Here is a 70,207-nt window from a genome sequence, read left to right as displayed (position 1 = left end):
ACCCACCTGCCACCTTCCTGCTCCTTAGTCCTGGCCTCTGGGAAATTTCAGGTTGGCCCTTCAGGGACAACCACCAGATGCTGCTGGGGGACCCATCACAGACTCCAGCAATGTCCTCTTCAAGAACAGTGTCTTCTTGGTGCCCAAGAAGGTGAGCCAGGTGTGGGGCAAGATGATCAGCCAGTTTGGGGGTTACTGAACGAAGGATCAGGCAGGAGGCCAGGGCTGGGGGGACATCCACGGTGCCCAGGCAGGTGAGCCAGGTGTGGGGCAAGGGCATCAGCCAGCTTTGGGGGTTACTGAATGATCAGGCAGGAGGCCAGGGCTGGGGGACATCCACAGGAGGTTATGAGGGGTTCCATTATCTAGTGGGTTTGGGAAGCTGGAAACCAAAGCTCCAGCAGATGCGTACCTTATCACCTGGGACACCCAACAAAGAGGTGATGCCATGGGTAGTCTCATCCTGGCCTGAGTTCAGGTCACTCTGTCACCCTGATGAGGCCTAGGAGGTTGGTCCTGCCTCACTCTCCAGGCCTCTGGAGCTTCTGTGCCCCATGCTATAGCCCCACATGCCATCCCCCCACCTGGACCCCTGGGCTCCGCTGGGCTGGAGCTCTGCCAGCAGAATCTGCCTGAGCGTGGAAGAAAGTGAGGCTGACATTGGGCAACTGAAGGAGTAGGTGAGCGTATGGGAGAGGAGGTGGGCTCAACAAACAGGGCCAGCCCCTCTCAGCGTTTACAGTCATGCCCACAGCTATTTTCAGCAGAGGCATCTATGCATCACTTGGCATTTTCACACTTGGGTTTTTGTCCACTTCTTCCATTGTGGCGGGGGGGAGGGTACTATTATCATCCCCATTGTGCAGATGAGCAAACAGAGGCTCAGGGAAGGCAACTGACTTGCCCCAAATCACGCAGCCAGGCCAAGCCTTCTGGCTTTCAACATCCTGCTGCACAGGGAGTGGCCCAGAAAGTATTCTCTTTCTGCACCCCCAGCTGTGGCCTGGCTAGTGCCAGGGTGGACATCGTCCTGGTGCTTTACCACCACCACAATGGCCACATCCATTACTAAGGACCCGCTGCCGAGGAGGCACTGTGCCAAGTGCTCCACATTCATTAACACAGTAAATTCTCCCAGTGACTTCCAAAGGGAGACACTGTTCCCATTTTACAGAAGATGGAAAAGGAGGCACCAGCAGGTTAAGGAACTTGCCCAAGGTCACACAGCTAGAGCCAGCACTGCAACCCAGGTCCTCTTTCTCTTTTTAAAAGTAGAGATATAATTCACATACCGAACACACACCATTTTAAAGTGTAAAATTCAGTGGTTTTCAGTATATTCCCCAAGTTTGGCAACCATCACCCAACTCCAGAATGTACCCCCCCCCCAAAAAAAAGACCCATTCCCACTAGATGTCACTTTCCATTCTCCTGTCGTCCCCAGCCCCTGAGCGACCGCTAATCTCCCTTCTGTCTCTATGGATTTGCCTACTCTGGACATTTCATGTAAGTGGGATAATCCACTATGTGGCCTTTTCTGTCTGGCTTCTTTCACAGAGCATAATGTTTTTAAGGTTCATCCATGTTGTAACATGTGTCAGTGCTTCATTCCTTTGTATAAATACAGACATTCCTCCATTATATAGATAAAGACATTTTGTTTCTCCATTTATAACCTAGGTCCTTTTAAGCAAAAAGCCGTGAGCTTTTCCTGGTGGTCTTGGGTGCCAGCCGCATGAGCTTGAGGTTGTGGGGGCTGTGGCCTCACTGTTGCACCTGGCACATTGCGACAGCGTCCAGGTCGATGAATGTATGGCCAAGTGGCTGAGGTGCTACTGCATCAGCAAAGGTTCAAGAGGAAGGGTGGCCAAATGGTGTGGACACTCAAGGCCCCTGGAACTGCCCAGGGGCTTCCAGGGGCTCCTGTCCTGCCTCAGGGGTTGTGGGCAGACTCAGAGTGTGAGAATATGGAGGTTCCCCAGAGATGGGCTCACTCACCCACTCCTTGCTGTTCTTAGTGATGACAGCACTAAGAGTGACAGGAGTGGTGCGGTCCGTTGTAAAAGCTCAACACAGAGCCAGCCTGGGGGGTGGGGGGTCCACATGGAGCTGGTTGGCTCACTTTCCTGAGCAGCTACTGTGCCCTTGACCTTCATTCGGCTCTCTGTGTCTGGAGGGGGTTGATGGTTGGGAAACGACTCACATAATAAGAATCACCACCTGCTTCATATTCATTGTCTCATAGCGACCTCACAATAGCACCTTCCAGGTCGCTCTCATTTTTACAATTGAGTCAACTGAGGCCCAGATAAGTGAAGTGATTTGCCCAAGGTCACACAGCTACAAATTTAAACCTTGGTCTGTATGATGCTCAAAGCTGGGTCTGTATGCCCTGCTCAGACTTGCCTTCTTCAGGGAGCCCTCTCCAGGCCCTCACCACTGCCCCGTCTCCAGGCTCTCACCCCTGTCTGGTGCTTTGACCTCACAAATGGGAGCTGTCTGTTGAAAGGGCATGGTCCTGTCAACTGGCCAAAATAATTCTCCAGATAATCCACCAAAAGAAAATGGTTTATTCAGGGAAAGAAAAAGAAAAGGAACCACCAAGGAGTACAAACACATTTGCAGCCGGACTGCCCTCTGGCAGCCCACGTGGAAAAAGGAAAAGGAGCCGACCTCAACATGGATCCCCGCTTTATTGGCATCCCTACCCCTGGAGGTTACCACAGAATTCAACAGGAAGTCAAGACTAGAGAGTCAACAAGGGGCCCAGCTCTACCCATAGTCCTCCCAGCTCTATGGTTAAGCATCTTAAGATGTCAGTTCACTTTCAACATTCCCACATCTTGATCAAGATCTTTTCTCTAAAAGCATCACTGATCAACAGTCAGGTCTTCTGGTCTCACATTTTCCAGTGTCCAGCATTTTGTCCCTCGATGTCTGTTCAGCCTCTAGTCCCTCGATGTCAGAAGTGCCTTGTCTGGGTGTCATCTCTAACCATCACGGGGAAGAGTGCATGGATCAGGAAACAACTGCTGTCCAGTGTCGACCGATATCAGAAGCAGAGCTTAAATAGATCAAAGTTAAAGATAGAATTAGAACAGAACAACCTAGCTTATGTGGCGGGCATAGACCAGGAAGTCAAGTTCCTTAGGGGTCACCTGCTTTAAATCTTGACAGTTTTAGTTTCAGGTCACTAGACTGTGTGCTTTTCCAGTCAGGGTTTGGTGCCCTTTTTAGGTGTGACACATGTATCCAAGAGTCTACTCCCTGTAGTTTAGCAGCACAAGGATTAGTCAACAACACTTGGTAAGGGCCCTTCCAGTGTAGCTGGAGGGAATCCTTTTTGAGGTGTCTTTTCCAATAAGCAAAATCTCCAGGTTATGAAGCATGAATTTTTAGTTTTTCACTTCCCTGGAGTATATGATAAAATGATTGCTGGACTAAACCATGATTATTGTCGACAGAATCAATGAAGCCTTTACAATACTCAAGTATGTCTCCTTTCACCAGTAGTGGATCAAGAGAAGCATAGGGCATCCTGTGATTATCTCAAAAGGCAAGAGTTTATGCATCCCAAAAGGAGTAGATCTGAGATTTGAAAGAACTAATGGCAATGCTTTTGGCCAAGGCATTTGAACAGTTTTTGTAAATTTTGCCAATTGCGTCTTAATAATACCATTAGTGCGTTCAACCAATCCTGAAGACTGGGGATGGTGAGCACAGTGAAAATGTAGAACTGGCCAAACAGCACAGACTTGTGTTAGCACCTGACCACTGAAATGGGTCCCTCGATCACTGTGGAGTTCAAGAGGAGTTCCCCATGTAGGAATAATCTTCTCTAACAGTACGTTAGCCACTGCAGATGCATTAGCTTGTCTGCAAGGGAAGGCTTCAGTCCAGTGAGAAAACACATATCATGACTAGAACATGCTTGTATCCATGAGATGGGGGAAGCTGTATGAAGTCTAGTTGCCAAACCTCAAGTGGTCCATTTAGCAATTTAAAATGTCCAGGGGCAGTGTGAGTAGGTTTCCCTGTTATACTTAGGACAGGTGGGACACCTGAGGTAGGCACATTTCACAGCCTTATTAATATTTCCCCACCAATACTGGTGCACGAAAGCTACCATTTTGTCAGTTGACCAATGGTTCAACGCATGTACAGTGGTTAAAAGTAGGTGTTTCAAACTTTCCGGTAGGACTGGGTTGTTATATGGTCTAAACCAGAGTCTCTTTTCCTTATTAAACCAGCAATTGTTGGATTTCCAGTTATGTTTTTCTTCTTCAGAAGCTAATTGTTGGGCTTCTCTGGCCAGTTTTTCTAAGTTATCAGCTGGAGAAGCTTCCCTCTGGACCATGACAGAGACCTATTTCTAATGCCTTTAAGGGCAGTGTTTTTAGCAGAAATGTCAGCCAGGTGATTCCCTTTGGCTTCCAGGGAGTCAAGTTTAGAGTTCCCCGGAATCTTAATAATGGCTAAAGTATCAGGTAAAAGTAGAGCACCCAGTAATTTCTGCACATACAGACCATTCTTCATTTTATCTCCATTGGAGGTAAGGAAACCACGTTGTTTCCACAACATTCCAAAGTCATGCGCCACCCCAAAGGCATATCTGCTGTATATGGGTATAAATGTTGACAGCTTTACCCTTGGCTAAAATGCAAGCTCCAGTAAGGGCATATAATTCAGCCTGCCGTGCCTAAGTGGCCAGGGGCAAAGGTGCTGCCTCAATGACTTCAGAAGGAATTACAACAGCGTAACCAGCACAGTACTTACTATGCTCATTTCTTAAGTAAGAACCATCGGTAAACCATGAGAAATTAGCTTTACCAAGAGGAGTTTTCTGCAAATCATCACTAGGAGTCAGGAGGTGATCTGTTAATGTCAGGAAGCCACTAGGGGCTTCCTCAGTCTCGGAAGGAAGAAAAGTAGCTGGATTAAGATTATTACAATGTAAAAGGGTTATATGGGAAGCAGTTAATAAAAGCATTTCATAGGAAGCAAGACAGCTGACTGAAAGAAGCTGGGTATGACGAGAATTCAGGGGAGTTTTTACTGCATGAGGCACAAGATAGAAGGGATCCTGCAATAATCTTCTCTGTGGCCTTAACAAGGAGGGCAGTGGCAGCAACAGCTCTGAGGCAAGGAGGGTATCCCCGAGCCACAGGCTCCAGTTATTGACTATAGTATCCTATGGGTCTATGTTGATCTCCATGTTTTTGAGTGAGCACCCCAAGGACATTTCCTTCTTTTTCCATGTACAAAAAGGAAGAAGGGAAATCAGATAGTTAGGATACCCAAGAGAAGGTGGGTTTATTACACTCTCCTTCAAGGCTTTGAAATCCATGTCACCCTGTTCTTCCCATGAAATTGGGTCTGGACTGCCACTCCTTAACAGGACATACAGAGGTTTTGCCATCAGAGAAAGATTAGGGATCAAATTTCAGCAATAGCCGACTAGTCCAAGAAAACCTCATAATTGATGCTTCGTCTTGGGCCTCGTAAAAGTTAGGACACCATCGAGCCTGTCTGGATCCAGGCACAGACCCTGTTTCGATACCAGATGTCCCAAGTAGCAAACCTGAGTATGGACAAATTGTAATTTCTCTTTAAGACCTTTGGTCCCTTTAAGGCCAATCGTGTCAACAAATGGATGCTATCATCCTGTGAGAAAACCTGAGAAGAAGAACAAAGAAGTCATCCACATATTGTAACAAAGTAAAACCTTTAGGGGAAATTATATCATGCAAATTGGTCTTCAGAACCTGTGAAAAATAAGAAGAGCTGTCAGTAAATCCCTGAGGCATCACAGTCAGGTAAATTGCTTTCCTTCCCAAGTGAAAGCGAAAAGCTATTGGCTAGCTTCCTCAACCGGGATGCTAAAGAATGCACTACATAAATCAATTACTGGAAAGAATTTACTTCCGGCTGGAATGGATGCCAGCAGCATATGAGGGTCAGGAACAACAGGGTGTCGAGGGATGACAATGTGGTTTATTGCTCGGAGGTCCTAGACAAACCTCCACCCTCGTCCCTTTGGCTTTCTCACAGGTAGAATAGAAGTGTTACAAGGATTTATGCAAGGGATAAGTAAGACCCTGAGTTATGTAATCTACTATGGGCTTTACACCTTGGATGGCCTCTTTACTTATAGAATATTGATTAATTCTAGGCAGAAGCTTTGAAGGATCGATTTGAACCTTGATAGGAAGTGCACTGTAAATCCTGCCAATATCAATTGGAGATTTTGCCTATAAAGATGGTAGTTGGTCCAATAGGGACCATTGATCAGTATTCTCAGATTCAGTCACTGCGCCATCAGAGAGAGCACAAATGAAAGATGCTGAAAGGTCTTGTAATTCACCTGATTGATGATTCTGATGGTTACCGTCAAACTCGAATATTATTTCTCCTTTTCGAGAAAATGGTGTTCCAGCATGATACTTCTCTAAGAAGTCTCTGCCTAATAAATGGGTAGGGGCAGAAGAACTAAGGAGAAAACAATGTTCGTCTCTTAAGGGACCTAGACAAAAGGGAATAGGGTCAGATATGGGAACCTACTGAGGTTTATTTGAAATCCCCTCTATGTGAAATATCTCATTACTCCGAGATATTTGTTTACAACAGTGGGGTTGTGCACTGAGAGTGTAGCTCCGGTGGCAATAAGAAATAGTTTCCTCCCCAATCTGAAGAGAAGTCTCTCCAAGATGATTAAGGGGAAGGATGGGAAAAAACTCCTGTAGTTCCTCGGAGCCCCGTCACTGGGATTTAGGGAGGCCTGCAAGAGGTTGGTCAGAAGACAGAGAGCGTTTTGTACGCTTAAACTTACGGCAATCCCTTTTCCAGTGTCTTTGCTCCTTGCAGAAATGGCAAAAAGATGGAGTTCTCTGGTTTCCCACAGAAGCTCCCATTTGTCTCTGTTCAAAATCAAATGTCTTGGCAATCTGACTTCTAGGCGGTCTGCCTAGGGTATGAAAGAACTCATCTGCCAAATTTACCAAGTCTAGGGTAGGCATTTTCCCATCCCATTCTGGATCTCTTAACCAGGAGGGAAAGGTCTTCATTCAGCCCATTGATAGACAAAGAATTAAAACCTGTCCATGTGTGGCCAGCATCCAAAGGAAGACCTGAATGTTCCTTAAAAACGGCCTGGAATCTCTTATAATAGTCATTAACAGATTCGTCAGGACTTTGTGAGCAATCCTGAATTTTTGCTCCAATCGAGAGCCTTTGGAAAAGCCTCGGGAATTGCTTGATGTAGTTTCCTAGCAAGTTCCCTGGTTTCCTCCCCATAATCGGAGGTTTGTTTTTCCAAATCCCTTTCAGGATGTTCCCATCCAGCAATTTTCATCTAATGTCTGGCTTGGACTTCACCAACCAACATATTAATCAGCTGATATAAATCAGAAAATCCAGGCTGATAAGATTGAATAGTAATATCAAATTCTTTAGCAAACTTCTTAGAATCTTTAGTTACTGTGGGAAATTCCTTCATTGTAGCTTGTAACTCAGCTTTGGTCCAGGAAATGTAGGAGACGGGGTTTACTAGGATCCCCAGAGGGTTTAACCTTGAATGGAAAAGTACTGATAGGTCCGAGGGACAAGAGAGAGAAGATTCAGCAGGCAGCAAGGAGGACAAGATGGTGTCCGAGGTGGAGTTGGAGACAAAGGAGGAGTGGGGGAAGGACAAGGTAATGCAGAGGAGAGAGGACATGAGGTTTTAGGCGCCATTTCCTTTCTTTTTACATTTTTTTTAAAAGATTTTATTGGGGAAGGGGAACAGGACTTTATTGGGGAACAGTGTGTACTTCCAGGACTTTTTTCCAAGTCAAGTTGTTGTCCTTTCAATCCTAGTTGTGGAGGGCACAGCTCAGCTCCAGGTCCAGTTGCCATTGCTAGTTGCAGGGGGCACAGCCCACCATCCCTTGCGGGAGTACCGGCAACCTTGTGGTTGAGAGGATGCACTCCAACCAACTGAGCCATCAGGGAGCTCAGCGGCAGCTCAGCTCAAGGTGCCGTGTTCAATCTTAGTTGCAGGGGGCGCTGCCCACCATCCCTTGTGGGACTCGAGGAATTGAACTGGCGAGTGGTTGTGAGCCCACTGGCCCATGTGGGAATCAAACCAGCAGCCTTCGGAGTTAGGAGCATGGAGCGCTAACCGTTAGCTTTGAAACTTTATTTCGTAAAAAGGTAACTTTAGAGTCACAGTCTCGATCAGACGCCTCATATACCACTCCAAAAAGGCATTCCATTCCTCTTTCTTAGTTTCAGCGCTGTTACTGTACAATCTGGTTTTCAGAAATTCAAATTTGGGAATATTGAAAGTTCCCCCAAGCGGCCACTGATATTTATAACTATCTATAGTCAGATCTGTCCATTTAGTTAAATACCCTCTCAAAAATTCCCCACGGCTTTCAAGCATATACTTGGCCGGTGTCCCAGGAGGAGGGACAATTTTAGAAGGCTTCGGCATCAGAGATCCCATTTTTTAACACTGGGCCCAAAACAACTCACAGTTCAAATAACCTGTAGGGCTTCAGCCCGCCTCACTCTGGAACGTCTGATCACTGAGAATCAGGCCGGAGGCTGGAGCCAGTTCCAGGGAAATAGCCAACCCTCAGGGAGTTAAACTACAGGCTAGGCTGGGTGGTACTTTTCCACTTTTATCCCCAAAGGGGTGTTAGGCAAAGGCCAGTCTTTGTCTCAAAGTATAGCTTGTTTTCAAAGAGATCAAGCCAATGTGCCACGAGTACAAAAACAAAGAAATAAGCCTTACAGCCTTCACACACATGCACAGGTTTTTCTGGGCCTGCCAGGAGGGAGTGGCAGAGGCTGAAGCCACATGAGACAAGAATATTAGCCTGGCTGAGGAGCTGGGTGAGCAGTTTTCTGGTCACCTGGCAGGCCCAATGTGTGGCTGTGGTGACCTGGATCCTCTAGGGGGTGACCTGAGCCCATCAAGAAATCTGTTTTCAACCCAAACAGCATTTCACTTCCTGCTTCAGAGAGCGGAGAGCCAGGGCTATGGAATCAAATGGACTGTGTGATTCAAATTCCAGCCATAGATAATGATGCATTTAGTCTGGAACAAGAATTGATGTCTACGGTGTGTACCCTGCACGCCAGGCATTGGGCGTCCTTTGGTCCTTGTGGCAGCCCTGTGTAGTGGGCATCAGAGGAAACAGAGGCCCAGGAAAGGCAACTGACTTGCTCGGGGTCACACAGCTAGAAATGGCAGAACCTGGGTCCAAGCCCAGATCCATGTGATTCTGGGCTGGGCTCTTCCCAGCTCAGCTCTCTATTCCTGCTGTATCAACCTCTATGACCTCACCTATGAAATGGGGATGGCTACGGAGCCTACCCGGCGCGCATGTGCAGATTAAGGGAGATCGGCCAATTAAATGATTTTTTGTGTGGAGTCTGGGACATGATGAGCTTTTGGCAAATGGCACCACCATCATCACCATTATTACTAGTAGGCTGGAAGCCACCTGAATGATCATCCAATCCAGCCCCCTTATATAGATGGGGAAACTGAGGCCTGAAGAGGCTCACACAGTGGCTCACACAGTTGGCACGCAGCAAAGGAGTAATAGAAATCTTCATAAGGCGAAGGCCTGCCACCTCCAGCCTCCCCACCCCGCATGATGATAGCCTCCGGCCTCCCCATGAGTGTAGCCCCAATGCGAGTCCCAGGGGGCACTAACCCAGCTTTGTACCCCCAGCTGCCCAAGGTGGAGCAGATGGAGCCACAGCACCAATAATTCCTACAAGTACAGCTGGCTGCCTTGCACGTGTGAGTTGTCCTATGCAACCTTGGAGACCTCCACTCCTCTACCCTGAATTCTTCCTACCTCCCAGACGCCCTAGCACTGTAGGGACTGCCTTCCTAGACGTAGCCCCAGAGCCCCCTGGTGGCTGTCCCGGGCCCAGCTGCAGATGCCCGTCTGGGCATCATGGCAGTCCAGCTCAGCCCCACCTGGGAGCCCAGCTCACAGGTTTCTCTTGACCCAGCTGAGTTCTAGAGCAGGATCCCAACCCAGATGTTGAGGCCCAAACCCTGCTCCTGGGAGAACATGATCCCATCTGGTGGTGGTGAGGATTCACACCCACCCACAGATTCCCGTCACCAGTTTTGTCCCCAGGGTGCCCCAGTTCCAGGATACCCCTTGACCAAAGTGCCTCTATGATCCGGACGATTGGGTTTTTATGTAGGATTCTGGGTTTCCTTTTTGTTTTGTTTGGCCCTTGGTTCAGCAGGTCACTACACCTTTTTGTGGTCGGCGCCAGCTTGGGAGAAATCTGTCCTCCTCCAGCCACTGAGACAAGGCAGTTAGGCAAGCTGGACTCTGAGCAGGCCGTCAGGAGGGGCAGAGAGCTGTAATGTGGGGTAGGACAAGAACGTACTGGAATCCACAGGCATAGGCTGGAGCCTATGTGGCCCGTCTGAAACCAGGTGTTCTTGCTGCTGCTAACTTGGTAGTGTGTGCACACAGGCGTCTTGGAGAAGCCGCGGCCCTTCCTCACAGAGCTACACACCTGGCCTAAGAGTGAACGGCTGATCCGGGGAAGGTGGGCCAGTTACAGAGCAGTTGCAGACCTGCCCCTCCCTCATGCCAATCTGCTTCAACGTGTGCAGGTCACAAAAAGGGCTGCTGTTTTGCTTCTGCCCTCCAAACCTTGCACAAGAACCTCTCCTGTGGCCCACCCAGGGAAGAGTATTCTGCGACATGTCTTTTAGCCTCGCCATATTGACACATTACACATCCATCACGGCTCTGAGGCATCCATCGTGATCCTTCCAGCTGCTGATGTGGATTTGTCAGTTTTCTCATGTCCCCCTGCCCTCCCTAACTCCCATTACCCGTCAAGGAAAAGAGTCCAGGCTTTGGAGGCCCACATGTCTGAGCTCAAACTCTCGTTCTACCATGTATGAACTGAGCTTTTAGCCTCAGTTTCTCCATCTGTAAGATAGGGATAATAATGGTACACAGCCTGCAGAGGTAACATGAGGATTAACAATAATTCACATAACGTACCTAGGATGCTGTGTTCAGGTAACCTAATTAATATTAACCTAAAGGAAGGACAATCAATACATTTCATCTGCACTTAATGAAATCATGGTCCAAGGGTAATTTATTTGGAAAAACGGTTGACTGCAGTGCTGGAGCAGAGAAAAGACAAGATGAGCCTGGAAACCTCTTGAAATACCAGAAAGTAAGAAAATCCTGAAAAAACATGATGAGGGCTTGTCAAAAGGAGCCAGGCTAAAAAAATTCCCAAGGGCCAAAGTTGGACAAAAAGATCAACAAAATAAATGATTTAATTGGGTGATAACTCAGAACAAAATGTTCATGAGTTCATATGCATAATAAATCATTGAATTTAAATAACTCATTGACTATGGATAGAAATAAACCATTGAATAAAGCAATGGGGACAAAAGGAGAGCTCTTCCTTACCGTAGAATTCCAATGAATAAATGTAGAATGAGAGAAATAGAAAAGTCATCATTAGATCAGCACAACAGAGATGTCTCACAGTACTTCCCCATAAGATATTCATTAATTACAAAGGAAAAATAGTAACTTTATAGTGGAGAAACATGGCAGACACTCTCTCAACCAGGAGACCACGGTTGACATCACCAGTAATAAGATACAGCAAAATCATGTATCGCGTCTCCCCTGATTATGATGCTCCAAGAAGAGCACATAACTTTTGTGCTATTGCCAAAAGCGCATCATGCTTAAAATTGATAAAACAAAGGAAAAACTGTCACAGACCGGAGAAGACTAAAGAGATATGATGATGAAATGCAATGTGGGATCCTGGATTGGATCCTGAAACAGAAAAAAAAGACTTTAATGGAAAACTGGTGAGATTTGAATAAAGTCTCTGGTTTAGTTAGTTATAGTTTACTATAGTTACAGTGTACTATGGTTAGATAAGATGTTAACATTAGAGGAAGCTGGGTGAAAGGTTAATGAGAACTCTCTACTATTTTTGTAACTTCTCTGTAATTCTAAAAGTATTTCAAGGGCTGGCCCGGTGGCTCAGTCGGTTGGAGCGCGTCCTCTCAACCACAAGGTTGCCGGCTCAACTCCCACAAGGGATGGTGGGCTGCGCCCCCTGCAACTAACAACAGCAACTAGACCTGGAGCTGAGCTGCACCCTCCACAACTAAGACTGAAAGGACAACAACTTGACTTGGAAAAAGTCCTGGAAGTAGACACTATTCCCCAATAAAGTCCTGTTCCCCTTCCCCCAAAAACATAAAAAATAAAATAAATAAAATAAAATAAAACAAAAGTATTTCAAAATGAAAAGTTTAAAATAATTTTACAGGTTCAAAAGGAAGTACAGTGGAAAGTCCCCTATCCTCCCAGGTCCTTCAGCCACCAGGTCCCTTCCCCACAGGGATTAATGTTATCAGTTTCTTATGTTTCTTTCCAAAATAATCTATGAGTATGTGTATGCGGCAACTAATGTAGATTGTATCTACCATGTTGTTTAATCTGTTTGTCGTGCTGGCCTCTGACTTCCACATTCCTCAAATGCCTGGTGATCCTTGGCTGCTTCCTCAGCTTTAAGCAATGCACTGACAGCTAAGTGACAGCTCTGACATGAGTGGGCTTGTCCACTGTGATTCTCACTGCCTCGGAGCCCTGTTTCCTCTCTGTTTTTACTGTATTACACCCCTTACCCCCACTACCTGGTGTTCCGTGGTCCAGGGCCCTCTGTTTTGCTCTTTTCTGAGATCTTCTGCTGGATGAGGGGGTACATAACGATAACGTCTTCTGGTCAGCGTCAGGGAAGGATCTGGCGATGTCTAACTCCTTTTCAGACTTTCAATCAATCCTGCAAATTTTAGTGCATTTTTCACTCCTACTTCCAGACGTTTCTGGTGCCACCAGTTCCTGAATCTTTGGGGGCTCTGTAGTATAAATTGGGTTGCTTTTTGGCTTCCATCTTCGTGGCTTAGGATTCAGCTAAGTTCTTAACCTTTTATCCATTTGCTTTCCCATTTCTAGTGTCTTTATCATTGTTTCCTTTCTTGTTCTCATGGCTTTTGTGGATTTCTACCTTTAAAAATCCCTTTAACCAAGTGAGATACCTGTTCACACCCATTAGGAAGGCTATTATTTAAAAAAAAAAATCTGAGAAACAGAAAAGAAGTGTTGGTGAGGATATGGAGAAATTGGAATTCTTGTACATTGCTGGTGGGAATGTAAAATGATGCTGCTGTTGTGGAAAATAGGATTGCAGTTCCTTCAAAACTTAAACATAGAATAATCACGTGATCCAGCAATTCCACTTCTGGGTATATACCCTAAAGAACTGAAAGCAGGGACTCAAACAGGTATTTATACACCCATGTTTCTAACAGTATTGTTCACAGTAGCCAAAAGGGTGGAAGCAACCCACAAGTGTCAATCAGATAAATGGATAAACAAAACGTGGTATATCCGTATAATGGAGTATTACTGTCATAAAAGAATGGAGTTCTGACATACACTACAATATGGATGAACCTTGAAGACATTGTGCTGAATGAATAAGCCAGACACAAAAGGACAAATGTTGTATGACTCCACTTATATGGGGTACTAAATCCAGAGAGACAGAAAAGAGAATGGTGGTTGCCAGGGGCTGGGATGAAGGGAGAATAGGGAGTTAGTATTTAATGGGTTTAGAGTTTCATTTTGGGAAGATGAAAAGAGTTCTGGGGATGGTTGTTGGTGGTGTTTGCACAACAGTGTGAATGTACTTAATGCCACTGAAGTGTACACCTGAAAATGGTTAAAATGAGGGGCGGCCAGATGGCTCAGTTGGTTAGAGCCCGAGCTCTCAACAACAGGGTTGCTGGTTCAATTCCCAGATAGGATGGTGAGCTGCACCCCCTGCAACTAAAGATTGAAAACAGCGACTGGACTTGGAGCTGAGCTGCGCCCTCCACAACTAGATTGAAGGACAACGACTTGGAGCTGATGGGCCCTGGAGAAACACACTGTCCCCCAGTATTCCCCAATAAAATTTAAAAAAACAAAAGGTTAAAATGGTGGGGCAGCTGGTTGGTTAGAGCGTGGTGCTCTAGCAAGATTGCCAGTTCGATCCCCACATGGGCCACTGTGAGCTGTGCCCTCCACAACTAGACTGAAACAACTGCTTGACTTGGAATTGATGGGTCCTGGAAAAACACTTAAATAAATAAAAGTTTTTTTTTAAAATGGTTACAATGGTAAGTTTTATGTTATATACACTTTATCAAAATTCTAAAATTCCCTTACTATTGTTTTGGTGGGATTTCAGAAGGGAGCATAGTTACATGCATAGAAGTTTCAGGGATTATTTAGAAGAGAGTGTTTTATTTGCCAGGTGTAGTTGGTTTGCTGGTTTTATTATTTTTAGTGTTTTAGAGTGTCATCAAAGAATGATGTATTAATTCCAATTCTTCTATACTGGAGTCTATTGACATTTTCTTTGTGCCCTAATGCATGGCCTTTAATAATCACAGTCACTACTGCTTATTTAGTGCTTGCTGGGCATGGCTCTAAGAACATTACCTACAATATCCACTGTAATTCTCTTGACATCTGTGTAAGGGGACTAGTCCCATTTTCTAGTTGGGGAAGCTGAGGCTCAAAGAAGCTAAGTTATGTGTTCCCAGGTACATAGCCAGGAAGTGGCTGAGTTGAACTAATACTAATACAAATAGAAGCTCCCATTGAGGAAGGGGCTGTTTATAGGTTGCCAGGCACTGTAAGTTCTACAATTTAATCTCTTTAACAACTTTGCATGGACACCCAATCAGCCCCATTTTCCAAATTGGAAAGTGAGGTCCCACGGCTGGGAATTTGAACCCAGGCGGGGTTCAGAGGCTGGGCTTTTTCAATAGCACCAGCAAAGGGTGGTTCAGTCCTCTCAGGGGCAATTGAGAGGGGACAGCAGACCCTTTGAGAAATGGCCTATGGTGGCAATGGAGCCAGGAGAGGGTGAGCAGAATTTTGCTCCTGGGAAGAACAGGGATGGGGGAATGCGAGCGTTTGCAGCAGGGAGAAATGGGGGCAGAGGAGAGGTCCCGGGCAGCCTCTAGACCCCTCTGCCATGGGGGCTGTGCCAGGCCTGCCCTGGTTGGGAAGGATTTGGAGCTGTCCACCCTCAGCAGGTGGGGGGCTGGCCCTGTTAGTGAGGCTGTGGACAAAGTCACCTCCTGCCTCCTTCCAGAAAGGATCTGAGGCAACTTTTAGAAATTTGTAGGATAAAAACAGCAAGCAAGCAGAAAATGAAGGAGAGGAATAGAAATCACATAAGAAGAAGAATCTAGAAAGCAGGTCAGTACATAGAAAGTCATTCTGTGAGCTGCCTGTGGGAAAATTTCACCGGAAGGGAAGGGTGGCAATTAATGTCACCTGTGGGCCCTCTAGTGGGCAAAGATGGAAAGAATACTTAATTCAACATACAGTACTTAGTATTATGCATCAGTGTGGCGATAGAGTTAGAAGGATGGGCTCTGAGATTCTGTGTGTCAGAAAGAGAAAGGGACTTGCTGAAGCTCGCAGTAGCTGAAGCCCAGCAGCAGGTCCTGCGTCATTTCATGACATCACAAGTACTTCCAACCTTCCCCTGATTGGATGAAACGTCATGAAGCAGGTAAGCATGGGGCAAGGGGGAAAGCATGGACCCACTGTTCCCTCGTGAAGTTGGGAGAGTTCCTCAGCTTCTCAGGGCCTCAATGTAAAGTGGGGGTTATCATAGTGCCCACCACTTGAGAATGGTGATAGATGTCAAGAACATACAGTGGTACTTGTCCCAGGAGGGGTTCAGAGTTCTCCGAAAGGAGAAACTAAGGTCCAAAGAGGTTGACAAACCTGTCCAACGTCAGCCAACTCAATAGGGAAGGGAAGAAATGAATAGGGTTTGGAGAAAAGTTTTAAAACTTCCTCCTCCAGATAGGAGGGGATGTTATTGTTAGTAATGGTGTATTTGTCGGGAGAGGTTGTTTCTCTCTCCAAGTGGGCTTGACCGTCACTGGCTCTGCTCCACCCATCCTGGAGCAAGGGGCTCCTCCTGGGCCCGGGGTCTCAGAGGGCCTGTGTGGACTACACGTGCCCTAGATGTGACTGTTCTAGTTCTAGACACAGCTCTGAGTGTTTGATAGTGAGTGTGATTCGAGTAGGTGGCCAGCTGGATTCAGTGGTGGAGATGAAGAGGGAAGCCCCCGAGAAGCCTCTCTTCCCCACTTCTGTCTTCCACCTCTGCAGGCTGTAATTATCTAGCCTTTGGCATTGAGCTGTGTCTCTTATTAGTATTATATTTTTAGCTCTCCTGACAAACTGAGCTATGGGAGAGGAGGCCCAGGCCCACAGGGAAGTGGCGGAGAAATTGGCTTTGCCCACTGTCCTAAGTTTTCTCATCTTTACTTGGGGACAGTTGTGGAATCAAATTGTTAGGAGAGTTCAATGAGTTAATATGTAGAAGAGCCTAGTACAGTGCCTGGTTCATGGCAATTATTAGTAGTAGTAATATCATCCTTCACAGTTCAGGCTGGATGTCACCTCCTCCAGGAAGCCATCCCTGAGTTTCCCAGATTGAGTTTGGTGCCCAAGTCTCCTATACGTCCCTGGTCCTTCTGAGCTGTGTTATAATTGTCCTTTTATTTGCCTCTCTCCCACACTTAACAGTAGTCCCAAGGAGAGGTTGTACCACTTCGTGTTCACTGTTGTATCCCCAAAATGGCTGGCTCAGATAAGAGTGACAAATATATTTTAGGCGAGTGAGTAGGACTTATGAAGCACGTATTCTGGGGCTCTGGGACCAGTCCCTCAGCTCTGCCACTCAAACACTGACTTAAGCTTTTGGAGTTGCAGTTTGTCCCTACCCAGATAAAATGGGGCTGATGTGAGGAGCAAATGAGACCCTCTGCCTACCGACTACGGGCACATAAACATTCATTGTTGTTTTGCAAATTCAGATTAAATGCCCTCCAATTGTCCAGACCTCCCCTGGTCCTTTCAACCCTGGGGGAACTTTAGTTCCTGCTCTGGATTCCCATAGCCCCAGTGTATCCCCTATCACATTTGTGTCTGCAGCTCTGTTACTCTCCCTGGACAAACTGTAGGTTTAGCAAGGGTAGGGCCAATAATACCAGCACGGGCCAGGGAGCTGTGTCCTACACAATTAGACTGAGAAACAACGGCTTGAACCTGAGTGGGGCATTACAATATAGTCACAGGGATGTTAAGTACAGTGGAGGGAATATAGTGAATAATATCGCAATAACTATGTAATAGTGCTAGATGGGTACTAGACCAATTGCGGGGATCACTTTGTAAATTATATAAATGTCTTACCACTATGCTGTACACCTGAAACTAATACAAAATAATATTGAATGTCAACGCTAATTGAAAAATAAAAGTAAAAAGTATGTAAGAAAAAATAAAAATAATAAAATATTTTAGAAGACAAAGTTAGAGATGTGTACTTGTGTTTAATAAGGCCTTTTTGCTAATTAAAGTCTTTTATGCCCATAATGGTGTAATTAAAATGTTAAAATGTGATGCTCTCATTCTATTAATAGCAGTTTATCTTCCTGGAATTAAGATGTAAATAACAAACCCAAAAAACATTTACTTAAAATATTTTCTGGGTTAATTGCTTTAGCCCTGACTACTAAATTCTTTGTTCCTAAAACGAAAGAAAGAAAAAGGAAAGAGAAAGAAAGGGAAAAAAAAGAAAAAAACTATAAGGAGGAGAAAGTTAATAGAACAAGTGGGTAGTGAAGTGGCTATGGGAATCAAAGTCCTGGCAGAGCCAGCAAAAGGGAAATGGGGGGGCCGGCCCGGTGGCTCAGGCGGTTAGAGCTCCATGCTCCTAACTCCTAAGGCTGCCAGTTCGGTTCCCACATGGGCCAGTGGGCTCTCAACCACAAGGTTGCCAGTTCAATTCCTCAAGTCCCGCAAGTCCCTGCAACTAAGATTGAACACGGCACCTTGAGCTGAGCTGCCGCTGAGCTCCCGGATGGCTCAGTTGGTTGGAGTGCATCCTCTCAACCACAAGGTTGCCAGTTCAATTCCTCGAGTCGAGATGGTGGGCTGTGCCCCCTGCAACTAGCAATGGCAACTGGACCTGGAGCGGAGCTGTGCCCGACACAACTAAGACTGAAGGGGAACAGGACTTTATTGGGGAACAGTGTGTACTTCCAGGCCTGTTTTCCAAGTAAAGTTGTTGTCCTTTCAGTCCTAATGAAATCTTAAAAAAAAAAAAAAAAAAGGGGAAATGGGACATTATGAAGTTCTCTTTGGATAAAAGTTCCTTGGAGGGTCTAGTATTTTCCCCCTACAATGCAGAATTTCCAAAGGGCTGCACTGAAGGGGAACAAGCGCTAGACTAGACTTGTAGCTCTAGTTTTGACTCGTCCATTCATGAGGTGAGTGATCTTGAGCAAAACCCTGCCCCTCTCAGAGCCTCAGTTTTCCCCTCTGCAACACAGAAGGAAGAGATGGACCTCAAAGTCTCTACCCTTTTTTCCATCCACGTTAAATTACTGAGCGGTTAGGGGGCTAATTTTTCTCAGCGCTCTACAGGAGACATTGGCGAAGCCCTGCCGCGGCTAAGAAGGGGTTAATTCCGAACGGTTCCGCCCCCTTCTGGCCCCGCCCCGCGGACACCACCTCCCGCTAGGGTGACACCTTTGACCCCGCCCCCAGGCTGTGCGTCCACCGGAAGTGCCCGCGCGCGAGCAGCTCACTTCCGCTGGGCAGGTGACAGCCGCGGGGCTCGGAGCAGCTGGCGGCAGGGACGCACCGGGAGAGCGGGAGGACGAGGCCGCGGACATTTTGCTGCCCAGCCGAGCCGCGCTGTTTTGCCAAGAGCCGTTCGCACCTGCGGGTGAGGAAGCGGGGAGTCCGGCGAGGTTGGAGAAGAAGTGGGCGGGGAGTCGGGGGTCTGAGGTGAGGGGTGTACGGGGTCATAGGTCACGGAGGTGACGGGGCGCGCGCGAGGGGCGTAGAGTGGCTTCCCAGGCTCGGACGAGCCTGAAGGACTGCGGGTTCATTCATTCGCGCCTCCCTGGCCGCGGGCCTGCACTCCAGCCTCCTCAGGTCCGCAGCCCCTCCTGAGGTGTCCTCCCAGAGAGACTTCTAGACTTAGGCCCCGAGGAGCCTGCGCCGGGCCAGAAGGGAAACTCCCCTTCGGGTCCTCGTATCCTCCTTTGTACTCACCCCTCTGGCCATCCTGAGGCCTCCTCGTCGTTCAGGTCCTTATCTCTTTGCCAAGGTTCGAAAAGGGGGAAAAAAAAAAGAAATCAAGAAACAGCCGCCTGCTCCGTGGTGGCCTTGGGTTTGGTCTGTGTGTCGGTGTCTCATGGACAGGTTAACTGAGGGCATCTGTAATAAGACTAAGAATACGGAGGCAAAAGCTCGCTACTGGTTATTGAGCCCCTGCTGTGCGTCAGGCGCTGTGCTAAGTCCTCTACTTGCAAGGCAGCACATAAACTTCACAACGACTTGTGCGGTAGCAAGTGTTGTTATCCCCATTTTATCAGTGAGTAAACTGAGACCCAGAGAGGTTAAATCACACGTGGTAAGGTCAATCGGGTAGTACAGGCAGAGCCAGGGTTCCTACTCAGGTTTTCAGGGCCCCACAAAGTGCAGAGCAAAAAGACGCTGCATCAAGGTCGGGGTATAGGGGTTATTTAATATCTTTAATTATCATTATATTTCTTGGCACCTACGTAAAGATGTCGCCTTATTGCTTCTCATCTAACATTCTTAAGGGGCCTTTGATTCACCTTCTTGAGGACGAAACAGCCCTTCAGACTATTGCTGTGATAACCTTTCAGGGCCAGTGGAAGTTTTTCCTGACTCTTGGGAACCATGAGACACAAAACAAAAAATCCATGACTCTAATTTAAGACGATTCAGAAACTCTCCTTGAGAGGGGTTGAGCTGCACTCCTTTTGGAATAAAGAGACGAGCTACATGACCCCGAGGGGATCTTTTGGCCCTAGTTCTTGAACAACATTCTCAAAAGAAGGGTCTGTGTCCCTCAGAAAAGTGCCGGCCCCATAACTTTTTGGCTGGGGAAAGCACGTGTGGCCTGGGATACCGGGAGGTGGTTTGGTGGGCTGAGAACTGGGCTCTGTGAGGCTGCGCCTTCGTCCTGTACAGACACTTACTTGCTCCGCTTCTGTCTCACTTTCCCTGACGGTAGCATGAGAAAAACCTGCTGCCTTCCTACCCACTCCTGCGAGTTCCAAGACTTAATGAACCCGTGAAGGTTTCCACATGCCGCTGAAGAAAGCTGGGCTGTAAATACTACTGTAATACCTTTTTTTTTTAACTTTATGATCCGTTCTCCTAGTTGCACAGAATTCACAGAAACTTAATATTGTCACCTTATCCCTCTCCTTCCAAGAGAGGATTTGAGATGAAGGGACTTGTCACAGATGTAGGAACATGAGCAGAGCTCAGAGCATCTGACTCCCTGTCCCGAGTTGAGCCCACCAGGCTCCCCTGATCTCTTAGAAACTCGTGAAGAGCAGCTTCACTGGTTCTCAAAGACTCGGACCCCTCCGAGGTTATGTAGGGACGCTCTGCTGAGTGTGGGTTGAGCAGAGGGCTCGTGTATAATGGAAAACGCACTCCCATGTCCCCATCAGGGAACCCTGGGTCCCATCCCCAGCTCAGCAGATTCCTGGTAGTTTGCCCTGGGCAATTGATTGAGGCTGGGCCTCCCTTACCTCAGCTCTAAAATAATCCTGGCCGCCACTTTCCTTCCCCTGCCCCCAGCACTGGTGGGTATTGGGGTGAGATGAGGAAACTTGTACAGAGCCTGTTATTGTAGTGGGTGCCTTAACCCGAGGCAGTTGATGCCTGCTGGGGGCCTGTGCCTGGGGAAGGCTGTCACTCTGGTTTGTGGGGTGTTACTTACTTCTGCAAACAGAGATCTTTATATACACAGGACTTCTATCCTTCTGGTTTCACTTCCTAAAAGTTTTCAGAACAAGTGCAGTCTGTTAGTCCTGCTGGCTTTGGGCTTGGACTTACATCTTTTTCTAGTCATCCTCTGAAACTGTTGCAAGTCTTAATTGCTCACTTCCCAGAAAACCCCACCGCCCAGCCCCAAAGCCAGAGGTGCTGACAGTGTGCAAACATGGCTTGGGTATGGGTTTTGCTCTTTGGTGTGATTCTGTAAGCCGAGGGGGCCTCTGTTATTTGAAGATGTTTCTTTTTCTCAACAGGTCTTTTTAGCTAAGATAGGTCACGGATAAATTATCACAACCCAGAAATGGTTTTTGTATTCGTTTTCTCTTCACGCACAGAGGAACAAATAGCTCCAGAGAGAAAATGTCACTCGAGCACTTGGGGGATCCTTTTTAAAAAATCCTGCTTGCATATCCACGAGTGGTTCCTCTTTTCCCTCAGGCTAAACTCACATTCCTTAGCATTGCATCCAAGGCCTTTTGGGCCATGACCCCTGCCTGGCTCCTACTCCACGCTTCCACCTCCTCCCAGGCTCCAATCAAATTCAGCTGCTTTTCTGCAAAGCTCCAACTCTTTATACCTCTGTGGCTTTGCTTTCTGCTGTTCCCACTGCCTGAACACCATTTCCTGTGACCATCCTCCTTTGCTGGACCACTTGTTGGTGCCTCCCATCTGATCAATACCCCCTACCCTGCAGGCCTGAACTAGATGCTCTTCTTTGATGTGGCACTGTTCACAGTGGGTTGTTATTGCTTGCTTGGCTCTCTTCTATGTAAAAGGCTCTTAACTCTTGGAGAGGACTTGTCCTGTCTGTGTCTCCAGCACCTAGTAAAATGTCTGGCACGTGGTAGGTGCTCAGTCATTGTTCAGTGAATGAACAAATGAATGAATTGTCAGGATTCCTCAACTCCTAAGAAATTCAAAGAAATTCCAGATGGTCTCCGTCTATCCTCATGTCATCCCAGGGGACAGGGAGAAATCTGAGCAGTGGTGGTATTCACTATTATCAAACTACTGTTGCTACCACCCAGTGAGCCACCAACATGCTTCAGGGCCTCCAGAAACCTGGGGGTTGGGGGGGTGCTGGTGGTAACGTCTCTCCCTGTATAGTAGTAATAGTGAGTAACATTTATCAAGTACTACGTGGCTGGCCACTGTTGAGAGCTTTGTATGTATGGACATGTTTTAGGTCACAAACCCCTCAAGTATGTGACATTCTCATTTACAGTTCTGGCATGTTGTATCTGTTATGTTGTGCAGACCCCTGGAGAGCCCCTGTCCTACGTGCTGTGGCCACCTTTCCTTTCCCAACCCCTTGTTCTTGGATTGTCTCCTGTTATTTAATGGAGCTGAGGGGGAGCTTGGCTGTTCTAGACTTCCAAGCCTCATGCTTTTTGGGTTTTTAGCCTTGGGTTTGACCTTGGGCTTGCCCTTCATTAAAAGGGTCTCCCTGAAATCGGTAGACCTCTTCTATTAAGATAAGAGTATGGCTGGTCGACTCCAGAATGCTCAGAGTTTATCATCAGCTAGGATGCCTTAGTCTGATCCCCCAGGTTACCATCTCCTCTGTGGACTTGAGCTGGAAGGTGGCAGATTTGGAAGTCAGGTCTCAAAAGCTTTAAAACCAACCCTTCAGTGTCCATTTGCAAGGCTGAAAACGTTAGTTACAGCTGAGCTCTGTAGAGGCATAGACTTGGGTAGCACATACTTTTTACCACACCCTAATTGCTTTTGGGGTCTTAAGCATATTGAGAGTGGAATGACAAAATTGCATTATAGCCAGCTGTTGAGTCTGCTTCTTTGGTCTTTATTCTCTGATCGCTAAGCCCTGGGTGGCTGGATGGTGAGACACTGAGCACAGAACCTTCATACATCCAACATTCATTCATTCAGTGTTAATTTCAGACCCTGCTGTGTGCCTGGCACTGGGCTAAGTGTGAGGATAGGTAAACAAGCCAGACAGTTTCTGGCTTGGGTTGCTTACTACATTCTAATGGGGGAGAAAGACAAAGAAGAAATAGAAAACAAACATTAAAAATTAGAAAACCTGATAAGCTATGAGGGAAACAGAAGCATAGCAGCCAGCACCTGTTAAAATGTAAGTCAGATTTCGGGACTCCTGCTCAGAAGCCTCAGTGGCTCCCAGCTCACGCAGCGTAAAAAGCCAGAGTCCTTACCTGGATCTGGAAGGCCCCCTCCATTCTCGTCTGACCTCATACCCCCCTACACCCCTCCTTGCTCACTCAGCTCCAGCCATGTCACCTTCCTCGTATTCCTCAAGCAGGCCAGGCACACTCCAACCTTTGCCCTGACTATTTCTTATGCCTGGACAGTGTCACCTGCCACTTCAAGGAGGCCTTCTGTGGCCTCCCTAGTTAAATTTCAACCTCCCCTCCCCCACACTCCCTATCCTCCTTCTCTGCTCTCCTTTTCTCTGTAGCAGTGAATCACTATCCGAGATGCTGTGCATTTCACAGTTTTTCTTGCTGAGGGTCCCGTCTGCCATTAGGATGTGTGCTCTATGAAGGGAAGGCTTTTTGTCTGTTTCATTCACGGCTGCATCCCCAGCATGTAGACCTGTTTATGAACTGCGGGAGGTGGTCAGTAAACGTCTGAATAGGGCTACTGGGGGTGAGGACAGAAAAATTGCTACTTCGTGCGTGCAGGAATGGTATCTTTGAAATGATGTCAGCTAAGCTGAGATTTGAAGGGTAAGTTGGAGCAGCCACTCTAGAAGCTGGACGGGATAATCCAGGCAGAGGATCAGCATGTGCAAAGGCAGTGAGAGGTACACAGACGTTCCCATGGGCCTAAAGGCTTGTCGGCAGAGGGAAGGGCCCAGCTGTGCTCACTTCATAGCCTGTGTCAGAGCCCCCGTTAAGCCTCTCCCCCAGCATTTGTCCCCCACGTCCCACAGTTCTGGTTACTCTGTGAGCTGATGCCTGTGGAGCAGGGGACGATGGTCTGGCCTCCCTGAGGGAAGTGGCCTGGACATGTCTCCCAATAGAGACATTGCCACCTGATCTTCTACCCTCTGCCCTTTCTTTTCCCTCTTATAATTTATTTACTTACATTTATTGGCTGTAATACGGGTGATGGGGTTTGGCATTTTCAATTTCGATTTTGTCAAAATAGCTTGACAACCACATTAGATGTACAGTCTGATCCTGGCAAATGGAACCCTGGGAAGTGGCTGTCTAGCTCAGGATGGTTTTACAAAATGTGAAAGTTCCTCAAGAGGAGAGTTTAGCACTAGTCATTCTAATATTTATTGAGTCCCTACTATTTGCCAGGTACCAGTCTAGGAGCTGGGACTACAGTAGGGAATAAAAGGGACAAAATCCTTCTCCTCATGGAATTTATAGTATGGAGGGAGAAAACAATAGACAATACAAATACATCTTATAGAATGTTGGTATTACATACTTTGAAGAAAAAACTAGATGAGAAAGAAGACTAGAAAGTGAGGTGGATGTGTACAATTTTAAATAAAGTGGTCAGAGAAGGCCTCAGTCAGAAGGTGACATTTGAGCCAAGATTTAAATGAGGTGAGAGACTAAGTCATGAGGCTATTTGGAGAAAGAGCCTCCCTGGAAAAGTAAACCATGTGTGCAAAGGTCCTGAAGTAGAAACATGCCTATTTTGTTCAAGGGTCAGCAAAGAGGCCCATATGGCTGGAACTGAGGGAGTGATGGAGAGAACAGTGCGAGAAGAATTCGAAGAGGTAGTGGCAGGGAAGGTGTGTGTGAGAGACAGGAGGGGGTGTACATCTCATACAGGGCCTCAGAGGCCATGAGGCCATGATGGGGACTTTGGCTTTTACTCTGAGAGAGACGGGGAACCGTTGTGGGATTTTAAGCAAAGGTGTGCCGCTGGCTTAGACTGTAATACGATCGTTCTGCCTGTTGCTGAGGTGGGTTGTGGGGGGCAGTGTGGACACAGCGTTGGTAGCATCCCAGTGGGAGGCGATAGTGGCCTGTGGCCTGCTGGTCGTGATGGAGCTGATGAAACGCTGCTTCATGGATTCTGGATTCATTTCGAGGTAGACCCAGTAGGGTTTGCCGATAGATTAGATGTGGGATATGAGCGAGAGAGTGTGTGTTGTCAAGGGTAACCAAGGCTTCTGGCCTGAGAACCTGTTCAAGATGATATTGGCAGTAACTAGATGATGAAGACTGCAGGCTGAGCCCGTTGGGGGAAACCTGAGGTCAGTTTTTATCATGTTAAGTTTGAGCCTCCTGTTAGCCATATAGACAGTCAAGTTTAGATGTCAGTTAGGCAGGTTGGATATATGGGGAGAGGTTGGGCCTGGGGCTGTAAAGTTGTCAGCATGTAGATGATACTTACAGCCTTGACACTGGATGATGTCATGGGCGCTCCAGTGTTGAAGGAGACGGAAAGGAGGAAGAATTAACAAAGGACACGGAGGAGCAGCAGACAGTGGGGTAGGAGGGAAAGCAGAGAACATGGCATCCTGGAATGCAAGGGAAGAACGGGTTTCCAAGAGGAGGGCGCGATGTGCAGTGTCCACGCTAGTCTGCGTGAGACTTCTCGTTGGCCAGGACCACTGCATCTTCTGCCGCCAGGATCCAACACTCTCTGGCACCCAAGCCCATCTTTGAATCCCATCCTTCCTTGCTACCTCCTCAGCTCCTTCCCTCCCACGTCCTAGCCTTTAGCCAGGCAGAGGGTCTCACAGACTCCTCACCACACATGCTTGTTTTATCCTTAGGTAAGTCACTCTCTCAGCGTCTCTTTAATTCCTCATTTTTAAACATGTTACCTTGAGAATTAAAGGACAGGGGGGGCTCTAAATCACCTAGTACAGAGCCTGCACCCCAGCTGGTGGTTTAGTTATTCTCAGTTTGCTTCCTGCTAGGTTGGCGTCTTGTGGGGTGTTCTCCAAGTCACCTTCACCCGTCCCTTTCCAAGTCTGACCCATCTTTTCATGTTTAGGCAAGCCTTCATCTAAGAGGGTTTCCCTTGACTCTCTACCGGTCTCAGAACGCTTCTCCTTGAGCACTGATGGCAGTTAGCTGGAAGGCATTGTCCCTCTGCTGCTCACCTGCAGTCCTTTACCTGGTCTCTGCATCTGTCAGAACCACTGGGAGAAGACTTTCCTTAGTCTACTGGGTGCTGTGCTTCTGCGTGGGGTGCAGTCTCAGTCTCAGAGCCAGCGGTACTCCACTGTGACATACTGAATGGACGACTGTGAAACCTGACAGATCTTCAGAAAGTGTTCCTGTTGTATAAGTGGGAAAACAGAATTTAAGGAACCTTATTCTGTAGTCTTTGGCATCTTTTCCCTCATCTTGATTAATTCAAGTATTGTTCAGAAGAAGCCCCAGTTTGTTTGTGTTTTCAAGTCCAGAGGAGCTTTCCTTTTTCTTCACAGCAGATCTTTCCACACATTACTGCTTGTAGGTAGTTGAGAACTAGCACCTGGTTCTAAAATTAGGTTCTAGAGACTCAGTGCTGCTATAGGGACATTTGCATGTGGCATTTGCCTCTTTTAGTTCCTTTTCGTTTGAGGCTTTAATTGCTAGTAGGTCTCAGGAGATTGATTTTGACCAGTCAATTTTCATCCAGATCCCAGGAGGCCCATAACCCAGCCAGCTCATCTAGACAGGCTTTCACTAGGCACGGTACCAAACTTGGCCTTCTCACTGTCCAAACTGGATGGGCTGGCCCTAAAATAACCTGTCATTCAGCATTCAAGGGATTGGAGGGATGTGTGGCAACATAGTTCCCGTACCCTTTGGCCTGGGGTGTGTGCGTTTCTCCATTGAGGGAGGAATTGCCTTGCTTGACAGCGGGGCAGGCAGGACCTCGTTATGGGGTAAGGGCGGAGAAGGTCAGCACTGCTGTTTTCTGGCTGTGTGACTCCAGGAAGCTGCCGTGACCTTTCTGAGCTTCCATTTCCTCAGCTGTAAACTTCTGATTGTATCAATACCATCACTGATTATTGTGAGGATTAAATTTGAAGTTCGGTACCTAGTATTTGGCTCATAGCAGACTTCTGTTTGCCATTACTACACCACTGCCACCTTTGTTCCAAATTGCATGCCAAGCCCGAGGAGGAACACAGCTTATTTTTTCATAGTTATTGAGCTGACTTGAAAGAGCCTGTCTGTCTGGGTTTGGTGACTCCATTGTCTCAGAGAGAAAGTCTGAAATCTTGTTTCTCTACTGCTGACTCACCTTTTACTCTTTGAATTGGCCTTACCTGTTTCCCCTGGCTGTAAAGTGAACTTTAGTACTTACCCATGAGGACGTTTTCCTTTTTGAAGGACAATTGGACAGGTGAGGAGGTGTAGAATTACTGGGTAGTGAGTGGAGTTATCATCTCTATTAAACCCTAAGCTTCGTGGGGCAGGGACACAATCCAGAACATGGCATAGAGTCAGGGAATATTTGTGCTCAACCTCTGCTCTTGAGACAGAATTGAAACAGCAAAACACTGGGATGATCAACGTTTGGCTTTTCTGTTCCAAATGAAGACACGGTGGCCCCTTTTAGTTACTTCTTAGCTTAGTCTTGCCTGTCCTTGAGCTAACCTGTGCCTCGGAGCAAGTTTCTGGACAGCTCTTCATCAGTAAGGATTTAACAGTAACAATTTCAACACTGACATTGGAAGCCACCAACACAGACTTTCTGGAATCAGTTTTCCCTGCCTGAGTATACTCGATTTCAGAGATGGGTCTTGGCAGCTGGATCAGACCTTGCCAAGTGTCTCTTTCCCTTTGTCCTTTCCTGTAGCTTCTGCTCCGGCTGAGCTCACAATACCAGTTGTCTCCCTTGTTAAGTCCCCGAGCAGGCAGTGCGCTGTGCCAGTGCTGCGACGTGCCTCGTACGACTGCGGAGCATGGACTGCTCTAACTTGAGTCACTGCCCTGAGACTAGAACAGTCCTTACCCTGGCCGTTGGCTGCCAGCTGGGCAAGTGCTTGGCTTGTTGCTCTTTTCCTTCCTACTGAAAACCCAATAAGGTTTGCCGGCCCTGGCTGCATTCTGAATTTTTCTCTTTTGTCCTCTTGGAAACGTCTTTTGTCGTTCTCGGAGAATGATCATCCTCCATTTCCTCTTGTTTGGTACCCACGAAGAGCACTCATTGGTGGGGAAATGTGTTTGTCCTAGAATGTGAGATGTGGGAGGGACTTTATGTGTCATTTACTGGACTGATTTTCAAACAGTCCCGTGGGCCTATGGGTTGGTCTGGAGGGCCCCTGGTGAGGGGATTGGGAGTTGGGCGTAGTGGAAAGAACCAGGCTCTAGGACCCCCACTCTTACAGCAACCCATTCTTACAGAGCAGTTACACTTTTGTTTTAAGCGGTTTCAAAGCAAGGAGGGGCTTGAAAAGCCATTAATCTGGTTGAATTCTCTCCTTTGACAATTGGTAAAAATGAAGCTCAGAGATGGAGGGATTTGCCCAGCAGCACACAGCTGTTGGTAGCAAAGCTAGATTTCTTGGCAGCCATCTTGGCACTGACGCCTTGCCATGTTTGTTGAACGGTAACTGCAAAACCTTATGTTCTTGGTCTGCCCAGTCGTCAGTGGCTGGCACTCATTCGAGAATCTTGTCTTGATCTGTTATGGGCCCTTGGTGGTGTAGCTTCTCTGGGACCCTGTGTTTTCCTTCATTTTGTCAGCAAACATTTGGTGAGCTCCTGGAATGTGCCAGGCATAGTACCAGTCGCTGGGTTGACAGCATTAAACAGGACAAATCCCAAAGTAAGAGGCATGAGAAGGGCTGTGGAAAAGTCCACGATAACTGAGTCAGATGTCTGGAGGCCTCTGCCCTCTGGGGCCAGAGAAGGCTCCTCTGGTGCGGTGGTGTTTGAGCTGAGAGAAAAGGATGAGCATGTGAGTTTTGGGTGATGCACCATTGTTTTCTAAACTGTATTATATCCATAAGAAAGGTGATACAGGCACAGGATATACAATTCTCAGGACATAAAATGGTGAATGATGAAAGGTCAGTCTCTCGTCCATCCTTTGGTAATCCACCTTCCTTTCTGGAGGAAACCACTGTTAACTTTTCTAGTTTACCCTTTCAAGGATAGTCGATGTATTTGCAAACATGGGTGTTTATGTTTTATTAATATTCATATTTTTATTTTTAATAGAAATGGTAGTAAACTCCATATACTTTTACATCTTGCATTTTTCACTTCAGATCTTGGAGAGTGTTGCATACCAGCACGTGTAGAACTGCCTCATTCTTTCACTTGGTCGTATAGTATTCCATGTCTGTATGCTGTGCCCTAAGTTTTTAAACAAGTCCTCTATGGAGGACGATTTAAGGTGTTTACAATATTTTGCTATTACAAAGGTTGCTATATGATTAACTATATGCATAGTTTTGTACATATATAATAGAATAAATTCTTAGAAGCAGAATTGCCGGGTCAAAGGCTAATTGCTATAGAAACTAGCGATTTAGACTGCTTAGCATCATATGAAGGTATCTATTTTCCCACATTAGCACCAATATGGAGTGTTATTAGACTTTTATGTCTTTACCAAGTTGATGGATGGTATTTTATTGTAGTTTCAATTTCCATTTCTTTTATTATCAGCAAGCTTAAACCATGGCGCTTCATTTTCTATGAACAGGCCTTGTCCTTTGTCATTGTCCCATTTGTAGTCACTTTTTACGTGTTAAGGAAAATAGGCTTTTGTCTGTGATGTGATGCAAATTTTTTTGTGTGTGTTTATCGTATGTCTTGTGTTTTTTTATGTTTTTGTCCATGCAGAAAAACTTGATTTTTATATAATTGAATTCATAGATCTTTTAAGACGTAATTGATTTTATGTCAGCTCACACTGACCTCTAGGTTATACATTGTTCTATTTTTCTTCTCTAATGTTGGGGGGTTTTACATTGTTATTTTAAAAAATTAATGTTTGTACAATTTACAGCAAGTGAAATGCTCAGCTCTTAAGTGTATAGTTTGGCCAGTATCTGCTTCAAGACACAGATCATATCTGTCACCCTTAGAGTTCTTCCGTGGCCCCTTCACGTCAGGCCTTCCCACCTAGAAGCATCCACTGATCTGATGTCCATCATTGTAGGTTAGTTTTGTCTCTACTGCTTATTCAAGAATTTTATATAAATGGAACCCCCCCAATATTTAGTGTTCACATTTACACTCGCTTTCATTCTCACGTTATTCCATCAGAAGAAATACGTGAAATAAGTAGAGCAGCAGGTGGTGAAGTCCCCATTTTCAAGAGGGGAAGTTGAATTATAGAGATGAAGTGAGCTGTAACCTTAGTTCAGTACTCTTTCTTTTACAAATCATTAATTGTCATCAGCAACTTTGAGAACTAGAGAAAAGTTGAAATATATTCAATACTTATTTTTTTAACATATTTTTATAGATTAAATTCATTTCATTAGCTTAAAACACAGAAAGATATTCTTTATCTCTTGTTCATAAAATTACATTTAGATATGTGAAGACTTTTGTTTTTCCTTAAATCTAACCCTAACTCCAGTGGCTAAAATCCCAAAGAAAACCATCCAGAGTCTTTCGCTGGGAACATATGAGTTCTTTTCCCCTTCCCTTTTCTTCCTAGGACCTCAGTTTTCCCCTCTTAGATTACGTTACCTCTTTGCCCCTGGCCAGTATGTCAGTGATTCTCACCAGGGACGTCTTTATAATTCTAGAAAACCTAAGAGAAAACTACTTTATTTCAGGCTTTATTCCTAGTGGCAGGGGAAGCAGGTATGGTAATAGGATTTTTTTTAAAAAGTGAGATGAACAGGAAGCGGTCCTGGGGTTGTGGCGTCAAAGTCATCTTCCTCGGATGGGGGTGGGAAGGTGGACTCAAGGCAGGATAGCAGCAGGGCTCCTTGGAGACAAAATCAGCCCTTCCCCGTGTGCTCCTCTCTTCATTTGCACTATGCCATCCCCTTGAGCCATTCCTTGGCCTGGAAATGCTCAGTTGAGGGGTCTCCTTAGCAAAAGTGACTCATCACACTGGCCAGAGCAGTTTCTGAACCAAAAATTCCCTCCAATTAAATTGCTTTTTCAAATGTGCTCTGCAACTTCCAAAGATGGAATCCAGACCCTAAGTTTTTTCTTGCCTAAATTGGCTGCCTGCGTTCTGTTGTGGCTCATGTACACGATCGGATTCATCCAAGAACAAGGTCTTAGCTCCTTTGGCCTCCATTAGTAGGATGGTGGTGTATGGGGACAGCTCTGAGCAAGGCCAGTACAGTCTTTCCTGCAGCTTCTACAAGTCTGAGCTCCTTCAGGACGGAACTGTACGTTTTTTTCCATTCCTGCAAAGAGAATGAAAAATCTCTCTTGCACTGACATCCAAGAGGCAGTGTAAGGACACAAGAAAATAATCACCTTCAGTAGATCAACAGGGTGTAGGAGATTTTTCACAGTGAAGTGAGGTTTTTCTAATCTGTGCCCTTGGGTGGGCCTTGCAAACGCATGTTCACTTCTCCCCACCTCTCCTTCCTCCTCTATTTTAGTTTCCTGTATGTGAAACAATTTCAGAGGGATCTGATTTCTGCATCACCAGCCCCATCGGGCCCTCTGCAGAGGTTTATGCAAAATAGATACTGCAGAGCAAAGAGGCAACCAGCGCCAGCCCACTGGTTGGCAGTTGAAGTTTGTGAGTACAGTTGCTTAGCACCTGTAAAAGGAAGAGTGTCATTGAAAGCTCAACGCTCTAGGGGTGTCAGCAGCTGTGATGTTTTGACCTGACTGACTCTACAGCTTTGTTGCTTTTTTTTATCCCCCAAATTTCCCACCTTTTTCTCCACCTGGTTGACTGCATACAACACAAATCTGTCACCAGCAGGTTATGTTCTGCGACTTTAGGGCCCCCGGGTAATTGTGCTGTGCTTGCAGATCAGGGGAAAGCCTAGACACCTTCCTCTACTGGAGAAGGAAGAATTTCTGGGCAGTGCTGAAGTTAGGCATCTAAGGTAGTTTTTGCTTTGTTCATTTTGATTTCCTTCTAGATTTAACGTTGACGTTATTTGCATATTACTTTTCTGTGATTCTTTTGGCCTGTGATTTCTAGCCCCTTTTGCCTTCATTGATCCCTCTTCTTAGACTAAACTTAACCTTGAGAAACAGTTTGGAATACCTCTGCCAGTTGTGCTCTCAAGCCTGTGACCTCTGAAGCCATGCAGCCCTTTATTGTGTGACAGACATCCTATTTTCCTGTTTGCCTGCTCATTCTCAGAGCTCCAAAAAGAACCTCTCGGTTGGTGAGGTTTCTCCGGTAAAATGGCTTTATGTGTGCTGAAAAGAAAATTGTTTTTAATGTAAGTAAACTGCTATAGGAAACAAATGCCAAATAGTTACATAACAGAGCTGTCAAAGAGCAGGCTGAGGCCCCCTGGGATTTTCAGTGGCCCGTTTTCATTTCTTTCAACAATATCAACTGAACACTGGCCAGCTGTGGATCCCTGGGCTGGGCATGAATGGGGAGGATAGAGGGAGCTGTGGACCGGACCAATGTGGGTCCTCCCTTTGTGGGTTTGTCTACAGCCCGGACTCCTGCCGCCTGGAGTGGCAATTAGCGTCCCCATTGCAGGACTGGCATCGTCGGATGCAGTGGGCTCTTCTGTTCTTTCCTGTAGTTCCCATAGAAAAGTACCGTCATCCCTTTTCAACCTTGCAAAGCAAAAGGAAAGTAGAATTCTGTCTTTTTCTTTATCCTATTTTATCAGCCGAGCCTTTGTTCCTTTATCCTAAAGGGACCCACAAAGGTCTTAAGGCAGCCCCAAGATGGTACGTATCTGTTTTCCATTGATTACTGAAACAAAATCTATGGGTGTCTCAGTTGGAGAGCAGCCGTATTGCCGTCCTGCCATAAATACAAGCTTAGTCTGGAAAAATACAGTGGGGCTGAAGAGAAGCTCTGTTGGCTTTGTTTCCAGAGACTTTTGAAACGATTCTTAACCCCTCATACCCCTCCCGCCATCTCTCCCCCACAGAGTAATGAATTGAAGGAAGATGTTCACGGGTTACATGTTTGCGTCTCTTCCATAGAGGCAGCAGAAGGGACAAAGCGAGTGACTTTTCTCCAACTAAATGTCTGTTTTGGGGGTTCTGTAGTTTTCTTACCATGTGAAACTACAGATAAGACTGGAAGATTACACTTGAAAGTCTCGAGGTTTTTTGGACTGAGTCCTTAGCCACTGCCAGGTTCTGTCTTCCCTCTCAGAAGGGGGAAGCAGATTTCCTTCATTAATAGAGTACAGGTACTGGGCTCAGACCTGAAATGGTCTCCTAGTCCAGCCACTTACAAGCCATGTGGTCTTAGGCAAGTTACTTAACCTACCAGGGCCTTAGTTTCCTCATCTGTAAAAATGGGGTTAAAAGCAGTTACCTTATTGGTAAGATTAAATGAGAATGTGTGTAAAACCCCTGGCCTTGAGAGGGGCTCAGTCAATAATAGCTTCTTAATAAATGTTAGAACAATCCCAGAAGTCTCTGCCATGTATCCAGGGCACTTGGCTCCTACATAGCTTCTTTTATCTTTCATCTGTTGACCAAGAGGAACTATTGAGGTTACACAGTAGGTGCCAATAAATGCTTGTTGAATGAATTCTCATTCAACAAGCCCCCGGGTACTTTCTTTGTCTATTGCCTTAGAAGAGCACTTCACACTGTTTTACTCTAGGAGATGTCTGAGAGGTGCTTAGAACACTGTCCAGTTAGATTTGGGGAACACTGTAGGGTCTGCAGCATATGGATGCTAGCCGTCTCTAGAGATGAGTAATGCATATCACTGTTAGAGAAGCTGGAAAAGCTGAGGGGAGAATGAATCTCCATAGCGTGACATTTAAACTTGACATTTTCCAAGCTCATTTGACTTTGTAGGGCAATGTCAGTACCCGCGTGAGGCTGTGATGAGGCTCTAATGAGTTCACCTGTGTGAGCCCTTAGACCAGGACTGAGCAGAGTGGTCACGAGGGGCTGCTGTCACCGTGACGGGGAGGTGCTTTCGAATCTGTGAACTCTTCCAAAGTATGGAGCCGCTCCCTTATGGATGGGCATTGAAGTTATTTCCATGGTGCATTGTTACAGACAGCGCTGCAGTAAAACCTTTACACCCTGTGCGATAGTTCTGTGGGCGAGATTCCTAGAAGTACAATTGTTAGGTCAAAGGATATGCCCCATTCAAAAATTTGATAGATCCTTCAGAATTGCCTTCCAAGATTTGATCAGCCATTTATCTACTAGTTCATTTGCCCAGTAGAGAGATAAGAAGCTATCTTCCCGTACCGCATGTGTGCTGGATCCTTCTCGCCGCCTCCTGTGCTCCATCACTGAAAATGGAACGGAACACAACGGAAAGTCACCCCTCTTTTCTGTCTTGCAGAGTCTGGCCACAGATAAAGGACCAAAATGACTGACTCAAAATATTTCACCACGACCAAGAAAGGTACTGTTTTGTTTCATTGTGGGGTCTTGTCCTACTTTTTCCCTGCCCACCCCTTCTGCTTGCTCCTCCCGGGGGGGGGGGGGGGGGGACGGGGAGGGGACCCGGGGCCTAGAAGGAGTTGTGGGAATCACCCAGAGCATCTTTAACCCTGTGGCTCCAGAAAACAGCTGTTGATGGTGTAAGAAATTGACTGCTTCTTTTAGAACTCTAGAAGGGAAGAGCGTTAGCTCCAAGTACAGAAAAAGAGCCCTTTTGTTCCCCATGGCTTAAAACTGTTAGCTATGATGTGTTTTTCCCGGAGGCAGAGGGTACAGAGCGCTATCTGCGGCCCCACAACGATAATGTGTGTCTAGTCCTTATCCGAGGGCGCATGCTTGATGTCGCTGAAGTCAGCGTTTATATTCTGTTTTTCATTTGACATTATCATAAACATTTCCCCACAGTTCTGACCACTGAGTAGTAGTTTACTGAGTCGCCGCACTGAAATTTGCTAAGCTCATCTTCTATTGTTGCATATTGTGGTTGTTTCCGCTTTTCGGGAAATGGAGGCTGTTGTAGCAGCTGGCAGATACGCTTTGACGCTGTAAGCATCTTCTGACTGGCCCTTCCTTCCTCCCTGCTTCCTTCCAAGTGAGAATGGCACACGCCTGCTAACCGGATTCAAAGAGTCGTCGTTGGGTCAGCGGCCCCTTCTCAGGCATTTCATTTATTGGTCCAGCCAGTTCTATTGAGTACCTTCCATGTACAGTGGAGGAGACAGTCTCTAAATTGGCTTTGCTAGTGGTTGAGCAGAGAAGACAGTTTATTAAGTAGCAATCACTCCGAGAGGCAGTGGGTGCCGTGATAAGGGACATGCAGGAGGCTGTGGGAGAGGCCTGGGTGGACCTGGCTAGATAAAGGGGGTGGGGCTGCAGAAGGGAGCAGAGCGAGTGCCCTTGGTACATTCGGGGAGAGGAAAGCACTTCAGCACAAGTTATTCAAGAGTGTGATGGAAGGAAGGTTGGAGAGGTGTGGGGATCAGGGCCTGGGAGCCAGGCCGGAGGGGATGAGCTTAGTGCTGAGTGTATTGGGGGGCAGTGCTGGGGTTCCTTGTGTTTTCTTTTGAGGGGAATGTCTGTAGAGAGATGCCTAGGTCCAAATCTGACATCAGTGACGGTTTTAAGCAAGGGCAGGTCCAAGGCAGATTCTAAAAAGAAGTGAAGGGGGTGAAGCTGAGGGAGGCCGGGAGGCTAGTACCACAGCTCTGATGCGAGATGCAGATGGTGGTACCTGCGGCAGTTAGCGGGGAGGCAGTGGGGTAGGAGAGTCAGATGCCTTGTGTGGGACTGAGAAGGGGAGACGTTCAGATGCAGGCAGATCCCAGGTTCACCTCACCAGCCTTCTGGGGGCCAAGGGGACTCAGGCCTAGATCCATCAATTGGCGGCCAGTTGTACTGTAACCAGCCAAAGGCTGCCAGCAAAACAGGGGCAGCCCTGCAGTGGGGCCCAGGCTCAAAGCCATCGTTGTCCGTTGGACTCTATAGCTGAGAGACATGGCCCTCTCTGTCTCTCGGAGAAAAGCACGGGTTCCGTCAGCCCAGCAGAGCCATGAATTTGAACTTCAAGGTCTACAGATTCCTCTTGGCTCTGTTGAGCAATATCTTCACTGTGGCCTTGCCCCGGACAGTGCTGTGTATTCTTAATTAACCTTGTTTGGAGTTCTTTGCTGAACACCACATTGTTCAGTCATGATAAAAACCTGGCTAGTTTTCTTTTTCTCACTGTAAATCTGTCTAGAACTTCCTGAGCACTTACGCCCACGTGACAGTCAGCTTTACCCCCACCCCAAGTGACTTGGGAGGGAAGCCTAGGACTCTTACTCTACAAAAGAGATCACTAAGGCAGCAGGTCTCATGGTAAATTAATAACAGCCACCCTTAATGCCACCCTTAATGCAGGCCACTGAGTGCCAGCACTGAAATGAGAGGCTCACATCTGAGTGTTAAATAGGAAAATCCAGTGCCCCGGTCAAGGTCGAGAGTACAGATGAGGAAATAGGTCCAGAGAAGTAAAGTGTGTGTCCTGGGTCAGCCTGAGCATACAGGCTTTGGAGCTGGCAGACCTGGGTTTGAGTCTTGGCCGACTTCCTACCAGCTATGTTACTTGGGCAAGTTACTGAACTCTTTGCAGCCTCCATTTGCTCATCTATAAAATGGCAGGGAGAGGGGGCGAAATGCAGAATTGTGAGGATGAAATGACAGAAAGCGTGGGAATAAGTTAGAGGGGTACTTGGCTTAGAGAAAGCTCAGGAAAGGCTGGCGGCTGCCGTTCTGAGGGTGGGAGGCCTGTCCCTCCAAAGTCTGCCCTCTTAACCTTTTTCTAGGTTCATCAGGGTCCTGACTATCTCTTTACCGCAGGGTCCCAGACAACCCTACTTCCTCATTTTCTTTTTCCAGATCACATTCTTAAAAACAGTTGATTACATGCTAGATCCGTCGTGGGGCAACTGAATTCCCATTTTCAGAGCTGAGCAACCACTTGTGTCTCAGGAAGTGAAACCCTGAGTGAGCTGTTTTAACTAGAAGTTCTAGGAAAACAGGAAAAGCCAAGTGTGGGAATTGAGCAAATCCCACCCCTCCCCTCAGACCTTAAGTCCCCAGATTCCATCACACACCGCCCTGAGGGCTTTGGGTAAGGGTGGCTGAGGACGACTTTGCTTCCCTCTGTGTGTTTTCAGCCATCTGTCTGAGCAGGACCTGCCTTCTTGCTTTTCGTCTCTCTCAGAACATCTGTAGCTTCCACGGTTCTTCAATACAGTGTGACCTCCAAGCTTTCATCTTGATAGTTCCTCTCCTAGCAGTTGTTTCTCTCTGCTGCCTGTTCCACGCGAGACTGGGGGCTTAAAGCTGCCCTCAGCTGGCAGCATGGAGTGTCTTACCTGCTTCCCTCCCACTCTGGGGGAAGTTGGGGACTGGGAATCTCCCTCTGGCAGGGTGGGGATAGACCACTCCTTTTTTGCCTGTCTCCTTTTTTAGGGGAGATCTTCGAGCTGAAGGCAGAGCTCAACAGTGACAAGAAGGAGAAGAAGAAGGAGGCGGTGAAGAAAGTAATTGCATCGATGACCGTGGGCAAAGATGTCAGGTGTGCAGGAGGAGGCCGCGTGGCATCTCCTTTAGGGTCTCTCTAGGCACCCAGGTCTCCCTTTATCTAGCTCCCTCACAAACTTCCTTTCCAACCAGAAGGCTTAATTTGCATAAGGGGCACGAGCTCAAATGCGAATGGGGTCAGGCAGCAATGGAGTGAGTGAAGTGAACTAGGTCAAAAAGGCCATACGTGGGGAAGTGGACATGGCGTGAACCCTGTCAGAAACTTCAGAGGATCGCTGCCAGTTGGGGAAAATGAACCCAGTATGGCCAGGTCTTCTGGTTTTTTAAAAAGAATGAGAAGTTGGATTTTTCATTTTCAATCTCCCTATTTTAGATTACCAGATGGTATTAACGAAATGAACACTGTGCACGGAAAACATACCTGCATATTGGATTTGTCCAGCTTAACACTAATTGACAGCCTCTGGTTTGCATCTGATTGCTGGGGCAGATCACGTGTAGAATTGCTGCCCCATCTTTGCTCATGCTTTTCTCCTTCCTGAATGTCCCTTTCCCCTTTTTCATTTACGCAGCTTTTCTTTCCATTTTGAAAACCCACCCAAGGTCTCCTGCTGCGTCCCTTCAGCATCCCAGCCCACTGCCTTGAACACACAGCATTTGCTCTATGTTCCTATCACCTGGTACTAATTCTAGACTATTCTCCTCGTGTGTGTATTTGTGTTTACTTGCCCACCACATTGTAAAGTCCCCAAGAGCAGGGAGTGGATTTTACAACAACCTAACACTTGCACAGTGTTTGAGAATCTGCAGAACAGTTTCAGATGTTTTCTCAGCAGTTCCTTACAATTCCTGTATGGTAGGTAATGATGTTTTTACTTAGAAAGAAACCAAATAAAGAAGGAGTACAATGACTCCCCAATAGTCACATGGTTAATGGCAGAACTAGGACTCATGCCCAGCTCTTCTGAAATCCAAATCCAGGTGGCTTTTGCCTGTTCTCTCTCCTCTGTGCCCTTCTGGTGCCCAGCACCTGCTTCCTAGGCCTGGGTGCTGATGTGGGGCAGCTCCTCATCCGGGTCCCACAGCAGGATCCCACTGCTCCAGGCTTCTCCGTGGACTGCCCTGTCCCATTGCCACCCTCGGGGAGCAAGGATCCTGACAGCAACGCAGGAGAGGGACCTGCTGAAGACAGAGTGGCAAAGGGATCAGGCGTCTGCCAGAAAACAGGGCCGCCTTCCAAGTCAGGTTCCTTCTGGGACAAAGCAATTCTCCTTCAAGTAGGACACCACTGTCACCTCCTCACAGAGGAAGCCTCTTTGTTCTTCCATCTCACATGAACTTGTTGTGCTGATGTGACGGCCCAAAAGAGCAAGCTGGGCTCATCAGCTGTGCCTCCTCTCCCCCGCACCCCTCACCCCACCCCACCCCCACTTTCTTCCTCGCGTGTCATCTTTCATCTTCCAAGGTGATCTGTCACTTTTAGCACTGACTGGTCTCCTACCTGTTGAGGCTCAGGAAGTTCCTTTTGACCTCTTAAGTCTCTGTTACCGTGTTCTTACCCATAAAATCACAAGACTGGAGAGGGGAGGGGAGGATTCCAGAGACAGAAAATTGATGTCTAGCCATATTTCTCATCTCAAGGGGCCTGTGACTCAGGGACTGTCGGTACCACGTTGGGGACGGTTCCACCCAGAACAACAGCCATCCTGAGCGTGGGCTTTGGAGTCAGACCTGGCTCTTCAGGCAGCTTATTTGACATTTAGGAGCCTCATATTATCTTCTATAAAATGGGGATGATCCCCTGGCTTCTTGGGGCTTTTAAATGAGATCAGGTACATACATACAGCCTGTAGTGGCAAGCCTGGCATATAGCACATGCTCTGTACACGCTGGGCTGAATTTTAGGGGGCGTCTGAGCTGGTCTTTGTGGTGAAAGCAGCATAGTTCTTCCCTGCTTCCCTACAACCCTCCAGAACCAACAGCCCAATATAAGGGCCACATTGAGTATTAGGGAAGGAAAAACAGTCATTTTCATTTATTTAGCACCTCCCAGATGTCAAGTATATTGTCTTCTTTAATTACACAGGGGTCCTGTGAAATGGGGTTTTGTTGCACCTTTCTTGCAAATGAGGAACAGACTCGTGGGCTGACGGGGGAGATGAAGGAATTTTCCCAACTTCATACAGTAACAAGAGTCAGAGCTGGGTTTGAGCCAGGTCTCATGGGCTCCAGAGCTCATGTTTGAACCCTGGGAAAAGAACAGGACCCTCTTTGCTTTTAAAATCACCCTTTGGAATTCCATTTCTACCATGGTAACAGAGCATAGCTGATGCCCTACCTTTTACTGGTAAGTCCTGTTATCTTTCTCCTTCCCGCCTATCCACTGTCTCCCTACACTTCTCCCCGCCCCATTAGCTGCCTGAAAAATCTTCCTCTTTCTTTGACCTTCCTCACACTGATGCCATTTTGACCTTCTAGTGCCCTCTTCCCCGACGTCGTAAACTGTATGCAGACGGACAACCTGGAACTGAAGAAGCTGGTGTACCTGTACTTGATGAACTATGCCAAGAGCCAGCCCGACATGGCCATCATGGCCGTCAACACTTTTGTGAAGGTGAGTAGGAGCTTGGTGGGAGGAGCTCACTGCTCCATCTCCCCCTCGATCTCCTGGGGTGAAGCACTATGGCTCTGGGTAGAAACACTCAGGCTCCTTTCCAGGCCTTCTTACTCCCAGCCTGAGGGCTTCATCTTCCAAGAGGGCTTCATCTTCCTCCCGCTTTCCAAAAAATCAGATGCTATAGACCCTGCTAACTCATTCCATGTGAAGTCACACAAGCCCTGTTGTTCGCTGAGTTCCCCTGGGGTCAGCCATTGCCTGCATCCTTTGCCAGGGCAGGATTCAGCAAGTGTCTGAGAGCTTCTGTGTTCCCCTTCTAGACTTTGCTTCTCTCTGCATTTTCTGTCCTCCAGATTGAGGAACAAATGGAGACTAGAATTGTCAGCTCTGTGCACCTTTAGAACCTTAGCTCCCGACCCCTGTTTGTGCTCAGATATGGGCAGAGGAGGGGTTCTGTGGCCCAATGGAAAGATTCAGGGTTGTGGTGCTGCATGGATGTGGGTTGACTCAGCTCCACTCTGTGACTGGGTGAGCTCCCAGCCTTTCTGAGAGCCTCAGCTTCCTCACCTGTAAAATAGGAAGGGTATCGTATGTCTGCTGTGAGGATCAGAGACGACCAAGCCCGAAGGCCCAGCACAGTGTCTGGCATATGCTAGGTGCCCATACATGGTACTTCTGATGCTGTTGGCCGCATTTGGGAGATTCCCACAGCAGCCGTCTGATGTTGCTCAGCCCACCCCTGGCCCTGTTCAATGGCTGGTTCCCCTCAGGACTGTGAGGACCCCAACCCCCTGATCCGGGCCCTGGCTGTGCGGACCATGGGCTGCATCCGTGTTGACAAGATCACAGAGTACCTGTGTGAGCCACTCCGGAAGTGCCTGAAGGATGAGGACCCATATGTGCGCAAGACGGCAGCCGTATGCGTGGCCAAGCTCCATGACATCAACGCCCAGCTGGTAGAGGACCAGGGCTTCTTGGACACCCTTAAAGATCTCATCTCCGATTCTAACCCCATGGTAAGCTGCTGCCATCCACCGTGCCACCTCTACCACCTCATGGGTTACTTGGGAAGACCGTGGCTTCACCCTCCTCCACCAGATAGTCCCCAGCTCCTGGAAGCCAGAGCCTGGCTGGGTGGGCTAATGGTTCTCGTGTCTGCAGTGGTTCAGGCACCACCTTTGGGGGGAGCTGGACCTGGATTCTCTTCTTTGCGGCCTCTCTAACAAGCTGTGTGACTTTGGGCAAGATGCCTAACCTTCAGAGTCCTTTTTTCTTCATCTGTAAGATGGATCTAATCCTACGTGGTTGGAAAGAGCGCTGTGAGGTTTAAGCTGTGAAGGCAGTATGCCTAGTATGGCCTGGCACACAGCAGGGGTGCAACCAAAACTAAGGCCCTCCTTCCGTTCCCTGTCATTATCACTGTCTTCTCACCAAGACCGTCGCTGAGCTCTGAATGTGAGGTGCTTTTCCCTTTCCCCACATCTTTGCAGGGTTTAGAGATCCCCTGGAAGTAGCACAGGCTGGAGGACAGGGCACCAGGTTGTAGCTGGGAGGGGAACTTGTCTCCTCACACATAGCAGTTTGGAGGACAGACCGGCTAGCCCTGTTTCAAATGAAATGCACAAACCCCTGGGTCCAGTCATCCCAGGGAATACATCCTACGGAAATACTGACCACACACAGGTGCAGAATGGCCGGTATGGGGATGGCTATGGGAGCACCAGCATAGGGAAAAGTTGAAAACCACGCAGAGCACGCATAAAAACAGCCGCTCTGGTGGAAATGGGTTGAGAGCCTAGAGCTTCACCTGCAAGCCCCTCTGTACTCCAGCCCCCATCTGTTCCCAGCAACCCCAAGGGGCTCTGCAGGAATCTTCTAGCTCTCAGAAGCACTGTTGACAGCCCCTGAAGTGAGCTGTTGTAACTGGTAGGTGGGGCTGTGTCTTAGGTAGCTGGTAATGCTTTCTGTTGCCGGGCACCTGGAGCTAGATCTTTCCCCTCTTTTTCTTTAATGGCAGGTCCACTTCCTTAGTTCCAGTTTACAGAGGAGTCAGTAGGGTGAGTGCTTAGAGTGGGTTTCTGTGCTCCAGACCCTGCCCATCGGGTCATATTTTTTTCAGGATATTCAACTTCTGACCAGCCAGCATCATTAGCCCCACTGCCCTCTGGCCTGTGAGCAGTGCCCCCAGCCTCTGCCCCTTCCACCCTCTCAACCAGGTGGTGGCAAACGCAGTAGCTGCCCTCTCTGAGATCGCCGAGTCTCACCCCAGCAGCAACCTCCTCGACCTGAACCCTCAGTCCATTAACAAGCTACTGACAGCCCTGAATGAGTGTACCGAATGGGGCCAGATCTTCATCCTGGACTGCCTGGCCAACTACACGCCCAAGGACGACCGGGAGGCCCAGAGGTGAGCACGCTGCCCCTTGCTTGCAGAGCTGGCTTCAGGGGGTCTCTAACCACGAGCTGGGCCTCAGGCCTCCAGTGGGCTCCTTCCCAGGCCCTTGTCCCTCAGACCATCCTCAGACACACCTCAGGGGAGGCCAGAGCCAGGCTGTGGATGCTGTTGCTTCAGGCAGTCAGCTCACTGCTCCCTGTGGGCAGAGACGGAAGCCAGGGCCTGACGTGGGAGCTAGCAGAGACCCCGGTCCCCTCAGGCTGAGGGAGGAGGTGGACAGCGTCAGCGCCTCCTTTCGTGGAAGTCGCACTGGGTGGGTGCCTGGCGCTCTGCGGGTGCTTCCCAGGCACGTGCTCACCTTTAAAGCAACTCTGTGAAGATGGTTTCCTCATTGTCCCCATTTCACAGGAAAGGAAACTCCAGCTCAGAGAAGCAGAGGAAACCGTGCAGGTCACCCAGCTGGGACTTCCCTGACAGTCCTAACCAACACGATAGCTATCGCTACCCCTTTGAACACGGTCGCAGCGAAGGAAGGGAAGGGGCTGCCATGTATCACGTGTTTCCTACATGCCAGGCACTGCTGGTGCTTTCCATGCATTGTCTCATTTAAGCCCCAGCAACCCTGTGCGGTTGGCATCATTATCTCCATTTTCTAGACGCAGAAACTGAGCTTCAGAGGGATTTTCTCACCTCTTGGGGTCAGTTTGCAGGCTGTAGAACCAGAAAGAAGGTCTCCCACATACAGAAGACGTGCTGTCTTGATAACTAAAAACAGGTGTTTCCCCTTGTCTGTCTCCTCTTCGCCCCCTGGGAACGGCCTCCAGCATCTGTGAGCGGGTCACGCCCAGGCTCTCCCACGCCAACTCCGCGGTGGTGCTGTCTGCTGTGAAGGTGCTCATGAAGTTCATGGAGATGCTGTCCAAGGACCTGGACTACTACGGCACGCTGCTCAAGAAGCTGGCCCCACCGCTCGTCACGCTGCTGTCGGCCGAGCCCGAGCTGCAGTACGTGGCACTGCGGAACATCAACCTCATCGTGCAGAAAAGGTACCGGAAGTCTCAGCTTCATCTAGGGCTTCTTAGCCAAGGATAGTTTTGTCCCCCAGGGGACACTTAGCAATGTCTGCAGACAGTTTGGGTTGTAACATCTGGGGGTGCTGCTGGCATCTAGTGGGATACTGCGTAACGTCCTACAGTCGCAGGACAGCCCCCCACAGAGAACTGTTCGTCCAAAATGTCAGTACTGCTGAGGTGGCGAAGCCCTGGTTTAGCCTAACCAGGTAGCGAATCAGGTAAAAGCGAGCATGGAGCTTCTTCACCACAGATAGTGGATGGCTCCACAATCCAGAGCTCTCCAGGAATGGCTTATAAGATTTTGTCTGTGTGCATGCGTTTTCCCTGGGGACAGAGTCCGTAGCTCTGGTCCAGTTCCCTAAGGTTGGAGACGCTGTGGACTGTGCGTCAGCCTGGGGGCCGGGGTGGTACGTCAGAGTGGCTCTGAATGCTGCCCAGCCAGGTGCCGTCCTCCCCAGGGGAACGATTACGGCAGTGAGCCACTGCTCCTAAGGGACGGAGCCTACTGCCCTGGGGGGGTGGGCTGAAAAGCAGTTTGCAGTGCAGGTCCAAGGGACCCAAAGCAGGAGGCGTTCTCTGGAATCATCCAGTGACAGAGCCCAGCAGCTTTGCAGAATGGAGCTGGACTCAAGTGCTCCCGGCCTTTTTGGTCAACTAGCTTGGTTAGCAGTGAACTCACCAGCACCAGTGAGTTCCAGCAGCCCCGTTGGTGGGAACGGGGCTGCACAGAGAAAAGGGCCTCGTGGACATTCTCTCTTGGAAGATGCTCCTTGTCATCGTAACAGCAGTCTGGTTCTTAGGACACTCTTGGGGGCCCAGAGAGATCAGTGGAAGGAGGACATTTGTGAAGGTTTGGAATTAAATATGGGAAAGCTCTCTGAGTGCCTAGACAAAGGAGTGGCACAGGGATTCGCAGCTGCAGGGCAGGATTAGTAAGGTGTAGTGACGTGGATCGTGACGGGCTCCCGGGGCTATATTTAACATGGCAAATCTCTTAAGAAGTCGACTGTGTTGCCAAGGTACCACCTGGCCCAGTCCTGACATGTGCTTGGGCAGCTTTTGCCACATCCTGATTGCAGAAATCACTTCTTGCTGCTGCCCCCCCAGCTCAGGATCCTACCTCCCCCATAGGCACGACGGAGGCTCCTTGTCTTGTCAGGACCTCTCTGCAGCTTGCACAGCAGCACAGAGAACCCAGGATCCCTCCTTTCTCTCGGCTGTGTCTTCTCCCTTCTTCACCGTCTGTCCTCATTCCTTTTCCTTCCTCCTCTCTGTTCTGGAAAGGGCATCGGAGTAGGAGTTGGGGTGTTGACCCTCATCTTGCCTCCCATCCTTATTTGCACTAGATGTGTGACCTGGTACAAGCCTCTCCCCCTCTTAGCTTTCCTCATCTAAGAAAAATGATGTGGGTGGTGCCAGTTGAAGAAGGAGTAGTGCCACTGCTGATGGCTCCTGTGTGGCCAGCGCCTTCTCTGAGGCAGGCACTGATCATGCTAGATGCGTCATGTGTAATTTACAACAGCCCCTTCATGTCCCCAGGACCACCCCACATTCATTGGCTCCCTAGGACTCATGGGAGTCAGCATGTATTGTCCTCACAGCTAAGATTTATTATCAAAAGTAGTGAGGATACCCAGCTGAATCCTAAGGAAGGATGATGACGCAGGTGGAGCCTGGGGGAATCCACGTGCCGGCTCCCATCCATGGGCGTGGGAGTCACACAGAGCACACTCCTCCCTCAGCAATAGAATGTGTAACTCTGCCTGGGAGTGCCTATTTGATACTCATGTGGGCACCCTCTGCCTGGCACCCACCAAAAAGCCAGTGTTTAGCATAGACCGTGTTGTTTCTACAGTCTAGGCGCAGTTAACCACCTTTATCATTTAGGGAAGGGTGAGACGACTCCCGAAAGCTGAGTCCCCAGACTCCAGGCCTTTCTAAGACTAGAGACTCAGGCTTGCAGTGGTGATGCTTTCTGGCTCAGTGTCATGCCCATTGCATGGGTGAGGAAGTAGGGACCTCAGTCACACGCTGGGATTGGAACCAAGGCCAAGCCTGTCGCCTGCTGCCTGCTGCCTCTCTAATGGGAAACCTCTGGCTAATGTTCCCTCTTCCCTTCCTGGGATGTGGTTAGACACACAATGGCCAGTCAGTGGGCCTCCTGCCCAGGAGTGGGCAGCCATGGTGGTGACAGCCTTCACGGGAGTCAGCCTCCACCTCAGACCCCAGAAGTGCCCCAGCAAATGTGGAAGGTGTTTTCTCACAGGGCTGATGACTTGCTTTTTGCTCTTTGGGCAACCCTGCCCTACCACCAGGCCTGAGATCCTCAAGCACGAGATGAAGGTCTTCTTCGTGAAGTACAACGACCCCATCTATGTGAAGCTGGAGAAGCTGGACATCATGATTCGCCTGGCCTCCCAGGCCAACATTGCCCAGGTCAGCAGGAGGCAGTGGCCAGGGGCACGGGCCTTGGGGTGGGCCTCTGGGCAGGCTGCCACCCTCACTGTTAACATTTCATCTCACGGAGTATACTTAGCATGGGGCACAGACTCTGTAAGCAAGAACGTAACAAGCGTTAAGTGATAAAGAATCTGGTCTCTCTGTTATTACTTACCCATCCATTGAAAAGTGTTGGTTATGTGGCTATGTTAGCTCGATCAACCTAAACAGGGTTGTCCAGCGCTGCCCACTAGTCCTTCCCTGCTGTCCCCTTGGGGCACCTGACAGTTGTCTCCCTTAGGCCTTCTACCTCTAGCAAGAGGCAGAATCCTGTTTTTCTAGGAGTCTGTGCATCCCCACTGCTCGGGTGTTCCAGGAGGTTACCCCACCAGATCCCTTCAACCCCATCTTCTCTGGCCACAGGTCTTGGCAGAGCTTAAAGAGTACGCAACAGAGGTGGACGTGGACTTTGTACGGAAGGCTGTGCGAGCCATTGGCCGCTGCGCCATCAAGGTGGAGGTAAGGCTCTGGGACTCTGTCCTCACCTGGGGAGCGGGAGGGGAAGAAAGCTGAAACCAGGAAACCAGTCTGATGGTAACAGAGTCTGCCATCTGCTCATGGTCCGGGAATGCCTGGGGGTCATCACCAGAGCCCCCAAGGCACCCATTGTGCAGATTTGGTTGGGCTCCTTCTTACTCTGTAATCTCCGTTAAGCCTTCGAGTTGTTGCAGATGAAATGAACCTATGATAATCACAGGTTCTCCTGAAGCATTAGCTGAGAGGACGGGGCAGCCCCAGCTGGTGGTTCCCCTGGTAGACTTAGCTTTCACTTCATGGAGCTTTGGGGCAGGGGCCCTGCCTGTCACACGTTCTGGCAAGTGTTGTGATTCAGCTGTCCATGAGCTTCCTGCTCCAGCTCCCGAGGACTAGCCACACCCCTGTGTCCTGGCGTTTCTTCCCTCCCGTTCTCTTCCTATGGAGATGTTCCTTGACCACTGAGTTGAATTTCCTTAAATGGGTCCACTGGGGGCTAGAGAATCCTGGGACAGCTGGTCAGCACAGCGTCTTGGGACATTTTCCCCTGGCACCTGTGATGGCATCCTGAGAAATTTCTCCTACAAGGGCATTAGCGCAGCATGTTGGAATTGGGGGGTGGAGAGTGTCTACGCAGAGCTTTTCTAAGTTTTGGTCATGGGAGACCATTTGGGGAAATAAGTAGAAGTGAGGTAGCGTCATGCTGCCCTCAGGGCTCGGCCTGGAGGAGCTCTGAGGACTCCCCACTCGCAGAAGCTCCACTGGCCTCCTCCTCAGTCTAATTCTATCTGCCTCTGTCCCTGCCATCCCAGGGCCATCATTTTGTACTCATTCTCCCCTGTTATCTGGGGACAGTGTTGTGTTCTCCTGCTGTGACAAGGAAGGTGTGACTGAGCCCTTGGCCAAGGCACAGTCCACAGGGTGCTGTCAGAGGTGGGTGCAGGGGCCCTGTCTGCCATCTCCTCTCCCCACAGCAATCTGCAGAGCGCTGTGTGAGCACGCTGCTGGATCTCATCCAGACCAAGGTCAACTACGTGGTTCAGGAAGCCATCGTGGTCATCAAGGACATCTTCCGCAAGTACCCCAACAAGTACGTGCCCGCCCTTCCCAGTGTGGGTGATGCGGCTCTGCTGGGGTCGGGGCCGTGGGGAGGAAAAGCGGGGCTGTGGGGAGGAAAAGCAAGGAGGAGCCTTTCCTCTCTCCCTACTTCTCTGCCACAAACAGCATTCTCAAAAGAAACCCTTTGTTTTTTCTTACTGCTCCTGAGCTGCCCCTCCCCTCCTCTGCTCCACAGAGCAAAAGAAGAACTAAATTGTAACAGATAAAACTCAAATCCCATTACTCACCACCCTCTCCATTCTGGGCATCTGCCTGTCTTTCCTGGCCCCTGCTGGGCCTCCCAAGTTGCCCAGGCTCCTTCAGTGCTCACATGTCAGCTGTGTGCTGGTCCCCAGGTATGAGAGCGTGATTGCCACACTATGCGAGAACCTGGACTCCCTGGATGAGCCCGAGGCGCGGGCTGCCATGATCTGGATTGTGGGCGAGTACGCCGAGCGGATTGACAATGCCGATGAGCTGCTGGAGAGTTTCCTGGAGGGCTTCCACGATGAGAGCACCCAGGTGAGCTGTCGAGGGGGCCGGCTCAGGCCAGGGTGTGCGTCATCACCACTGTGGTCCATCCTGCTCTGAAATTCTCCCCTCAGCTAGCAGGCCGCAGGGCCTTGCCCCTCCTAAAACGGCACTCATGGTGTGGACAGACAGATAAGTGATGTATGGGTGACAGGTGTGGCCACTTTTCCCCCCACACTACTGTACTTGAGGGGGACATGTGAGGACAGCGTCCAATGGTGTGCCTTGAAGGCAGACAGAGCTTTCTGCTTTTGTTTTTGCATTTCTCTTGGCATAGATAATACATTGACTTGGTTCAAAATTGAAAAGATATGAAAGGATACATATAGTGAAAATTATCTTTCCCACCACTTTCCCAGCTACGAGTTCTCCCAGAGGTCACCAGTGTTATTTATTGGTTTCTTGGGAATACTTCCAGATAGAGTTTAAAAATACACCAGCAGGTATGCACAAATTTCTGTGTACATGTAAACATACACATACACAGTCGATTCTTGTTATTTGAGGTTCTTACATTCTGTAAAGTCACTGAATTAGCAAGGAAACCATTGCTCCCAGGAGAAATACAGAGTTGGGTTCCTACGAGCCTCTGGTCCCAACATTTTTAGTCTACTGGTCAGTCCATAGCCTTTTTTTACTTGGTGTTTCCATTTAAACACACCTTGTTTAATATACATTATTGATTTGTTAACAATGAACTCAGGGCTGACAGCACTGCAGCTCACGCCTCAGCCAAGTTGCCCTAACACAGGCATTCTCTCCATGCGGCTCCTTGCAGCTGCTTGCACTTAGGAACACTAGGCAGCACTTCAGCACTATGCTTGGGGGCCACTTTAAACAGAGAAATCACCCACAAAAAGCACCAAACTGTGAAAGACGTGGCACTAAGTAGACTGAAAAGGACACTTGTTTCTGATGTGAGAATAAAAAGGTAGTGTCGCCTCTTTTGACCTCAGCTGGGAATGTATGTGTCAGGTAACTCGGATTTCGCACTGCTCTGCCCGTGTCTGTGAATGACCGCGAAAGTGCCACGAGCGTTGATGTTGGGGTTACAAGTAAATTTTAGCAAGTAGGCACATTTGTAAATATGGACGGTAGAAATAACGAGGATTGACTACATACATATTTCCCTCTCAAATATTTGTAAACACTACTGATAGCATGCTATACAAATTCAAATTGTTCAGCACCTTGCATTTTTCCCTTGGAAATATATCTGAGGGCCCTGCTGTTATTAATTGCTCCCTGGGGTGGGGAAATAAATCCAGACTTCTCCTCTGTTGGGTGGCCTGGAGCAAGCTCAACTCACTACGCCCCTTTCCTGGTCTCTGGTACAGGGCTCCCGCAAAGCTTATTGAGTTATGTGGGTGAACTGTCCACTCCAGTGCGCAGCAAACAGGAGCCGTGTGGCGGTGTTTTCATTAACTGGCCTGCTCCTTTTGCCTCCTGGGTTCCCAGCGCAGTTCAGAGCTTTTATAAGAATTCTTGTCTGGTGCTTTGCAGTTGGGAATCCTATTTCAGATTCTCTTTGAGCCTCCTTGTCCTAGGTTCCTAGACCTCTCCGAGGGACAGGGAACTCGTGTTGGCAGGGTGGTACGTCAGCCCAGCCTGCCTATGTCCCCTATGTGGATGGCAGAGGCAGCAGCATCATTGCAGGAGGGCTGTTGGGAGGTGAGAGGAGCTGGGCTCATGGCCAGAGTCACAGACAGAGTAGCAGACCAGACAGTGATGAAAGACTCCAGGAAGCCCGCTGACCTGGGTTGGGAAGAACTTGGTAAAGAGTCCCTGTGTGATGGCCGTGCTGATATTGATGACAGTGATGACAGCTGTTGTGTATTGAGCAGAACACATAATAGATTCTTTGTTGTCTTATTGAGTTTTCCATTAACCCTGTGAGGTATTATACCCATTTTATAGATGAGGAAACACTCAGAGAAGTGAAATGACTTGTCCAGGATCACCCAGCTGGGAAGTGATAGAACCAGAGTCCAAATGAGGTGTGATCTAACTAGCTCCAAGTCAGCGGCCATAAATTGCCGTTTTCAAAGCTCACAAGAACCCCCAAAGTAGGCCACACCTCTCGCTCACCAACTGGCTTTCTCTAGGCCGTACAGCCAGCGGGCTAGAGCCAGGGCTAGAAGCCAGTCCCTGGGCTGCCTCCTGCCTTGGAAATAGCCCACTGCTCCTCTGCCACTGGCTCATGTGTAACCACATCACAAGGACTCTGCATCACCCATTCCCAGAAAGAGACCGCCTCCCCTCCATCCTGCCTCCTGCTGTCATTTCAACCTGTGTACCCGGTAATTCAGCCCTTTGTTTCTGTAAGTGCCCTCTTGCTGGACAGGCCCAGGATGTGCTGCCAGGTCCACTCCCGCCCTCTTGCTGCAGGCCTGTCCCTGGCACAGCCCTGGCTGAGGAGCCTCAGGCTGCCCTCTTTTCCCAGGACTGGCAAAAATGAGATGCGGCTAAGGAAGGACTGTGTGCAGAGGGTTATTCTTTCAGAGATGTCTCTTCAGTCAGCAAGTTTTCCTTAAGTGCCTGCTACACACTGAGTACTAGATTGAGGAATAACCAGGGATACAACTGTGACAGACATGCTCTGCCCTCAAGGGGCTCTCTCCACAGGCCAGCCCAGTGGCTGCAAAGCATTTCCAATCCAGTGGGGGCTGTGGTATTGATGGGGGGTTGCGGTGCAGGAGGCTGCAGAAGCGTTGTGGGGGCTGGGGTCGGCATGAGTTCAGAGGGGAAGGAGGTTTTTGGCCAAGCCGAGGGCAGCAGGAGGCAGGTAAGAGGTGGAGGCGGAGCGAGGCCTGGGCAGGGAGGGTTCCCACCCTCGGGTAGAAGCGCAGCTCCTCAATGACAGGCTGGCTCTGTGGGCCCTGATGGCCCAGTCCCCTGGGCCGCACTGGCACCACCTCCACTTGTTGACGGTGGTCCCTTTAAGAAGCTTACCAGCTACACGTGTTGCCTTTTTTAAGCTGTGAGCTCTTTGAGGCACTGGGAGGCCCGGAGCCCTGACAGGTTTCTGGGACCCAAAGGCTGGGCAGCAGCCCCTGGCCTGCGTAGGGTTGCCAAGTGGTACAGTGCCCAACTCCTTCCTGAGTGGTAATGCCAAGGTCTAGGCCACTCAGCACTACCAACACCCCCTGTGGCCTTAGTCCGTGTTCCATGGCCACTAGGAAAGCCGTTCTCCACTTCTGGGGCCTTGGAATGCTCTTTTCCCTCTTTGAGGCCCTCGTTTGGTTTCCTGCTATCCCCACCTGAAGCTCTTCCTTGTCACCTCGGTCTTCCCGCAGGTCCAGCTGCAGCTGCTGACAGCTATTGTGAAACTCTTTCTGAAGAAGCCGACAGAGACCCAGGAGCTGGTGCAGCAGGTCCTCAGCTTGGCCACTCAGGTGGGTGCCCCAGCCTCCCCGCTGTGCCCAGCACAACTCTTGTTCCACAAGGGGCCCTTCAGCCAAGGAGCCAGACCTGGGTGTTCAGGCCCCTAAGAATCCACTACTGTGGGTTTGGCGCCAGCATGATCCAGAAGGCCTACTCCGGGAGCTCGGCCATAAATAAATCAAGATGGAATGGGGTCAGGTGGTAAAATGGAGACAGACTGTAAATGAGAGAGGAGAGGGGGGTCTGTGAGAACCAGGGGTTTATATGAGGGCAGGGAGGGCAGACTGCCCATGGAGGGGAGTGGGGAACGGAGACGGGAGCTCGAGTAGAGGATCTGGGAGGCCATGTCCATTTAAGCTGCTCCTTCCCCTTCTTCCCTTTCCCCTCCCCCGGTTGCTCTGCTCTGAGCTTCATGGGCTTCTCATCACCCCCTACAAGGACTCAGACAACCCGGACCTGCGGGACCGCGGCTACATCTACTGGCGCCTGCTCTCCACTGACCCAGTGGCTGCCAAGGAGGTGGTATTGGCCGAGAAGCCGCTCATCTCTGAAGAGACGGACCTCATCGAGCCCACGCTGCTGGACGAGCTCATCTGCTACATCGGCACACTGGCCTCCGTCTACCACAAGCCGCCCAGCGCCTTTGTGGAGGGGGGCCGGGGTGTGGTGCACAAGAGCCTGCCGCCCCGCACCGCCTCGTGAGTGAAGGGGGCCTGTCGTGGGCTGAGCCTCCCACCTCCTTCCTCAGTTCAGTAGCTCTGGCTCAGGCCTGAAGTGATATTCCCTGGCGAGGTCTGAGTCTGAGAAAATTATGGTTCTAGAAACACACTTTTGAGTGGTTACTACACACCAGGTGTTGACTAGGTGAGCTCGTTGGCGCCCTAGACCAGTGCGTAGAGATGTCCCCATTTAACAGACTAGGATGGTAGGCATGGAGAATGCCTGCTGCAGTGTCCCACAGCCAACGAGCTGGGCTCAGGCCTGAGTCTGTCTGATTCCAGAGCCCCGTTCTCGCTTTCCTCCTCTGCCACTCCCAGGTGGTGGGTTTGGCTTGGTTGCCCAGTCTTCTGGGGACTGGCATCCAGTCTGCTCTTTAGATTGGGCTAAGTGTTGGAAATACAGATGTTCCCTCCTTTCACTCATTCCCATGAATCTGGATCTCTTGGAGAGCCAAACACATGGATAAACAGGGGAAGAGGAAGGAAGAGGGGGCACGTAGACAGCCCCTTCTGGGACAGGGAGGAGATGCATGTCCTAGGGGCGGGTTCTGGAGACTGTGGACTCGGACCTCCCTCAGACAGCCCAACCCCCACCCTGCTGACCCTCTTCCGCCTGTGTCTGTGCAGGAGCGAGAGCACAGAGAGCCCTGAGACAGCCCCTCCTGGAGCGCCTTCTGGCGAGCAGCCAGATGTCATCCCCGCCCAAGGCGACCTGCTGGGTGACCTTCTCAACCTGGACCTCGGACCCCCGGTGAGCGGCCCACCCCTGGCTACCTCCTCGGTGCAGATGGGAGCTGTGGACCTTCTTGGTGGTGGCCTTGACAGCCTGGTACGTCCTGGGACCCCCTCTGGATGACATTGATAATGATCTTCAGAGGCGCGATCATTGAACACCTTTCCTGTGCCAGGCACCAGGTACCTCTGCCTGCGAAGGTGGTCATGTAGCTCCCTACTTATAGGTGAGCAAACAGGCTTACAGAGGTTAGGTGTCCTTCCCTCCAAGAGAACATAGCTGCTAAGTGGCAGACACAGGACTTAGCTCTTTACCAGGCCCTGAGGCCCAAGGGATTTGGGACAGTGTAGGACCAGGTCTAGCCCCTTCCCCCAAGTCTGACGCTGCAGGCACCTTGGCCATAGGGCAGGAGGAGCCAGACCTGTGTCTTCTTCCCGCCATACCCGGCACCAGCTGGGGCAGTAGCCCAGCAGGCCTGAGCCAGGCCCATAAGCGGTCAGAGACAGCCTTCCGCCCCTGTGAAAGGGGTGGTGAGACCAGCCTGGGTGTCTCCCTGGAACTTCTTCAGGCAGCTGGTAGAGCCAGAGCCTCTGTCACTTGGCCATGTCTGGCTCAAGTCCCCAAGGCTGTGACACAGGAAAGGGTAGGAAGGGCCATGGTATAGGATGTGGGTGGTGGGGTAAAGCCAGGGGATCAGTGCCCTTCATACAGACGGTCTGGGCCCCTCCTAGGCCTGGCATAGCCTTGCACCAGACTCATCTCGGATAGGGCAGCATAACTAATTTTCTCTCTCTCTCTCTCCCTCTCCCTCTCCCTCTCCCTCTCCCTATCCTTCTCCCTCTCCCCCTCCCCTCTTTCATCTCTCTTTGTGTCCTCCTTCCTGGCTTTTCTCTGTGCATGTGGCTGCCTGTTCTCTTCACCCTGCCTGCTTCTGCTTGGAGATGGGGGATGAGCCTGAAGGGGTACGGTTCAACCCTTGTGTCACCAAGCCTTTGTCCCAGCTCCTCCTGAGAGCGCTGGCCCAGCATCCCAAGGGTCAGATGATATCCAAGCAGTCTCTCCCTGCTGAGCGCTGGCCTTCTGTCCAGTGTCCTGGCAGCCTCTGCCTTGACTGTCTGGTGTCTAGCTGCCACTGAGTCTCCGTATCTTTGAATTCCTCACCCATCCTTGCCACCCTGTGCCAGAGTTGCCTTGTTATCCTGAGGGTCACCAGCCACTCTGTCCCCACAGCCCCTCTCTCATGTCCTGGAGGGCACACTCCATCTGCTTAGCACAGTCCCAGCATAACAGTGTGTCTCAGGTACCCCCTTTGTCTATGGGCTATGTTAGCTTGTGAGTGTCCCCAGCCCTTTCCCAGAGGTCACCCCTGAGACCCAAAGCTTGCCGGGCATGGGAGGGCTCTGCCTCTCTTCTCCACCCACTTCACTTTGTCTTGTCTCTGCAACTTAGAGTTGATGTGATGGCAGCCCTGTGGGACCCCCTCCTGTCCTACCCCCCTGTTTTCTGAAGAACCAGGTGGCTCTGCTCATCCCAGGCCCCTGATGTCCCTGCCTCAGATGCCTGACTCTGACCCCTTGTCTTTCCTTTCCAGATCGGGGGCCCCAACTTCGTGACTCCCCCAGCAGCTGCAGTACCAGCCAACCTAGGAGCACCCATGGGCAGTGGCCTGAGTGACCTCTTTGACTTGACCAGTGGCGTGGGCACCCTGTCAGGATCATACGTGGCCCCCAAAACTGTAAGTACCACCCTTCCTCTCGTGGTAAGAGCAGAGAGAAATTAGAGATTGATGTGTGGGCTCCTTAAATTCTGCAGAATTGGCTCAAGCCAGCAGACATGAACTCCAGGAGCAACTGTTTGCCAGCACGGTGTTGAGGGCAGCCGGGGGCTATGGGAACACAGGGAAAACATGCTATGTCAGGCATGGGCAGGGTGCCGGGGAAGGTGTCCCAAAGGGAAGCTGGATATCAGGCCTATAGACCAAGTCAGAATTAGCTAGGCAAAAGTGGGGAGAGGGCTCCAGGCCAAGATAACAGCCTGTGGAAAGGCCTGTAGGTGAAGGAGAACCAGCACCTTCCAAGGAACTGGCAAAAGTCCCATCTGGTTGGAGTAGTGCTGTCTGACTCAATGGCCCTCATTGATAATAGACATCTTACAATGCCCCCTTTCTCTTCTATCCTTAAATGAGATTTGTGGACCGCGTACCTACTTATACATGTAATTTCAAAATTAATCAAAAGATGCTCCCACCGCATAGAGGAGACATAAAAGGAAAAGAATAAAATGGTGTATTTCAGTGTTGTGAAGGCTTGGGCATGCCCACCCCAGAAGATGCCCTCACCAGGTATCAGAGGTCTGCCAGGAATATAAAGCCTGGAACCGGCCTTCAGGCAGGTGGCCCTCAGGGAGCTATGTGTTCATTTGAGGGCAGGAGAAGTCAGGGCAGGCTGCCTGGAGGAGGAGTCATTTCATCATGGGAAGGACTTTCCCCACTACCTTAGTCATAGGATGTTCAGGATATGGCTGCTGTCCCTTCAGAATCAGTATGTATGTTGTCTGCATTTTCGTAACAGCATTGTGACTACCTCCAATTATTTGTCCCATGTGTATTTCCCCACCCTGCCTGTGGGGATAAATACATTCTCCAAACTTCCTGGTCAAGAGGGATGAGGTTCTTTTGTGTACAAGAACTTGGAGTTCCTCAAGCATTTGGACCAGTAGTTAGTGACAGTTCATTGGTTCCAGTAAACAGATGTTCAGGGTTAGTTCTGTTAGGACCTGTGCTAGATTCCATGAACCCACAATGAGCAAGAGAGATGAGGTCCCCATCTCACTAGTCAGACATGGTGACAGAAAGATAGCCAGTTCTACAAGAACCTGGGACAGGAGGCCTGATGGAGAGGAGGGGCACAGGGAAGACACCTGACAGGAGTTCCTGCTGAGTCTTAGCTGAGAACTAAAGCCATGTGCTTCTGCCCTCACAGATTTGTGCAGGAAAAGCAAAGGATGATCAGGGTTAGGAAGTATGGGGGGGTAGGGGTGGACATGAGGAAGCACTTTCCAAACAGAAGGAATAGCGTGTGTAGGGACCAGAGAAGCAGGTACCAGCAGACCCCGGGGAGGGCAGAGCACCGGGCTACAGAAGCCATGGGCAAGTGGGAGCCATTGCAGGGTTGGAAGGGTTTTATAAGGTGCCATGATCAAATTTGCATTTTAAAAGATGACTTTAGCTGCTACGGAAATTGGGGAGAAGAATTGGGGCAGCCACATGGCAGCCGCCACCTTACCTGGTGAACTCTGATGGCAGCTCAGACACAGGTGGTGCCTGTAGAGAGGAAAGAAGCGGAGGACCTGGCAGCAGATTGTAGGAGGTAGCATTGGCAGGACTGGCCACGTAGTGGTGGAAAGGGTCACGGTGGGCTGAGGACTGTTGCCCAGATGGCTCTGAGTTTCCTGGTATTAGCAACTTGAGAGACAGGAGGACATTTGCTGACACAGGGCACCTTGGGGGTGCTGTGTAGGGGGCCTGAGCCTTTTGCCCTGCTGTGGGCTGAGTAAGAATAGCAGCCTGAGGCATTTGCACGTCCACAGGGTGATGCCAGTAGGTGTTTTTCATGGGCAGGGCTTTCATTCCAGCCATTTGCTCAGCAGACACTCCCTAAATACTTCTAGGGAAGGAGTCTGGGGGTGGGCTTCCCTGAGGAGACAGCTCTTAAGCTGAGACTCAGGTGACAAGGGCAGCCAAACAGCAGCGGGCAGGCCAGGCAAGAGTCCTCTTAGGTCCTGTCCTTGGTCAGACTGGTTTCTACAGTTAAAGGCCAGCCCGGCCTTCTTCCAGGGAGGACAGTCTGTGACGCTGTGGTGGCCTGAGGCTCTGGTCGAAGCCCAGGACAGCCTTGGGCTCTCCGCTCTCTTTGGCTGGGAGCCTGCTTGTTCTCACTTTCCTCAGCCCTACTTCCTCACTGTTCCTTCTGTGACCTCTGAAGACTTGGGTCAGCCCTTGGGCACACCAGCACCTCCCTCCCCAGAGCTGCTGCAGTCCTCAGCCACACCGTGCTGGTGGCCCTGGGTGGGCCATACAGGGTCCTTCTCGTCTCAGGATACACTTGGTCGGCCCCTGGTGATAAAGGCAGGTGTGGTCAATCTGGGAGGCACCTTCAGGAGAGAGAGAGGGAGACAGGCGGAGGGAGAGGGGGCTGTTGAGTTTTGGGGGAGTGGCACACACAGCACCGCACCCCCCACCCTCCTTTCTTCCCTGCAGGTCTGGCTCCCAGCCATGAAGGCCAAGGGGCTGGAGATCTCAGGTACCTTCACTCGCCAGGTGGGCTCCATTTCCATGGACCTGCAGCTGACCAACAAGGCCCTGCAGGTCATGACCGACTTTGCCATCCAGTTCAACCGCAACAGGTGAGCTCCCTGAGGCCAGCCTGCTGAGAGCCCATGCGGGTGCCTGCAGGCAGGGCTCAGGGCTGCCAGGGGCCTGGGGCCTCTTTTCTGGTGAAGGTGGGAGTTCCTCACGACCACAAGTCAGGCCAAAGTTCTCTAAAGCGGAGATTTCCCTCTCCGGTGACCTCTTTATATGGACTCCAAAGGCCCAGGCAGAGGGGGTAGGGCATCTTCTCCTTTTTTGCCTTCCTCCACTGCCCAAAGGGGTGTATTCCTGACACAGTCCCCAGCTTCAGCCTAGGAGCCTGCCTTTGGCAAGCACCCCACATAACAGGAGCTTGGAGCCCCCTTTCCAGGCCTGAGTTGCTTCCAGCTCTGAGGTGGATGGGGAGTGGGCCTGCCTGCCAGCGAAGGATTAAACTGTCAGACAGGGCCTCTGCGCGCTGGCGGCTCCAGGTCCCCTGCACTGGGGGTCAGTGGGGAAGTCTCCTGTCTGGCACCACCAGGGTGTCCGTGGACCAGGCCAGCTGGGCCAGAAGGCTCTCGGGAACCCAAGCAGCCTCTCCTGATGACTCTTCTTCCTGAGCAGCTCTAGTGATGAGCAAACTGAGCCTCTAAGAAGTTGACTGAAGGGGCTGCTTTCTCAGAGAGCCTGCGGGCCAGTGGGTCCTGACTCTCTGTCAGACCAGGGAGGGTGACAGCTACTCATCTTGTGGCCTGGCCCATTCTGGCCCAGAAAGGAAAACCCTGCATGTCACTTGGGAAGGTCACGTCCCTCCTGGGAGATGGGAAGTAGCAGCAGTGACTTGGGCATTCACAGAGTTTCCAAGTTAGAAGCAGCTTAGAGGCCCCTCAGGCCTTAGGAAAGGCCCCGCTCCCTGCACCCCCCACCTGAGCTCCTTGAGGGCAGGACAGGGCAAGGCCGTGCTTATTGGATCTGCCCAGGGCCGAGCCCGGAGGAGGACGAGGAGCAGAGGTGGGCTTCAGGCCTGCCGCCGGCCTGAGACTCCCCCCGTCCTCATGGCCGTCGACGGCCAGAGGACGCAGGTCAGGAGCTGGTCCTTTTGCCTGGGCTTGGGCCTGATGTGAGGCTGGCCTGCTGGAGAGGCTTCTTGCCAACCACTGCCCCAGCTCCAGAGCCTGAGGAGCCCACCATGTCAGCACCTGCTCCCCCTGCCATCCCTGTGGGGGCTTCTCTCTCCCCAGCTTTGGCCTGGCCCCCGCCGCCCCCCTCCAGGTCCACGCACCACTCAGCCCCAACCAGACTGTGGAGATCTCTCTGCCTCTCAGCACGGTGGGCTCAGTCATGAAGATGGAGCCTCTGAACAACCTCCAGGTGCGTTCCCCGCAGGACCAAACACCCAGTCCTTACCCATCCACCCTTGGGGAGGAGTCTGATGGCAAGGTCTGGGCCTGGCCTGTGTTGGCAAAGGGCTGCATCTGTGAGGTCGTGCTCTTGGCCCCAGATGTGACAAGGAGGCCCCATCAGAGGGGACGAAAGGGCGTGGTTCCCAGGGAAGGCATGGGAGAGAATCTGCTCAGATGGGGGGTGCAGGGAGCGGGGCCTTTCCTAAGGCCTCAGAGGTGAGTCAGGCATCGTGGGGACCTGTTCCTAGGTGGCTGTGAAGAACAACATCGACGTCTTCTACTTCAGCACCTTGTACCCGCTGCACGTCCTCTTTGTGGAGGACGGGAAGATGGGTGAGTCATGAGGGCACCCTAGGGTCCCTAGAATGGTAGATTGGCAGCCCCACAGCACAGTCCATGAGTCAGAGCCTGGAGTGAGGGGCACACCTCCGTCACGGCCTCAGGGTCTTACCGTGCCAGCTGTGGCCCCCCCAAGGGAGCTGTGCCACGCAAGAGCTATCTCACTCCAGGGTTCTCCTGCCTGCCCCTCAGCCTTGCCTGAGCACTCTAGAGATTCATCCCACCAGCTCCCCGAGGCCGGGAACCCAGGTCATGCCTCACCCCTGATGCCCATCTCCTGTGCCCTGACTAGAACCCCTGAAAAGACTCATCCCTGGGCCCAAAGGACTCAGGCCCAGCCCGGCGCTGCGTGGAGCTCTTTGCCCCCCTCCTCTCTCAGTCAGAGGCCCCATGACGCGGGCTGACTGATGAGGAGGCTGCTTGGGGCCAGAGCAGGGGAAGGGCACATGTGGGTGCTAAGGAGGAGAGAACTAAGGCCCAGAGGCAGGAAGCCCAGTCCTTTGGGAACTGCAGGTAGCCACCTTCCCAGAGCTGCGGGTTAGCTCCGGGAGGCAGGGTCGTGCCTGTCCTCAGCATGGAGGCCCCCCGCTTCCTGCTGGGGCCTACTGCGCGGGGCCACAAGTTTATCAGTGCACCTTCTTCCCCGCAGACCGGCAGACGTTCCTGGCCACATGGAAGGACATTCCCAATGAGAACGAAACCCAATTCCAGATCAGAGATTGCCCCCTCAACGCAGGTAGGACTCCTGAGCACCCGGCCCCGTCCACACTGCCCCTCACCTGCACCCCAGGCCCCCCCCCCGTTGCTGACCGGGGGGCCTTCTGACCCCCAGAGGCCGCGAGCAGCAGGCTGCAGAGCAGCAACATCTTCACCGTCGCCAAGAGGAACGTGGAGGGCCAGGACATGCTCTACCAGTCCCTGAAGCTGACCAACGGCATCTGGGTGCTGGCGGAGCTGCGCATCCAGCCGGGCAACCCCAGCTTCACGGTGAGGGCTCCCGCCCTGCCAGCCCCCGGGCCCGCCCTCCCCGTCCCAGGCGCCTCTCCTGCCCGCCTTCCTGCCAGGCCGGAGGTTGGCTCTGATGGGGGACACTCTAGCCCAGCTAGGCTGGGGTCCCTTTCAGCCTGGTGTCGCTAAGCATCAGAATTGTGTCCCTGGAAAGGGCCTTAGAAAGTCTCCGACTCAATCCCATCAAGTGACTGAGGTAAGACACCAAACTGGGCCTCGGAATGAGGAGTTGAACTAGAAGAGTCTGTAAAATTGGGCCTGTGAGGCGGCGCCGTTGGCCCGACGCCTGCCTGACAGCAGAGTGCTAGGCCAGTCCCTCCTGCTCCGGCCTGCCTGGGGACACAGTGATTCCCAGCAGCTCGTCCTTCCGACGCTCTGAGTCAGACCCCAGTCAGGACACGGCTTCCACGGAGTGCGTGGTTGTCCTGGAGGCCCAGCTGCTGTTCCAGGCCCAGCGAGCCCCAGGCTTTGCTTCTCCCCCTGTACCCAGTCTCTGGCAGGCATGCCTCCCCTTCCAGAGATGTTGCTCCTGGGCCCCACTGGCAGCGGTGGCGCTGTGGTTGGGCTGGGGCTGCTGCAGTGGCTTCGGTGGTGGTAATTTCCGTCTCCCTGTGTTTGGTTGCTGCATGTCCACCTTCCCTGCTGGTGCCCGTGGTGCAGGACTTGGAGGTTAGCGGATTGCTTTTCTCTTCCTCTTTCCCCTCATCCTCCCCAGCCACACCTCAAACACCCCATCTCCTGGTTTGGCTCCAGTGCACCCCTGCCTGGCTCTTCCGGCCCTGCCTCACCCTGTTGCTCCCGAAGCCAGGCAGACACACATGCAGGTCGCAGGCAGGAGGGCACCCTGCCCACTGCTGACACCCCAGTGCTTCCCAACCAGGTGGCCCCAACTGAGCTGGCACCCCCACTTCCCAACATGTGCACAGAGCTCTTCAGGAGACCAGAGTCCCCTTGGGGCCACTGCTGCTGATTTCCGGAGCTCCACCTCCTCTCCCCCTTCCTAATTGTACCCTTCAGAAGCAGTGATTTTGGCAGAAAGGGTGGTGGCACTTGTCTGTCCTTCTCCTGGGCTCTCTGGTCTCACACTCATTTGGAGCTGAGGCACAGTTTCTGACGTACCTGGTTCCTGGGTAGGAAATCAGGAAGAACCCCCAGTGCCCCACCATCTCCCAGCCCCCTGCCTCCTCCGGGACCTCAGCCTCCATGGGCTGTGGGGGCCCAGGCAGCTCTGCAGCGTGGGGGCCAGGCCCTCCCTGCCAGCCTCCCGTTGCTGATTCACGCTGCTTGCCGTAGGGCTGTGGTGGCTGGGCTGACAGCAGGTGTGTGGGCTGCAAGTGATTCTGTCCACACCCAGCTGGCTGTGGCGGCCGCCCTCTCCTTCCCCACACAGCTGCCGCAGCCACCGCTGCCAGCAGGCCACGTGTGCACACCGCACTCTTCCATCTGGTTCCCATCCTCTCTGCCCTCCCCACGTGTTCCTTCTCAGGCTAGTAAATGACAACCCCAGAGACGAGCCGTGGGAATGAGCGAGACCCCTCTCTTCCCCCGCAGCTGTCCCTGAAGTGCCGAGCGCCAGAGGTGTCCCAGCACGTGTACCAGGCCTACGAGACCATCCTCAAGAACTGAGGCCCCGTCCAGTGCCCGCCCCAGCCTTCTCCCAGCCCATCGAGGAGCCCCCTGGAGTTAACAGCACCACCTCCTCCCGGGAGGGGCCAGAGAAGGCTGCTGGCCACCCCTGGGGCTCCCTGGTCCTGACTGCAGGGCCCACCGGGTCCTCAGGGCGGGCGGCACCCCTCCTGGAATGAAGGCTCAGCGTACTCTGGTGCATGGGGACTCCCCTCTTCCACGGCTTCTGACACTTAGGATCAGGTGAGGACAGGACCAAAAGACAGAGCCAGAGCGGCTGCAGAAACTGGACAGGAAGACCCAAAGTTCTCTTCCTTTTCCCGGCACCTGAGGGCGCTCCCAGCCTGGGGAGCACCATGCCCCCCACTCTCTTGGGTTGGTGTTCGTGTCCCTCCCCACCACGCGCTGTCATGAGATGGGCCCTGCCAGGCTGTCCTGGCATGCGTGGAGGGTCCCGTTGGTATCAGGAGAGCAGTTCTTTCAGGATCTGGGACTCCCAGGGCCTGCACCCCCACGCCCCCCCTTCCTGACTCCACCTAGCCTGGGGCCCAGTGGTTGTCAGTCGGGCCACAGCCTCCCGAGAGCTGAGCTACGTGGGGAAGCCCAGGCAGAAGCTCCCGTAGTCCCTGCCCAGGCTCCTGCTCTCCTGGCAGTTGCACACACACCTACCAAGCTCCCCACTCTTGCCCCTGAGGACGGTCACTACCTATGATACATTCCTCGGTGTCCCCTGGGCTCCTGGAGCACAGACAGGGCTAAGGGATGAGGAACTCGGCGAGCAGGCTGCCTCCTGTGCAGGGTTATTGGGGTTTCTCCTTAGTGTCTGCTCCCCTCCGCCTGGCCTCCCAAGTGTCAGTATGTGTGACAGAGCATTAGGTTTTCCTGTTACTGCTGTTTAATAATAAAGATTCTGCTTTTGGCAATCACGGACACTTTTTTCCCCCTCCACCAAATGTCAGAATTGAAATCTGCCTCCTAGTGGTTGAAGGATAGTGTTCTGAGCCCTGCGGTAACTATATCTAATATATATATAAATAGACTATATATTGTATGTTTATTTTCGAAAAGAGAAAGTGAATAAAAATGATGACATCAAGCATATCCCTGGCCAGTGTGTCAGGTGCTGCCTGAGGCTCTTCTGGGCGGGTCCACAGTCCCCTGGAGTCCAGGGTCCCTGGCCCCTCCCCTGGCACTGCGGACAGCGCCTTTCCCTCCTCTGTGTCCTTAAGTCCTGACTTCTGAAGTCTGCTGGTCTCCCTGGAACCTCTCCCACCCTTGATCCCAACTCTGCCCAGCAGACGCCATCCCTTTTGATGTGGGCCGAGGGCTGACATCCGTTTGTTTTCCTCAGCTCCCTGCCTTCGGGGAGTTTCCTGGGAGCGGCTGTGGAAGAGGGTGCGGGCGGGCAAGCCAAGCACCAGACCTGTCCGGGCAGGCTGTTCCCCACCCTGCAACTGGCTGGCTGAGTGGGTGCTAGGCTGGCAGCCGCCCCAGCTACTACCAAGGGCTGACTCCCCATGTGGCCCCAGTCCTCGCATTGACTTGGCTCCCCGGGAAAGGCAGCCGGGCCCTGGGTTGTGCTCCGACAGCAGAGCTGCCGGTTCTCAATGCCTTGTGGCCGGTGGGCCTTCACCCTGCTTCGAAGGGAAGAGCAGCCCCGGTGCCCTCACCTGTTTCAGCCCCAGCCACACTGCCCCGTGCCTCCCTCTGACAAACGGCTGCCTTTGCAACTGCCTGGGCCCGGGCATCAGCAGGAGCTCCTGGCCCTCTTCTGACTCCTGGGGATTGCCACGCTGTCTTAGGGACCACAGAGCCTACAATCAACCAAGACCCTTGATTGTATTAATACAACTCTGGCTCGCACCTCACCTGAAAGTCCTCAGGCTCAGAAAGCTGTGCACAAATACAGCTGGGGTCCCCTCTGGCTGTGAGCCCTTGAGGAGACTGTCACCTGGCCCGCTGTCACCTGCTGCCCCTGACCCACCCACTGAGTGCACTGCTGGCTTAGCTATCCGGGACCTCACAGCTTTCTGTCCGCACCCCTCCCCCGCTGAGGGCAGAAGAGTGGAAGTGTAAGATAGCTGTCCCCAGTGGGGTGAGGAGGAAAGCTGATGAGAAAGGCTGGCCTAGTTGGACAGAGGGCCTGGGACTGGCAGACATCTTAGCTTCACCCTCCTAATTCAAGTTGTGCTTGGGTCTCAGGAGATTATGGGCAGGACCTTAATCAGAGGTGCCCCTCTTCACCCATACAGCACCCATTATGATGGGGCCCAGCAGTCTTAATATATTCGGGGAGAAACAGGCAGAGAGCATTTGCACTCCCAGTTCCTCAAGCCTGGGCTTTCCCTCGTCTTAGTAGTCGCATGAGGAAAACATGCACCGCCACTGGGGGCCCAGGCCTTTAGGAGAAGTGCTTTCGGGGATATCTAGTCTGCCCTTCAGCTTCTCCCTCCCTGGCCTCAGTGAGAAGCCATCCCGTGCTTCCTCCCCCTCTCGTGTAACTCACCGGTCCTGATGTGCTCAGGCCTCCCCACACTCAGGGCCTGACACCTCCACGAACTTGGCATCCTGCAGGACACTCTCCAACGCTCTGGGCCTTCCCAGCCAGTTGGGGAATTCAACAACAGCAGCCAGTTATTTCTGGAAGGTCCAACAAAAACCAAGGGCCTCATGGGTGCCCTTTGTGCTAGCCACTGTGCTAAGGCCTGTGGTATGAACTCGTTTTACATTTTTTAGTGTTGAACTAGTGGATTGCTGTTTTTGTTTTTTTACGGAGATTCCAGACCAGGGTCAGATCAGCCACACAAAGGATTGAGGTCTCCCTCCCACCCTTACCCAGTTCTTAGTTTTCCTCGCTAGAGGCAGACTTCATTGCTGGATTTTGGATTTTCTTCCAGGAATATTCTGTGCATGTATGTAAGCAAATCCATGGAGGTATTTACTTAACAAATGGTAGCACACTCTACACATACACGACCAGCACTTTCCTTATCTTACCTATCTGTACAAATAAGCCCACCTCAGTATTCCTTGTGCAAATGGGCGGCCATTAGCCAGTGCCGGCTGGACATTCAGGCTGTTTCCATCTGCTGCAGGTCGAAGCAACAGTGCAGTCACATCTTCCTACATAAGTCCTTGCTTGTGGGTGGAAATGTACCTGTAGGATCTAGTCCCCAGATTTGCTAGACCGGAGGACATAAGCATTTTACATTTCATATTTTAGTTCTGTTTTGAAAAGGTAATGCATTCACATCATTCAAAACCCAAAAGGCAAAAAAATATACAAGTGAAAAATTCTCATTTCTCTCCCCAAAGAAACCAATGTTACCTTCCAAAGAGACTCAGTGATGTCTGTTTTCTTTTTCCCTTTTAATACACAAATGGTAACATGAAATACACCCTGTTCTGCACCTTATATCTTGGAGACTTTTCCCTTATAAGTCCATCATGGAGAGAGTCCTAATGCCTTTTTATAACAGCTGTGTGGTGTTCCAATGAATGAAGGTACCATCATGAACCAGCACCCCCACGATGTCCATTGACTTACACCGTGTCTCCCCGAAAATAAGACCTAGCTGGACAATCAGTTCTAATGTGTCTTTTGGAGCAAAAATTAATATAAGACCCCGTCTTATTTTACTATAACATAAGACCCAGTCTTTAATATAATATAATAATATAATATCAGGTCTTATATTAATTTTTGCTCCAAAAGACACATTAGAGCTGATTGTCTGGCTAGGTCTTATTTTCGGAGAAACACAGTATCTAAGGTGTTGCTAGTACCAGTGATACTGCAAAGAATATTCACTTTCATACATGGATAACTTCCTGAGATGGAAATTGCTGGGTCAAAGGTAGGTTCATTCATAATTTTGATAGCTGTTGCTAAAAATTCTTCAATTTACTCTCCTAACAGCCGGGAATGAGACACCTATTCCCTCGCCCCTCACAAACTCAGTGTATTGATGTGTGCCAAACTGATGGGTGAAAAATGATAGCTTACTCCGTTCATGTGTTTTTGAGCCATTTGTATGTCCTTTTCTGAGCTGTCTTCATATTTTTGGCCTGTTTTTCTATATGGTTATTGATCCTTTTCGTCCTGATTTGTCATTATTTCCCCCATTCTATTACTGCTTTTAACTTTTCCTTGCTGAATTTGTTTTTTATGTAGTCTTTTTTTTTAAAGATTTTATTGGGGAATATTGGGGAACAGTGTGTTTCTCCAGGGTCCATCAGCCCCAAGTCGTTGTCCTTCAATCTAGTTGTGGAGGGCTCAACTCAGCTCCAAGCCCACCATCCCATGCGGGAATTGAACTGGCAACCTTGCTGCCAAGAACTCGTTCTCTAACAACCTGAGCCCTCCAGCCGCCCCTTTATGTAGTCTTAATCTCTTCATCTTTCTAGTACTTGTCTGATCTTAGTGTTTGCATTTTGATCCTATTCCATCTGGGCTTTATGTTAGGAACAAGGTAGGGATCCAACTTCCTCTTTTCCCAGATGGTTACCCAGTTCTCTCCACAGAATTTACTGAATAATTCATCTTTTCCCACAGAGTTGAAATGTCATTTTTTCATATACTAAAGTTCCACATATATGAGTGCTTTTGTGGATTCCGCTCTGTACCAGAGAATTTTCTATTTTCTAATTGGTCACTGTGTTTTTTAAAAACTATTGTATCTTTCTATTTTCATAATTTATTGTATCCTCTTATTTGCCATCTTTGTTCCATTTGAACTTTAGAATTAGTTTAAAAAGAATTGATGGTATTTGTATTTGGGTCACATCAAATGTTTATATTAACTGATGGAGAATTCACATCCTTATAATGACAATAATATTTACACCAAATACAGGAGTACATGCCTTTCCATTGGTTCATGCTTTCTTTGATGTCTCTTTGTAATATTTTAAGTTTTCTTCATTAAAAGTTCTTGCATGCATATATTTTTTAATTTTTTTATTAAGGTATAGTTGAAAGACAATTTATGTTAGTTTCAGGTGTACAATATAGTGACTCAACATTTATATACCTTATGATGTCTTTAGTAACTAAGTCTTAGTAACCATGTCACCGTGCAGTTATCACAATACTATTGACTATATTGGTTTATTTTTGCATAGATTCATGAAGTGTTTCCTTTTTTTTTGCTTCTTTTATAAATGGACTTCTTCATTCTTTTCCTTATATATTTATGATCTAAACATATATTTGTAAATATATAATATATAGGAATAATATATATTGATAATATAAAATAACAAATATCATTTTTCAACAAAACTAGACTTTATTCAGATTTCACTAGTTTTCCCACTCATGTCCTTGTTCTGTTCCCAGAGCTCACATTCCATGGGGTTGTCATGTCTCCCGAGTTCCCTCTGGTCTGTGACGCTTTCAGGCTTTCATTGTTTTTCATGACCTTAACAATTTCAAGGAATACTAGTCAGGTATTTTGTTGACTGTCCCTCATTTGGGTTTGTCTGATGTTTTTCTCATGGTGAGACTGAGGTTAAGGGTTTTTAGGAAGAAGACCAGAGAGGAGGTGCCCTTCTCATCACATCATCTCGGGTACACACTCCATCAGCATGACTTACCACGGTCACATTAGTCTGGATCACTTGGCCAAGGTAGAATTTGCAGCTTTCCTTACTGTGAAGTTACTTTCTCCCCCTTTCTGTACTCTGTTCTTTGGAAGCAAGTCACTAAGTGCAGCCTACACTTGGGAAAGAGCATGGGGGCAGGGAGTAGCGACATAAATTATTTGGAATTCTTCTGTTAGGAAGATTTGTTTCTTCTCCCACACTTATTTATTAAATCATTTACATTAGTTTAGAGTCGTGGATATTTTATAATTCGGGTTTAATCTAAAACCACATTTACTTTTTGCTTAAATTGTTCCATCTTTGGCCATTGGGAGCTCTTTCAGATAGGCTCTGTGTCCCTTTGACATGCCACCATCCTTTTGTTTCTTTCGCAACTTCCTAACTTTCTGGCATTACAAGATGCTCCAGGCTTGTTTTGTATTTGTCCTGCCCCAACCCTAGAATCACCCATTTCTCCAAAAAGCCTGGTTCCTTTTACTAGAGAGTAGCATTAGAAACCAAGATTTGGATGTGCTTGTTCCTGGATGGCACTTCGAGGCCCTCTCAGCTGACAGAACTAGGAAATACCTGTGCATACCGTGTTTCCCCAAAAATAAGACCTAGCCGGACAATCAGCTCTAATGCATCTTTTGGAGTAAAAATTAATATAAGACCAGGTCTTATTTTACTATAATATAAGACCGCGTCTTTATAATATAACCAATATAATATAATATAATATACTGGGTATATAATATAAATATAATATAATATAATACTGGATCTTATATTGTATTATATAAGACCCGGTTTTATATATATATATATATTTTTTTTTTTTTTTAAGATTTTTTTTGGGGAAGGGGAACAGGACTTTATTGAGCAACAGTGTGTACTTCCAGGATTTTTTCCAAGTCAAGTTGTCCCTTCAATCTTAGTTGTGGAGGGTGCTGTTCAGCTTCAAGTTGTTGTCCTTTCAGTCTTAGTTGTGGAGGGTGCAGCTCAGCTTTGGGTCCACTTGCCGTTGCTAGTTGCAGAAGGCACAGCCCACCATCCCTTGCGGGAGTTGAACCCACAACCTTGTGGTTAAGAGCCCGCTCTCCAACCGAGTCATCCAGAAGCTAAGCAGGCAGCTCAGCTCAAGGTGCCGAGTTCAATTTTAGTTGCAGGGGGCGGAGCCCACCATCCCTTGTGGGATTCGAGGAGTCAAATCAGCAACCTTGTGGTTGAGAGCCCACTGGCCCATGTGGGAATCAAACCAGCAGCTTTCAGCATTAGGAGCATGGAGCTCCAACCGCCTGAGCCACCGGGCCGGCCTAACACAGTCTTATATTATAGTAAAATAAGACTGGGTCTTATATTAATTTTTGCTCCAAAAGATGCATTAGAGCTGATGGTCCAGCTACATCTTATTTTTGGGGAAACATGGTACTTACCCATGTATACTCAAATACTCCTCATTATGTTTTGTAATTGGTAATTATTTGCATATAAAAACAAAAGTGTTCTATATGTACAAACTTTGTCCCCTCCAGCCTTACTAAATTGTCATTTTTCTCTGTGTCGTCTCATTTCATCCTTCAACAACTTTATGAAGTCAAGACTATTATTATCCCCTTTCCAGAGAAGGAAACTGAGGCTCAGAGAGTTTAAGTAACTTGCACAGATTGCACAGGGAGGTTTCAAACGCAGGAGGTCTCACTGCAGAGGCCTGGAAGCCCTGCCTGTGCTGCCTCCTGGGTCCTGATGGCTGTGAGAGCCCCATCGGCCTTCAGGAGGCTGAACAGCTACACTCAATGGGCAGCAGCATTACGATGGTGACCAAGGACCTACTATGTGCCCGGCATCCGCGTGGTAAAGATACCTGCCCACACAAAATTCAGGGCCCAGGGAGGTGAGTTACTGCTGGGACAAGTAGTGTGGAGCTGTGATTAATGGTCAGGACAGACCACTACTAACGGTCAGTGGATTTGCCCAGATGGTTGGGCCTCAGGAGTCCAGAGCAAATGTCCCTGGATGCTGGATGCACTCCAGGTGCTTGACCCAGGGAAGGGCTGGAATCAGGCCAGTTGGGAAGCAGCTGCGTGGCAAAAGTCAGGTGCTGGGGTGGTGGGGGACAGCCAGTCGGCTGGCTTTGGGAGGCTGTGGGCAATGAACTGGGCGACGCAGAATTCCCTACCCAGTGCCTGCCCCTGGCCAGGCCCTCTCGACTGTCACTTCGCCCACCCTCTTTCTGTGGCTAATCCTCCAGAGCTCAGCTTAGCTGTGTCATCAGGCCCTTCCTGAGCCCCCACCCTCGGTCAAGCTGGTGCATCCCCTGTGTCCCCTAGGCCTGAACCAGCCCAATGCTCCTGTTTCTATCTGTCTGTGCCTGGCTGTATGTTTGTCTCCCTCATAAGCCACAGAGGGCAGGCCAGGTCCCAAGTGCAAAGGAGCACGTGTGGATGTTTGGTAGGTGTTCCCTGGAGCACTGCATGGGAGGACGTGAGGGGTATAGGAGTAGCAGCGCAGCAAACAGCAGCCTGGCTGCCTCTCCTTGGGGAAGGAGTGAGGGGGTCGATGAGAGAAACTTCAAAATTTACACCCCGGGCAGACAAGCAGCCCAAGGTCTCTGGCTTGCCAGTCTTGGGGAAGCCTGGCACTGGCTGCCCACACCTGTCACAGCTCAGCTCAGGCCCCACAGTGCCAGGGGTTTCCTCGAAATCCTTTCCCACAGGGCCACAGGCTCCAGCTACCCTCCTGGCCCCTGGGCCCAGATGAACTCGGCTTCTCAGAAAATCAGGCTCGTTGGCCCAAGGTCCTGAGTTCCAGTGCCTGTGCTGCCAGTTTCCTGCTGGAAAATTTGGGGCAAATCATTGCATCCCTCTGAG

The 70,207-nt window shown here is 49.9% G+C and overlaps 1 protein-coding gene and 1 non-coding gene across 6 annotated transcripts; both read left to right on the top strand.

Moving 5' to 3' along the window:
* The first annotated feature begins 18,740 nt into the window (after positions 1-18,740).
* AP1B1 (adaptor related protein complex 1 subunit beta 1) lies at positions 18,741-62,674 on the top strand. Of its 5 annotated transcripts, XM_033097656.1 has the most exons (23): positions 18,741-18,897; positions 34,356-34,418; positions 37,433-37,538; positions 39,983-40,118; positions 40,892-41,137; positions 42,338-42,528; positions 43,341-43,562; positions 45,905-46,025; positions 46,452-46,547; positions 47,537-47,652; positions 48,017-48,182; positions 51,488-51,586; positions 52,014-52,273; positions 52,922-53,123; positions 53,969-53,989; positions 54,619-54,762; positions 57,286-57,431; positions 58,617-58,746; positions 59,027-59,111; positions 59,767-59,853; positions 59,950-60,104; positions 60,786-60,794; positions 61,677-62,674. In XM_033097656.1, exons 2-23 carry the CDS (start codon positions 34,382-34,384, stop codon positions 61,749-61,751), a joined length of 2,850 nt encoding a protein of 949 aa, XP_032953547.1. In that variant the 5' UTR covers positions 18,741-18,897; positions 34,356-34,381; the 3' UTR covers positions 61,752-62,674. The 5 variants fall into 5 exon arrangements, with proteins under 5 accessions (XP_032953547.1, XP_032953551.1, XP_032953549.1 ...); XM_033097660.1 differs by lacking the exon at positions 53,969-53,989 and having other exon boundaries at positions 52,922-53,045; XM_033097658.1 differs by lacking the exon at positions 53,969-53,989.
* LOC117017920 (small nucleolar RNA SNORD125) lies at positions 57,959-58,055 on the top strand. The gene has a single exon (XR_004422150.1). It is a non-coding gene; the product is annotated as a small nucleolar RNA SNORD125 (small nucleolar RNA).
* Positions 62,675-70,207: the final 7,533 nt, after the last annotated feature.

The sequence above is a fragment of the Rhinolophus ferrumequinum genome, chromosome 25, assembly GCF_004115265.2.
Source record: "Rhinolophus ferrumequinum isolate MPI-CBG mRhiFer1 chromosome 25, mRhiFer1_v1.p, whole genome shotgun sequence".
Classification (NCBI taxonomy): Eukaryota; Metazoa; Chordata; class Mammalia; order Chiroptera; family Rhinolophidae; genus Rhinolophus; species Rhinolophus ferrumequinum.
This window is presented reverse-complemented; position numbering and strand designations above follow the sequence as displayed.

Coding starts and splice junctions, on each gene's coding strand:
- AP1B1 (XM_033097656.1), top strand. CDS start 34,382: ATGACTGACTCAAAATATTTCACCACGACCAAGAAAG. Junction 43,563..45,904: donor AACCTCATCGTGCAGAAAAG/GTACCGGAAGTC, acceptor CCCTACCACCAG/GCCTGAGATCCTCAAGCACG. Junction 57,432..58,616: donor ATCCAGTTCAACCGCAACAG/GTGAGCTCCCTG, acceptor CTCTCTCCCCAG/CTTTGGCCTGGCCCCCGCCG.